The sequence below is a fragment of the Macaca nemestrina genome, chromosome 17, assembly GCF_043159975.1.
Source record: "Macaca nemestrina isolate mMacNem1 chromosome 17, mMacNem.hap1, whole genome shotgun sequence".
NCBI classification, from domain to species: domain Eukaryota; kingdom Metazoa; phylum Chordata; class Mammalia; order Primates; family Cercopithecidae; genus Macaca; species Macaca nemestrina.
Window position 1 is genome coordinate 83514281 of NC_092141.1, and position 71313 is coordinate 83585593.

A 71313-nucleotide genomic window follows, 5' to 3' on the forward strand; every position below is an offset into this window, starting at 1 on the left:
CCCCCTCACCATCCTCCACCCACTTCCCAGGGTCTTGACCTCCCAACTTGTTTCTTTCACCTCAGCACAACTTGAGGCCACTCTCAGCTCACGGATAAATTTTAAAAATCAGACCAGGAGTGGTGGCTCGCACTTGTAATCCCAGCACTTTGGGAGGCCAAAGCAGGCGGATTGCTTGAACCCAAGAGTTCAGGACCAGCCTGGGCAACCTAGTGAGGCCTCATCTCTGAGAAAAAAAAAAAGAGAAAGAAAAGAAAGAAAGAAGGGAAGGAGGGAAGGAGGGAAGGAGGGAAGGAAGGAAGGAAGGAAGGAAGGAAGGAAGGAAGGAAGGAAGGAAGGAAGGAAGGAAGGAAGGAAGGAGAAAGAAGGAAGAAGGAAGAAGAAAGAAAGAAGGAAGGAAGGAAAGGAAAGGAAGGAAGGAAGGAAGGAAGGAAGGAAGGAAGGAAGGAAGGAAGGAAGGAAGGAAGGAAGGAAGAAGGAAAGAAAGAGAAAAATCAAAATTATATCCTACCCCAGAATGCTGGATGAGCCCTCAGATGGGACTGAGGGTATTTGGGGGAGATGGAGGAGGGACTACACAGCAGGCCACAGGTCAAAATGCCCCCAAAGGTCCTTCCCAGCTTCTTCAATCTTGGGGCTCTCCCACTACACCTCTGGAGTCCCTTGTCCTCTGTCCCCTGACAGCTAAAATCCCATCAGTTTGCACAAAAGCATGGAGGAGGAAAAAAACAAAAAAGAAACAGTCAAGGAGTCCTAAAGCCAGCTCCGCGGGTGGAGCTCTGCAGACACATTCGCAGAACTCAAAATCGAGTGAACGAAAAAAAAAAAAAAAAACCAGAGTTGAACTGCAGAGGGAACTGGCAGGCCTTGAGTTCCAGGAGGACTGAGCCAGAGACACAAGCCTCTGCGCTGCGCTCTAGCAGGAGCAGGAGGGTCTGTGGTTTGGGCTTCAGCCTTGACCTGGGGGACTTGACCACAGCAGGCCGTGATGGAACCCAATAGCTAGCTCACAGGTGCCAACCTCTGGGGACTCCTCTGGACACCTCCAAGGTTGGTGAGCATCAGACTAATCCTCCAGACCCCTCTTCCAGCTTGGGAGGGCGAGAACACTGAACTTCCAGCTTCCCCCTTTCCCTCTAGCATTTTCCACTCCCCTACTCTGGTGCCTGGGAAGAGGGAGGCTGGAACAATATTTGTTCTTGGGCAGAAACTAGAAGCAGATGACAGAGGTGTCTCTCCTAACCCACTAGAGATCAAACCTCGATATGCCCTCTTGACCCCAGGAGGTGGGTAGGGCATGTTCAGGCCCCTCTCCTGCCACCCTTAGTCGTGTGGTGGCTCATACCTGTGTTGCAGAGTTTGCCTTCATGTTGCCAACGCTTACATGGGAAATCTTATTTTCCTCAAAGGTAAACTGAGGTTGGGGCAGCCCACCTGAGGTTTGCAGTGACTTTACTGATACAAAGATGCAACAGCGGGGGCCTATGGGGGTTTCAGCCTGAGTACCCCCAGAAGACAGGGTTATCAGAGTTAACAAATAAAAGCATAGAATGTTTAGTTAAATTTGAAGTTCAGATAAACAACATATGCTTTTTTAGTATAAGTATAGCCCATGAAATAGTTGGGATATACTTATGCTAAAAAATGTTTTGTTGTTTGTCTGAACTTGCAGTTTAACTGGGCCTGCTGCTGTTGTATCTGGCAAACCCTGTTAGAGGAGAGGCCATGGGGCCAGACCTGTGGGAAAGTGGTGGGACCTGGCTCCACCTACCTGGTGAGGGGGCTGCTGGTCTTCTGGGTGGCTGCAGGTGTGAAAGCCAGGCTTGCTGTTGCAGTTGTCCATTCCAGGACTGGAGTTTGTGTGTCTAAACATACAAAGCAGAACACGGTTCACCCCTTCCATGGATGGCCCAGCTCTGGCTGTGGCCCTAAGACTTCTCCACCTAGGAATTAAGGAGCCTCTGCCTTGGGGTCCAAGACTCTCTGGTCAGTATCCAAAATATTACATGAATTATTTTCTAAAGAGAAGTTACTGAAGTATTACCATGTGAGAAATTCTGAGGAGCAGACTAAGGAGGGAATTTGCAATCACCAGTTGCATGGCACAGCTTAGCACACTCGACAGCGTTCTGCTCTCCTAGGGCTAGGCTAGCTCTTTTCTGAGTCTCAGCCACAGCCGAGGTGAACTCCTTACAGCCTGTTCTGTAGTGATTCGGCTGCTGGGCTTGTGGCCCTCTCGCTGAGCCACCTCTGGGGATCCCGGGATTCCTGGCTCTCTGCAGCCAGGCCCAGCGCCCTCCACCTCCGCTCTTCCCTCTCTGGCCCTTTCCTGTCTTCCAGCAGCTTTGAGATCTCACCCTCCCTATCCCCGTTGAAGTCTGGCTATATTAGATGCATCCCAGCCTCCGCTGTGTGCCAGTTCCTGCTGCACCACACCCTACTCACGCTGACAGTGTGTGTAGTGAGTTTTGATATTCAAAGTTTGCTTCTATAGCAGTCTAAAAATAAGAGATCATAGCATCATATTTGTCTTTTTTTAATATCATTTTCCTGTGATTAAATCAAGGTATAACTCACACATAATAAACTGTAAATATTTAAAGAGAACGATATGTTAAACTGATGTATGTGTATACCTGGTAACACCACCACCGTGGTCAGGACTGTGAGCATATTCATAATCCCCAAGACCGCCCTCCTCCTTACTCTGTCCCCAGGTGTTAGGGATTGAACTGTGGTCCCCTAAAAATTATATGTTGATACCCTAGTCTCCAGTACCTCAAAATGTCACTGTATTTGGAGCTAAAACCTTTCAAGAGGCAATTAAAATGAGTCTGTTAGGGTAAGTCTAATGCCATCTGACTGGTGTCCTTCTCTGAAGAGGAGATGAGGACATGTGGGGAGACACCAGGGCGTGCGAGCACAGAGGGGCAACCTCAGGAAGGGGTAGCAAGAAGGCAGCCACCTGCAAGCCAGGGAGGGAGGCTTCAGGCTCAACTGAACCTGCCAGCATCTTGCTCTTGGACTTCCAGCCTCCAGAACTATGAGAAATACATTTCTGTTGTTTATGCCACCCAGTCTGTGGTATTTTGTTGTGACAGCCTTAGCTAAGGGATGATAGCACTGATCCATTTTCTCTTACTATCAATGAGTTTGCATTTTGCAGAATCTAATATAAATGGAATCCTACAGTGTAAATCAAGTTTTTGAGCTGGTTTCTTTCATTCAGCATAACTATGTTATCTTTGGTATATCAGTAGAATATTCCCTTTTATCGCAAGTTGTATTCTATTGTATGGGTAGTTCACTTTTTTTGTTGTTGTTTGTTTTGTTGTTGTTTTGTTTTGAGACAGAGTCTCTCTCTGTCGCTCAGGCTGCAGTGCAGTGGCATGACCTTGGCTCACTGCAACCTCCACCTCCCAGGTTCAAGCAATTCTCTGCCTCAGCCTCCCAAGTAGCTGGGACTACAGGTGAGTGCCATCACAGCCAGCTAGTTTTATTTTAATTTTTAGTAGAAACAGGGTTTTGTCATGTTGTCCAGGCTGGTCTCAAACTCCTGGCCTCAAGCGATCCACCTGCCTCGGCCTCCCAAAGTGCTGGGATTACAGATGTGAGCTGCCATGCCCAGCCCATATGTCACATTTTTTAAAAAAATTCCACTCACTTGAATTGTTTCCAGTTTTTTGCTATTACAAATAAAGCTGCTATGAATGTTCACATACAAGCCTCTGTGTGAACATAAAACTTTATTATCATTTTGACTCAATATGGAAGAACTGAGGGGCTGGATCATCTCTGGCAGGCATACGTTCCATGTCTGAAGAAACTGCAAACTCTTTTCCCAGGTGGTTGTATCATGTGCATTCCCACCTGCAGGGTGTGAGGCTCCAGGTGCTCTAGAGTGTCTCCAACACTTGGTGTCAAGGTCACTAATGTTAACTTTTGTTACAGGCTGAAAGAATAAGTCATGACCAACTCATTATATCACTGGAGGCTATGTGAGCGAACAGAAAATTATTCTTTTGAAAGCAGGATGTTGGAAAACGGCAACTGTGTCTGTTGCCAGACGGGGCGCTGAGGGCAGTCACACCCAAAGGGCAGTGTTCCTTGTGATTATCTATATGAACACCTGAAAACTGTTGTACAAAGAAAGCAATTATGTGAACCTGTGATAAATCAAGCAGCTGACCAACCGTTACCTCTCCCTCCCTGCTCTTTCTACCTAATAAATACGAAGGGCTGTAGAAGCTCAGGGCCCTCGTTCACTAGAAGCAAGGAGCTCCCTGACCGCTTCTTCAAAACAGATCTCTTTGTCTTTGTCTTCATTTCTGCATTCATCCCCCTTTGTTCAATCCTGTAGCAACCATCAGCGACAAGTGGTGGCCGGGACAGGAACGTGAGCAAAGAAGTTCTGCTGGAACAGAGAAAGAGAAACTGACAAGACGAATGAGAAACCCTGGCACAAGTCAGCCAGCAGCCAATATAAGGTCAGTGGCCTAGAGAGGTACTGGGAATGGGAAGTTTTCTGAATCAGGGTAACATGGGGCAGAATTTGTCTATTGAGGTGCAACATTATGTGCATTTGCTTAAAGTTTTACTTAAATAATCTGGTGCTCAGGTTAGTTCTCAAACATTTACTAAGATGCTGAAGAAGGTCGCTACACATAACCCATGGTTTCCACAGACAGGCAGTCTCAATGTAGAAATCTGGGACAGAGTAGGAGAAGGATTAAAACGGGCTCACCAAAAAGGTCTTAAAGTTGATCTTTCTGTTTTTTCTGCTTGGAGTTTTATCCATACAGTCCTCCTGCCATTATCTCCTTCTTATTCTGCTAGACAGCAGAAGTCATATTCTGAGTCTAAAAATCTGAAAGAATCTTTTATCTCACCCACAGTACCAATTAAAAATAATAAACAGCAGGAGGATGAAAATTGGCCTGTGTCGCCCCCTCCAGTAGCAGAAATATCTGTACCACCTCCTTCAGTAGCAGAAATAGAGACCCCAGTACAAAGAATTTTACGCTCTGCTGCTATAGCTGGAGAGCCCTTAGGACCCTGCACTTTTCCTATTTCCATAAGGCCCGATCCAAATAATCCGCAGCAGTTTATTCATGAACACACCCCACTACAGTTTAAGTTGCTGAAGGAATTGAAAGCTAGTGTAGTTAATAATGGAGTACAAAGCCCATTTACTTTAGGATTGCTAGAATCTATATTTGACGCTATGCACCTTCCACCCTTTGATGTAAAGCATTTGGCTCACACTCGTTTGTCTGCTAGTGCATACCTGACATGGAATTTAAATTGGCAAGAACTGTGTGCACACCAGGCTAGACAGAATCGTGCTGCTGGACACAGACATTACAGAGGATATGCTATTAGATAACTGTCCTTATTAAGATCTGGAACATCAAACGGCACTCCCAGACGCTGCTTACAAGCGGTGTGCCTTGGCTGCTAAACGTGCCTGGGCCACAATTCCTGAGGAAGGGGTCCCACCCAGTACAATCTTTTTTACATATCATGCAAGGGTGGCTTATGCATATTTTCTTGCAAGAGGCAGTGAAGCATCAGATTCCTCATACTGTGGCTGCAGAAATGCTAACCTTAACTCTAGCTTTTGAGAATGCAAATGCAGATTGTAGATGTGCACTGGCACCTGTGAGATGTACAAAAAACGGGAAATTTTCTCAAAGCTTGTCGAGATGTGGGAACTGAGCCTTATTGCTCTACAATGTTGGCTCAAGCAACGGCTAATTTAGTAGTGGACAAATCTAAAAAGGGCCAAGGGGCGAATCCTAAAATGGAAAAATGTTATAATTGTGGAAAAATCGGACACTTCAAAAAAGAACACCGTCAGACCTCTGGGCAGAAGGGATCTTTTTTTTTTTTTTTTGAAACGGAGTCTCGCTCTGCCGCCCAGGCTGGAGTGCAGTGGAGTGATCTCGGCTCACCGCAAGCCCCGCCTCCCGGGTTCCCGCCATTCTCCTGCCTCAGCCTCCCGAGCAACTGGGACTACAGGCGCCGCCACCACGCCCGGCTAATTTTTTGTATTTTTAGTAGAGACGGGGCAGAAGGGATCTTATAATACAGTTCCCTACACCCCCCAACAGAAAAAAACACGAGGATTTTGCTATCACTGCAATAAAGGAAATCATTGGGCTAGTCAATGCCACTCAAAATTTCATCAGAATGGCACCCCTTGTGGGGAAACTAGAAGGAGACCTGGACCCGGGCCCCACAAACAATGGAGGCATTCCCCATCCAGCCCACAGCCCCGTCTCAGGGATGGGATGCCAGAGGCACATTGATTCCCACTCCCCAGGAACACCCTGAAGCGCAGGATTCGATCTCCCAGTCAGAGAACAGGTAACGTTAGTGGGAGGAGACAAACCCACCAACCTTCCCACTGGTATTTGGGGACCTTTGCCAACAGGATATATGGGATTAATTTTGGGTAAAAGCTGTCTTAATTTACAGGGCATTACTATAGCCCCAGGAGTTATGGAGAAGAAATTCAAGTAGCGGTAATGTCACAAGATCTTTGGGGTTTTGAACCAGGAGAATGTATTGCTCAGCTACTGCTTATTTCCTGCAAGTTACACCCTTCTCCATGGAGGTCGGGAGTTCGAGACCAGCCTGTCCAACATGGAGAAACCCCATCTCTACTAACAATACAAAATTAGCCAGGCGTGGTGGTGCATGCCTATAATCCCAGCTACTCAGGAGGCTGAGGCAAGAGAATCTCTTGAACCCAGGAGGTGGAAGTTGTGGTGAGCCGAGATCTTGCCATTGCGCTCCAGCCTGCAGCCTGGGCAACAAGAGCGAAACTCCATCTCAAAAAAAAAAAAAAAAAGAATTGATATTATCTGGTCCTGAACTCACCAAAGGGCCATCTGAGCCTGACATTTTCTTTGTGAAAAGACTGCAAATGACAAATTCTATTTCATTAATAGATACAGAACTATTCTAGTTATCTATTTCTTCTTGTGACTGGTAGTTTGCACCTTTCAAGGATGTTTTTCCATTTCATTTAACTTGTTGAATATATTGACATAAAAGTTGTTTATGACACATATTCCTTTATTATTCTTTTAGTAGCTGTAAAATCTGTTGTAATGCTACCTCTCTCATTTCTGATGTTAATAATTGACATCTTCTCTCTTGTTTTTCCTGATCAGTCAAGCTAGAAGTTTAACAGTGTTTTTGATGTTCTCACAATGTGTGAGATGTATCTCATTTCATTTTTTCCCCATTACTTTTGTTTGCGATTTCATTAATTTTTCACTGTGGTCTTAATATTATCTGTGTTCTGGTCTTTGCTTTGAGTTTACTTTAATCTTTTTTTTTCCCTTGTTTCTTAAGCTAAGGCCATTGACTTGAGGCCCTTCTCCTTTTCTGACACAGGCACTTAGTGCTATAAAGAAGTTCCAAGAAGGCACTGGCAAGGACTGGGGTCTCTGGTTACCAGGGAAAGGGGTCCCTTTGGCCCATGGGCTGAAACTGGAACCATCACCCTGTCTTCTGTGGGCAACAGACTCGGACACTGAGCTGTTCAGAGAAAAACAAAATGTGCCTAGAAAGGCTTAATCCCATCCTGGAGGGAGCCCTGGGAGCCATGGGGGCATTGAAGAGATCCCCTCAATCCCAAGCGGTCCTTCAGGGTCCTATGAGACCTGTCTTAGTCTACTTTTTCTTGGTTATAACAGAATATCTGGAATTGAGTAATTTATAAAGAAAAGGAATTTGTTTCTTACAGTTATGAAGGCTAAGATGGCCGAGGTTGAGGAGCCACATCTTGGGAGGGCCTTCTTGATGGTAGGGACTCTGCAGAGTCCCAAGGTGGTTCAAGGCATCTCGTGGTGATGGAACTGAGTGTGCTAGGTCGGGTCTGTCTGCCTTTTCTTATAAAGCCACCAGTTCCATTCCCATGATAACTCATTCATTCTTTAATCCACGAATGGATTAATTCATTCATGGGAACTCTACCCCCATGACCCAGTCACCTTTTAAAGGCCTCGTCTATCAATACTGCCACATTGGGGATTAAATTTCAACACGAGTTTTTGGGGGGACAAATATTCAAACCATAGCAAGACCTCAGGACTCAGCCACCCTCTGTCATAGGTGACTCTGAGTGACAGTTAATTTACTCAAGTGGGACCTCAGGGACCAGGACAGAGCAGGACCTGAGAGACACACACGTATATACACTTCCTCTTACCTGGCTTAATGGTCACTTGAACGTTGACCCCAAGATCAATTCCAGTTTTCTCAATCCCACACCAATAACTGTCAGCATCATCTCTTTTAAGATTCTCCATGGTCACGGTGAATATGCGGTTTTTCTGATTGTCCCTGATGGACACCCGATTCTTCTTTACCTCCTGCTCTGATCCATTTGTTCTAACAAGGATGTTACAGCCATTCCAATCAGCTCCTTGACACCACCACTTCAAGTAAGTTTCCCAGCCTGAGCTGTAAGCACACTGCACAGTCAACGAGCCCCACTCCAAGCCATTCACTGTTGTTGGACCAGTGATTTCAGTGGCAATGGAGTAGCCTGGAAAACACAAATTCATGTGCTGTCACCTCCCACCCCAAGGGCAGGGCCACAGCCTCCTTCATTGGGAGTAGTGGCCAAATCCAACTGCCTCATAACAGTCAAGGAAGGAATACATTTTCCACAAGACAAATCTTTGTCCTTCAAAATTCCACTGGGTCAAAGTCACCAGGAAAATCACTGAAGAGCACAATTGCAGATCCCCAACGAAACACAAATGTTGACACTGAGCAATAGTAGCTTCCTGCAGTTCACCCCTCTCCCTCTCCCTATGGCCAACAAATCATTATATTCCAAGGAACGCTCTTTTGCAACCATCTTTGTGTTATACTGGTCTGATGGGGAGGAAATTGCAGAAGACCCTTTTCCAGGAGAATGATTGCTGCCTTGACGATTGGCTATTCCTGGTGATTCTGATGGTTTCTGGTGGCTCTGCTGTAGTTAATCACCCTGAATGAATCCCTTTGAAATTGACCAAATAGTGATACCAACTGGTCTGTATGTGCTATGGGATCCACATCACACAGATCTCCATTTCGCCATACATTGTTATAAATTCCAGTTCCAAAATTCCTAGGAAAAGCTAACTTAGATAAACGCAAGTAAAGGTTAGGTATAAACAGAGCGGCACCCATTCCACACTCTCCTGCATCTTATAAGTTCTTCTCTAAACATAATGGACATGATTCAAGTCAGCTAAAGGGTGAGGGATGGGGCATACCTAATTAGCTCCACTTTTCAAACAATTTGCTCCAGGACAAGACTAGTCTGCATGAACTTGTCAGCCTAATCTTTCACTTGAAAACAATTCAAAACAGTGGAAATACCTTAAGTGAGACCTTTGTCAGAAAATCTTTAAATTCAACTGACCTAAAGGGAGACCCAGCTAAAGAAACGATTGATTTTGATTATTTGTGCACCGGTAATAAAGCGTAGCTGTGATTACTGCAGCATAAACTTGAGATCGAACTAGAAGCACATTGGAGCACTTGAAGAAGCCCTGGGAGCAATTCCCATGGAAGGAGAGAAGTTGTCTCTAAAACGCCAAGAGACACCCAAGGTCATGGTTAAGAGCTCAGGCTGTGCCAGAGGGCTTGGGTTTGAATCCTGGCTCTACCACTTACAAGTTTTGTGAACCTGGGCAAATTAACCTCTCTGTGTGATATGGTTTGGCTATGTCCTCACCCAAATCTCATCTTGAATTGTAGCTTCCATAATTCCCACGTGTTGCTGGGGGGACCCGGTGGGAGATAATTGAATCATGGGGTGGTTTTCCCCACACTGTTCTCATGGTAGTGAATACATCTCACGAGATCTGATGGTTATATAAAGGGAAACCCCTTTTGCTTGGCTCTTATTCTCTCTCTTGCCTGCTGCCATGTAAGACGTGCCTTTCACCTTCCACCATGACTGTGAAGCCTCCCCAGTCAAGTGGAACTGTGAGTCCATTAAACCTCTTTTTCTTTATAATTTACCCAACCTCGGGTATGTCTTTATCAACAGCGTGAAAATGGACTAACACACTGTGCCTTCGTTTCCTATAAGTGGGAATAATAATGGCATCTACCTCTATGTTACTGTATTATGTTTGTTATTATTATTATTACCCCTGGAAGAATGAAAACTTTAGACTTCATTGGAATGTCTTGAAAAACCAGGGTTCACCATGGTAGGAGTGGAAGACAGTTTCACCACAAACAGGCAGAGCTGCACAACCCGAGGAATTCCTGGAACAGAAATTGGACTCTATGCCCAAATCTGCTTTCTATGGCATCCGAAGGGAACTAAGAAACTGCACACGACCTCCTGGGGAAAGATGGATTTGGGGGCTTCATTTGTTCACTCTGAAAAAAGTTCTGCATCAGAATGGAAAAACAACAATTAAGGTAAATATTTAAAGAAAAAATACATCTGGAAGTTATATAGGAAATAAGAGCTGGGTGTGGTAGCTCACACCTGTAATTTCAGCACTTTGGGAGGCTGAGGCAGGAGAATCACTTGAGCCCTGGAGCTTGAAAGCAGGCCTGGAAACATAGCGAGACTAAATAAATAAATAAATAAATATTAGCTGGGTGTTGCACTGTATGCCTATAGTCCTAGCTACTTACTTAGGAGGTTAAGGTGGGAGGATGGCTTGAGCCTGGGAGGTCAAGGCTGCAATGAACCCTGATCCCAGCGCTGTACTCCAGACTGGGTGACAGAGCAAACCCTGTCTCAGAAGGAAGGAAAGGAAGCAGAATACATCTGAAAATTTTTTACAGAAAATAAATTTGAAGCCAGGCATGGTGGCTCACACCTATAATCCCCACACTTTGGGAGGCCAAAGTGGGAGGATCACTTGAGCCCAGGAGTTTGAGACCAGCCTGGGCATTAAAGTGAGTCCTCATCTCTACAAAATAATAATAATAATAATAATAATCGACTTTAAAAGAAAATAAATTCGAGATTGGAAGGAAAAATTTTCTTACAAAGCTTGATCTGAGTGTAGATAATATAAGAAGTACATAGATTTGTTACATTTTAGCAGAAATGAAAACACTGCATATCAAAATTTGTTGACATGACAGCCAAAGCTGTACTCAAATATAAATCCTTGGAAAAAAATGTTTGATGATTCCTCAAAAACTTAAACATAGAGTTAACATAGGATTCAGCAATTATACCCCTAGATATATACCCAAAAGAACTGAAAACATATCTCCACACAAAACCATGCTATGAAAGCTCATAACATTATTCCTAACAATGTTTAAAAGGTGGAAACAACCCTAAGGTTCATTAACAAATGACTGGAGAAACCAAATGTGGTATATCCACTGTGAAATATTATGCAGCCATGAAAAAGAATGAAGCTCTGATTTGTGCTACAACACTGAGGAACCTTGAAACATCATGCTAAGTGAAAGAAGCCAGACATGGAATGTCACATGTTATATGATTCCATTCATATGGAATGTCCAGAACAGGCAGATTCCTAGAGACAAGAAAGTAGATTAGTGGATGCCAAGGGCTGGGGAAGGGGTTAACTGCTAATGTGTATGGGGTTTCTTTTTGAGGTGAGGAAAATGTTCTGGAATTAGATAGAGGTGATCTTTGTACAACTTTGTGAATGTACCAAAAGCCACCGAGTTATACACTGTGAGTAAATTTTATGGTGTATGAATTATATCTCAATTGGACAAAACTAAATTCTTAGTCTTAACATAATTTAATTAATTTAGAAAGAAAAATAATCACAATATTTCATTTATTAAAGATAACAAGTGCTAATCCCAAGGAAATAAGAAGAAATTACATCTATAAGAAATGAATAATTAGATAATAAAATCAGTTAACATTAACCAACCAGATCTCAAAACTGACTAGTTCAATGTAGGAGAAAAGAGAATGTGGGAAAAGGAGAAGCAACAATAACGTGGAAAATCTTGTGGCACATGTAATCAAAATGAGCACCGTCATTCCTCAATATCCAGAGGGAATTGGTTCCAGGACCCTGTGGCTATGAAAATCTACAGATGCTCAAGTCCTTGATATAAAATGCCATGATATTTACATATAACCTACACACATCCTCCCATACACTTTAAATCTCTCTAGATTATTTATAATTCTAATGCAATGTAATTGCTACGTCACACATAGTTGTTAGACTGTACTGTTCAGGGAATAATGAAAAGAAAAAGTCTGTACATGTTCAGCGCAAGTAGAGGGTTTTCTTTTCCAAATATTTTCCACCTGTAGTTGGTTAAATTGACAGATGAGGAACCCATGGATATATATGTAGGGCTGACTGTATATTACAACATGTATTAAAATTTTAAATTATAAAAGGATGCTTTATAACTACAGAACTTTATGCTAATATATACTTAATAATATTGTTAGCTTTCTTGGTGGGGGGGGTGGAAATGATATAATTTATTCAAAAACAAGCAAAAAAAACCCTGAATAGATAATAATCATGGTGGGGGTGGGGGGAATCCAAACTATTCAAAGAATTTACCCTAGATCAAGGCTCTGTTGTCAGATAGCCTTATAGGTAATTTTGCAAGATTCTAAGGGAAAAAAAATCCTTTATGTTCTAATTCCAGAGCATTAAAAAATGGAAATCTGGCCAGGCACAGTGGCTCACACATGTAATCCCAGTACTTTGGGAGGCCAAGGTGGGCGGATTACGAGGTCAAGGAGCCAAGACCAGGCAGGCCAACATGGTGAAACCCCGTCTCTACTAAAAATACAAAAAAGTTAGCCGGGCGTGGTGGTGCACACCTGTAATCCCAGCTACTTGGGAGGCTGAGGCAGGAGAATTGCTTGAACCTGGGAGGCAGAGGTTGCAGTGAGCCGATATTGTGCCACCGCACTCCAGCCTGTGCAACAGAGCAAGACTCCTTCTCAGATAACGATTACGCACTGTCTAGCTGCCTGTCTTCCTCTTTATACTCTGAGCTCTTTAGAGGAAGTCTCTCAGCGGTGGCTAAGAACCAGTCAAGACCATGTATGGAGGCGTCTAAACCATCCAGATGCTTGAGCCCGCCATGACTGACTGAGTGGGTCTGAGCCGGAACCGAGTATCCGTGCTCTTTAAAAGTTCTTCAAGAATGGACTCATTCATTAGTTCCTTCCTTCATTCATATCTGTTCATTCATCTGTTTATATGGAAGGGTCAGGGTTGAGAACCCTAAGGTTCATTAAAGTGAGTCCTCATCTCTACAAATAGTAATAGTAATAATAATCAACTTTAAAAGAAAATAAATTTGAGATTGGAAACATTTTCTTACAAAGCTTGATCTGAGTATAGATCATATGAGAAGCACATAGATTTGTTACATTTTAACAGAAATGAAAACACTGCATATCAAAATTTGTTGACATGACAGCCAAAGCTGTACTCAAATATAAATCTTTGGAAAAAAATGTTTGATGATTCCTCAAAAAGTTAAACATAGAGTTAACATAGGATTCAGTAATTATACCCTTAGATATATACCCAAGAGAACTGAAAACATATCTCCACACAAAACCGCGCTATGAAATTTCCAACAAGAAGCTATTCTTGTTTTGTTTTGTCTTTGTTTCTGCAGCATCTAACACAGAACCTGTCAGATAACAAAAACTTGACTGCTATTTAATGAATATGGGCAGGGATGGATGAATTGGCGCTGTCATTTTCCCTGACGTGTCTCCTTCCTAAGAACAGAGCATCTCTGTCTCCAGCCCAGCCTCTGTCATTCCAGCACCTTAAAGCTCCAGCCACACTCACCTGCGAGGATGAGAAGCAGCAGAGCCTGGGACAGCCACATGGTACTGTCTCCTCTCCTCTCCTCGGTGATCACAGGTGTCTGGTGCCCTTCAGACACTTGAATCCAAGCTCGGAAGTCAATGCCGCAAACCTACTTGAATCTCCTTCAAGTTTCTTGCTCACTTCCTATTATGTCTGTAGCTACTTCTCTATTTTACATATTAGGAGAAAAGAAGTGTCATTCTTTGCTATGGTACAGTGTGTGTTGCAAGGTGTGTCCAAACTTTTGTGCATGTAGGAAAGAAAATGGGTCCAGGCCTGCTCAGGTTTGCACGGCAGTGCAAGTGGGAGCCAAGGAGCAGGAGGAGCCAGGAGGAACCCAGGCATTGAGGAGCTGTGGGATCTACTGCCAGGAGGAGAGGACAGACAAGGCTGGCCATGAGGAGTGCGGGGAGAGGAGCAGTTTGGGAAGCCCACAGTCCACAGCACTCACACCCAGCCTTGCTGGAGAAAGCCCATGCCCCAGGCTCCTTCCAGGCAGCCCCACTGTAAGACATCTCATTGCCTCTTCCTGCTCTGGGCTGTCTGACCCACTGCCCCTACCCCCAGGACCGCTTCCTCTGGGGTCGTGAGTCACTCTGAAGCCACTGTGAAGCCAAGGACGGGCTCAGTGGGGAAGGTCAGGAATGGAGAAGTTGCCTTTTCTCATTAGCTTCCTCTTACCCTGATTTCATCCTCTCCATCCCTGCACACTTTCCCCTGGCTGCTGTTGGAAATTACTTGTTCTGCTGACGCCCAGACAGACTTTCCCAGTCTCTCCCCACTTTCTTCAGACGGTCACTTCCCTCTTTCTCTGTCACCTTCTCCCTCTCCCTTTCCTTCCTGAATTGATTCATTTTGTCTCTCCTGTTTTATATTTTCCATATCTGTGGGCTTTGTTCTACATCTGGGGAGCTTTTTATATTGTTTATTTCATGATTTTACTTTCTCTTCCAATTCTTGGATCAAATATTTATTTTAGAGACTGGATTTTTATTTCAAAAAGTTTTTTTGGTTCTTTGATTGCTAATGTTTTTCAAACTCTCTTCTGTTCCTTGAACTGTATCCCACCACTCTGTGGTCATGTCTTTGTTTTGTTGTTTGGTTTTGTTTGGTGCTTCTTTATGATGAGCCGTCCTCAAATGTCTGCTAATTCTTGGTTATCCAGTCATAGTCAAGAACGAGCTAAAGTGTAGCTAACTGAGACTTCAGAGTATATAGGAGTAAATAATATATAAAATAGCTCTGCTGGCTCACGCCTGTAATCCCAGCACTTTGGGAGGCCAAGGTGGGCAGATCACCTGAGGTCAGGAGTTCGAGACCAGCCTGGCCAACATGGAGAAATCCCATCTCTACTAAAAATACAAAAATTAGCTGGGCAGTGGCACACGCCTGTAATCCCAGCTACTCAGGAGGCTGAGACATGAGAATCACTTGAACCCAGGAGGTAGAGGTTGCAGTGAGTCGAGATTTCACCACTGCTCTCCAGCCTAGGCGAAAAAGTAGTTCCAAAAAAGACACTTGTACACGCATGTTTACAGCAGCACAATTTACAACTGAAAACATAAGGAACCAGCCTAAATGCCCATCAAGCCATGAGTGGATAAAGACAATGTGGTGTACATATACACCATGGAATAGTATTCAGCCATAAAAAGGAACAAAATAATGGCATTCACAGCAACTTGGATGGAGTTGAAGATCATTATTTTAAGTGAAGTAACTCAGGAATGGAAAACCAAATATTGTATGTCCTCACTTATAAGTAGGAGCTGAGCTATGAGGATGCAAAGGCACAAGAATGATACAACGAATTTTGGGGACTTAGGGGAAAGGATGGGGGGAATGAGGGAAAAAAGACTATACGCTGGGTACGGTGTACACTGCTTCAGTGACGGGTGCACCAAAATCTCAGAAATCACTGCTAAAGAACTTATCCTTGTAACCAAAAGCCACCTGCTCCCCAAAAACTATTGAAATAAAATATAAAAAAGAAAAAGAAAATGAATAGTTCTAATTTATCATGCCAAATTATTTGAACCCTTGATTCTTTCTTGACTTACAAGCTACATTTTAAGGTGTGTGGGCAGAGAGGGGCCTTCTAAATTCTAGAATGAAGAGGATTGAAGTTGAGCTCCAGCATTCTCACTGCCGTGGTTTCCCCAGATATTATATTAAACTAAATAACTCCTGCTCTTTTGCTTGGGGGTCACTGCCTGCCTCAGGTATTTGGGGTATATGCAAAGATGCACATTTTTGGCCGGGCACAGTGGCTCGCATCTATAATCCCAGCACTTTGGGAGGCTGAGGTGGGTGGATCACCTGAGGTCAGGAGTTCAAGACCAGCCTGGCCAACATAGTGAAACCCCATCTCCAATAAAAATACAAAAATTAGCCCAGCATGGTGGCGCATGCCTGTAATCCCAGCAACTTGGGAGGCTGAGGCAGGAGAACACAAGAACCCAGGAGGCAGATGTTGCAGTGAGCCGGGATCACACCATTGCACTTCAGCTGGGGTGACAGAGTGAGACTCCATCTCAAAAACAAAACAAAACAGAACAAAAATGTGTTTGTGGAACTGCTCCATGAACATAGCTCCAATTGGGTCCCCAGTCTCCATTCCCACTTCTGACCCACACTCTGCATCATACCTGCTGGTGCTGAGTTCAAAGCCTCCCGTGAGTTTTATCAGGTGGGTCAATTAGAAGCAGGAGTTGCAAAATGCAATTTATTTTATCTGCTCTTTATTCTGAGGGTACACCCAATATGCCCCAGACCAACATAACCCTAAACTTTTGACACGGCACGTCCCTAAACCAGTGTAGGGTTTATCTCCCAGTCTCTGGAGCACATCCAGTTGCTAGCCTCTTCTTGTTATCAGGTCCAATTCGCATGATGTCATAAACGCGGGGGACTACCTTTATGTTCTGGGCAATGGCTGGACGATTCAGGTTTCTTAGAATACTATGAGAAGAAGAAAATTAACACAGTCCTGGAACAAGACTATCAAAGTATACTGTTGTCCATGCCGAGTGAATGTACCTGCCTCTGTTCCTCCTTCCTGATGGTGGTGGAAAGCGTGCTTTTGCCAGATCAACAGTCACACACAACACACCAGGTTATGTTCATCTATTCTAGTAAACCTGTCACTGTTGGCACAGAAGCTGGAAATTTGGCTATTGCTTTAATATGGTGGTGGGTTTGTTGCTGTTTTGTTTTGGAGACAGGGTCTCACTCTGTTGCCCAAGCTGGAGTGCAGTGACACAATCATAGCTAACCGCAGGCTCCACCTCCTGAGCTTCAGTGATCCTCTTACCTCAGCCTCCTGAGTAGCTGACAGTACAGTCGTGCAACATTGCACTGGCTAATTTTTTTTAAAACACTTTTCTGTAAAGAAAGGATCTTGCTCTGTTGCCCAGGCTAGTCTCAATCTCCTGGGCTCAAGTGATCCTCCTGCCTTAGCTTCCCAAAGTGCTGGGATTACAGGTGTGAGCCACCATGCCCAGCCTCTTGGTTTAGTTTTCACTAGCCCATTGACCTTGGTAAATTAAAGGCAGATCTGGTGGGACCACAGCCTTGTTTTCTTTGTCTTGGAGGGTGGCACTGATCTCTGTGTTCCTGGCAGAATGTGACATTGTTTGAGATTTACTATCTTGGCTGCAGCAGAGGGACAGCCTTGAAGGCTTCCACTTGGCCTTCCCCAGTCTGATCACTTTTACTGCACAGACCAGAGAGTCAGTATTCATATGCACCAGTTGCTAAGTGTATCCACTTCTATCATTTCTAAAAATCGGGGCAAGAACCACTGGGCCGCCTCTCTTATCTCTAGGATCTTGATTTTGCCTCTGGTTTTAATCAGGACTTGCTGCCTGGTCCAAGTGCTCAGCTTGTCTCAGACCACCCAGTGACTCCACCTGCCCTCTTCCCTTCTGGAATTCTCCCAGCCCCGTTGCTCCTGTGGAGTTCAGTTATGTAATGGCATCTCCTCCCGTGAGTCTGGCCTACAGAGACAGTCACTGCTGAGCCTCTCCATAATGCGAATGCCCCATCACCAGCATAGTTCTCATTTCCCTGGTAATTGGAGTATCCTCCAGGGCATCCCAAGGATAATACTCATTAAATACTAATTTAATTTAGTATGCTAAAGTGAAACTAGCATATTTTACCTGAAAACACAATCAAATAATTTCATGTGAGTCTTTTTAAAAACAACCTTGCTTTTTTATAGCAATTTTAGGCTCCCAGCAAAATTGAGCAGGAAGTACAGAGATTTCCCACATGCCTCCTACCCTCACACAGGCACAGCCTCCCCCATTATCAACATCCCCAACCAGAGTGGGACATCTGTTACAACTGGCGAATCCATATTGATACCTGTGACCATTTGAAGTCCAAGTTTGCGTTGGGGCTCACTCTTAGTGTTGCATATTCTATGGGTTTGGACAAATGGATGATGAGAGCATCCTATAGAGTAGGTTCACTGCCCTGAAGATCCTCTGTGCTTCCTTGAGCCTTTTGATCCCTTCTTCCACACCCTGCCACGATGTCTTTACATCATTGAGTGTGGGGTTTTGTTGCTTCCAAGCTTCTCAGGGCCATCCCAGCAGTGCACTAGGACCACTCTCCCAGCTTTGCAGGTGGTGAGTCCTCCTACATTGCATGGATGAGTACCTCTATGTTGAAAAACCCTTCCTGGCTCAGCACTATAGTCCACTGCCCTGGGATCCACTCTCACACACACTCTTCTAACTGGTTCATGCCAGTGTATATTAGTTCTCCTGTTCCCTTAGCAGCGTGTTCCTAGGTGGGTCAGGCCGACACTCAACCTTAGTTATGGGTCAGAAACAGAAATGAGGGCAGATTCCTCAAGTTGATCCTTAGGGGGCAGTGATGTCTGGTGAGGCATCTGCTTCATTGGAGACCTCAGCATCCTCTTCAACAGGGGAGCTGTTACCTTCTAACAAGTGCACCTGGCTGCTCTGCAGTGGGAGGCTCACGGGTTCAGGTGAATTGTCAAATGTTCCGTCCTCAGGTTCCTACTTTTTCCTGCAGGGGCCTGACTTGTTAAGGCTAAGGGTTGAGTTTTCACTGAAGTTTCACTTTTAAACTTGGGTCTGGGCCTGTGTATTAGCCCATTCTTATGCTGCTGAAAGAGACATACCCGAGACTGGATAATTTATAAATGAAAGAGGTTTAATGGACTCACAGTTCCACATGGCTGGGGAGGCCTCACAATCATGGTGGAAGGCAAATGAGGAGCAAAGTCACGTCTTAAATGGCGGCAGGCAAGAGAGCTTGTGCAGGGGAACTCCCCTTTATAAAACCATCAGATCTCATGAGACTTATTCACTGTCACAAGAACAGTATGGAAACCCTCCCCCCATTATTCAATTACCTCCCACTGGGTCCCTCCTGGTGGGAATTATGGGAGCTACAATTCAAATGAGATTTGGATGAGAACACAGGCAAACCATATCAGCCTGATCTACAGCACATGTTTTTCTCCAGATAAAGGAAATGGGGATCCTTTCAAAAGCTGCTAAGGAGGATACCAGATGCCCACCAAAGGCATGGTCTAAAATGTTCACAGCACACTATGCATCATGGCCCCGAACATGAAACTAGCTGAATGCCCATAAATAGCACATTTGAAAAAAATCACAAAAACAACAAGAAAAGTGTTTCAAATCGTGCACTTTAAATACATGCAGTTTATTTTATCCCAATTATACCTTAATAAAACTGGGAAGGAAGGAAAGAAGGAAGGAGAGAAGGAAGGAAGGAAGGGGAAGGAAGGAAGAAGGAAGGAAGGAAGGAAGGAAGGAAGGAAGGAAGGATGGAAGGAAGGAAGGAAGGATGGAAGGAAGGAAGGAAAGAAGCAAGGAAGGAAGGAAGGAAGGAAGGAAGGAAGGAAGGAAGGAAGGAAGGAAGGAAGGAAGGAAGGAAGTCTGTGCTCCCTGAAGTCCTGCCGCCTCCCATGAGTTCTTGGCTCTAGGCAGAAGCACCAGGGCTCACTGAGACACTAAGACCCCGAGAGAAGGTGCAGCCTCAAACATAAAGAGAAGGCCAGGATCACGCCTGTAATCCCAGCACTTTGGGAGGCCGAGGCAGGCAGACCACTTGAGTCCAGGAGTTCAAGACCAGCCTGGCCAACATGGCAAAACCCCGTCTCTACTAAACATATAAAAATTAGCCTCGTGTGGTGGCACACACCTGTAGTCCCAGCTACTCGGGAGACTGAGGCAGGAGAATCGCTTGAACCCAGGAGGCGGAGATTACAGTGACCTGAGATCACGCCACTGCACTCCAGACTGGGTGATGGAGCAAGACTCTGTCTCAAAAATAAACAAACAAACAAACATAAACAGAGACTGCTCAGGGGCCTCCTTCAGCACTTCCTCCCCAAGAACTGACTCCCCACGCCCTCCTCTGCTCCCACTGGCAAAGCCTTCCGTTCCTCTGCCTCTAATCCCCCACCCCTGCAAAGCCCTTTGCAGGTGAAGATATGATGGGCTTTGTCTTAGGAAGTCTAAACTGACAGGGGGTTGAGTGGGGAATGCAGCAGGGAGTCGGGAAGCCCCAGGGCTGTGAACCAGGCACAGTGACAGACCAATTTTAGAGTGAAGAGGACATGGAATTTAATTCTGAGCACATCTGAGCTGTTAACAAGGTGGCTGTCTCTATGAAACAACCATTAGGCACTGGAAGTGACAGCCAAGCACTGAGGCAGGAAATCAGGTGACAAACTGCTTTTGACAGTCTTGCACATAGAGGTGACTTTAGAGTGCAGGTGAGGACACTCCCTGGAGAGAAGGGCACCAGAGGAGAGCACAGGGACAGGCTCCTGGAGACGCAGGGTGGCAGGGTCAGGAATGGATTAGGCAGTGAGAGCAAGGAAGGACTTCAGCAAAGAAGAAAGAGGAGAGGAAGAGGGAGCAGGTGACAGAGGAGGGAGGCGACCATCTGAAGGAGGATGGGAGAGTCTGGGAAAGTCACTTTGGGGATCAATAGAGTAAGCAGTTTTGGTGCAGTGAGACTGGCCAACAACCAACCACAGGGAAAATGTGCAGAGATAGGGAGGAAGAAACCAGGGCAAAGTGGGGCTAGAGAAGAAAGGCAACTTCCCCTTCCCCAACTCCCTACTGGGAGCCTCCAATTTGGAGTGACTTGGGACCCCAGAGGAAGCTTTCCGAGGCAGGAGCACTGAGTCAGGCTCCAGAAGAGACAACAGCCCAGTGGTTTGAGATGACCTGCTGTGGGGCTGCCTGGAAAGAGCCTGGGGTTGCCTGGAAAGAGCCTGGGGCACGGGCTGTTTCTCCAGCGAGGCTGGGTGGGAGCGTTGTGCTGTGTTCTTCCCAAAGTGCAAAGCCAGAGCACCTCCATCAATCCCTTCCGTCCACGCTCTGAGACAAAGCCAGGGCGCCTCCATCAATCCCTTCCCTCCACACTCTGAGGCAAAGCCAGCGCGCCTCCATCAATCCCTTCCGTCCACGCTCTGAGCCTCACTGTACTCTCTTCCCTGTGTTGCTGGAAGATGCTCCTAAATCACAGACAGCTGCAGACGGAGCCCAGGCCAGGCCTGGACTCTTTGCTTCCCCAGTTCATTGAAGACGTATCGTAACACCACACACAATCCAAAAGGACAGCACCACGTTTCTCTTAATTCATGAATTTAGGAAGTAACTAAAGAAAAAAAAAAAAGGAAGCAGTTGAGAAAACAACAACAACAAAAAAATGATTTAGACAAATAGCAGTTTGCCTCTGGACTCAGTTACAAGTTTCTGGAGGGCGGCTGGTATTAACTCATCACCAGGAAGAGAGCTCAGACAGGCAGGGGCATGTGGCACTCACTGGCCCTGCTCCTTCTCATCCTCCCAGGTAAGTGGGCCTGGGGATTGAGGAACCGGAACCCGAAAGGCTGGGCAGGAAACAGAGAGGGTCTGTGCTGGAAGGAAGGAGACAAGCTGGGGAAAATGCACTCATCCATGCACACATAAGAAAGAAGGAAGGAGCCGGGCGTGGTGGCTCAAGCCTGTAATCCCAGCACTTTGGGAGGCTGAGACAGGCGGATCACGAGGTCAGGAGATCGAGACCATCCTGGCTAACACGGTGAAACCCCATCTCTACTAAAAAAAATACAAAAAAACTAGCCGGGCACGGTGGCAATTGCCTGTAGTCCCAGCTACTCGGGAGGCTGAGGCAGGAGAATGGCGTGAACCTGGGAGATGGAGCTTGCAGTGAACTGAGATCCGGCCACTGCACTCCAGCCTGGGTGACAGAGCGAGACTCTGTCTCAAATTAAAAAAAATAAAAATAAAAATAAAAATAATAAAGAAGGAAGGAAGGAAGGAAAAGAGAAAGAAAAAAAGGAAGGAATGTTTTGTTATCTGACAGTTACTAGGTTAGGTGTTGGGGAAATAAAAAATAACATAAATGATATCTGCTTTCTAGGATTCTGATTCTTCTCAACCCTGGCAGATGATAGATAGATAGATAGATAGATAGATAGATAGATAGATAGATAGATAGATAGATAGATAGGCAGGCAGGCAGACAGACAGACAGACAGACAGACAGATAGATAGATAATAGATGATAGACAGATGATAGATAGATAGATAATAGATGATAGATAGACAGATGAAAGATAGATAATAGATAATAGATAGATAGATAGATAGATAGATAGATAGATAGATAGATAGATAAGAGAGAAGCAAACGGAGAGATGATAGATGAGAGACAGATAGATGCACAGACAGGTGGACAGATAGATGAAAGGACAGATAAATAGGTAGATACATACATACATACATGCATATATACACATATACACAAACTTAAATGCATGAATCCCTGAGGAACCTTAAAGGAGCACAGACACTCAGGTTCCAGCTCAGACCCACTCAGTCATGGCGGGGTTCAGACATCTGGTTAGTTTAGAAGCCTCCACAGCTTGTCTTGACTTGTGGCTAAAATGGAGCAGCTCAGAGTTACAGGAGGAAGACAGGCAATGAGACAAGGATGTCATCGCTCTCTGGAGTGTAAGTAAACCCCACACATCAGCCTGCTTGAGCTTCTGCTCTGGACAAGCCAAAGACCAAAACCATTGTTCAATGTTGTAAGCGCAACAACTGAGACAGGTACAAAGTGGTCTGATGGCACCAGGGAGGGGCTGAACCAGCCCTTCGGGGAGGGGAATAAAAGTTTGAGTCCATCAGGCAAGGAAGAGAAAATTTCCTGGGCAAAGGGAGCAACTTGTGCAAAGGTATGGAGACAAAAATAGCATGGTGCTTAGGCAAAGAAAAACAACCATGCACTCCATGTGTGCACGAGTGTGTGAGTGTTGGGTGCGTGTGTGGGTGTGTGTGGGTATGTTTGGTTCCATGAAACTTTATCACATGTACAGACTCACAGGAGAGGGTTTTAGGTGTGTGGGGTGCAGTGCCAGTGGGCGGAGGAGTTGGGGGAAGCCAGGATGTCTACCTGTTCAGCTCTGGGATTTTAAAGTAAATCGGTGGCTGGCCAGGCATGGTGGCTCACACCTGTAATCCCAGCACTTTGGGAGGCCGAGGCAGACGGATCACCTGAGGTCGGGAGTTCAAGATCAGCCTGACCAACATGGAGAAACCCTGTCTCTACTAAAAATACAAAATTAGCCAGGCGTGGTGGCACTTGCCTGTAATCCCAGCTACTTGGGAGGCTGAGGAAGGAGAATCGCTTGAACCCAGGAGGTGGAGGTTGCAGTGAACCGAGATTGTACCATTGCACTCCAGCCTGGGCAACAAGAACAAAACTCTGTCTCCAAATAAATAAATAAATAAATAAATAAAAATAATAAGCTGGTGGCTGCAATGAGAGCCAGGGATTGGTGGGGAAGTGAGTGTCACCTCAGGGCAAAGGAGGGAAGGTTTCCAAAATGAGAGGGCATTCAGTGGTCACTAGTATGGTGCATGAACAGGCCACTGTGTTGGGCAGTTGGAGCCCTCAGGAGAACTTTGTCAGAGGGGTGACAACAAACGAAATACTGCCGCGGAATTAAGGAACAAATGGATGTGAGAATTTCACAATTTAGGGGCCAAGGATAAAAGCTCTTGGTCAGTCCCCAGGGAGGTGCTGGAAGCCCTTGGCGGTGCCCAGGGAGGGAAGATCTGGACGTTGCGTTCTATCTTCCAGGGCGTTTCTCGATCGATGGTCCTGAAGCTGTGTGGGGCACAGAATGGGACTCACTGACAGTGCAGTGTGATTATGACCAAGGCTGGGAAACCTACAGCAAGTGGTGGTGCCGCGGAAACAAAATCCTCGTTACAATCACAAGATCAGAGCAAACAGCGGGGAGAGACCGAGGGTCCATCAGGGACAATCGGAAACACCGTGTGTTCACCATAATCATGAAGATGCTCCGGAGGTCTGACACTGACACCTACTGGTGTGGGATCGAGAGGACAGGCACTGACCTTGGGGTCCAAGTTGCAATGACCGTTTACCCAGGTAGGAGCGGCTCCCTCCTGTACTGAGCTCTGGTGCTGACCCAGGAGGATTCGGTGATGCTGTCTTGACATCGCCCTGGGACACCTGTGTGCACGTGCCTGTGCGTGCCTGTGTGTACCTGTGTATGTGTGCCTAGGCTTGCCTGTGTCTATGTGTGTGCTGTGCATAGATGCATGTGTACAAATGGGCCAGTGTGTGTCCGTGTGCACATGTCTGTGTTTGCCTGTATGCCTGTGCCTGTGTGTGCATGTGCACGTGTGTGTGTTGGGGGGAGGGGTTACACCAAGATTCTGGAGAGACTGGAAGACAGAGCAAGCCTCAGCGTCTTTGTACGTCTCTATCTGCTGTTATCAGAGGGAGCCAAGCAGAACCGTCTCAGCTTGGGCAGGCTCAGTGCAGGCTGAGAAAGAAGGCAGGTTCTCTTCTGCAAGTCACTTGGGGCAACCCGTGCCCCCTCAGAGCAGCCCCAGCCTGATGGGAGGACTTGTCAGGTGTACAGGGAGGGGAATGCAAGAAAATCGCAATCCCAGAGGTCTCAGCCACAGGACAAGCATGTAGTGACCAAGAGCCCATTGGTGACCCTCTCCTTGGAGCCACCTCTCTCTCTTCCTCTCCCTCCTCTGGTGGCATATGGACAAACGAGGGCATGGGAGACTCTGACCCATTCCTGAAAGAGGGAAAAACAGAGCCCAGCATAGCGCAGAGCCTTCCCACGGGCCTCCTCTGGCTGCTCCGAGTCTTTGAGGAGCCTGAGAACTCAGAACGGGGGGCTCCCAGAAAGAGAGTCAGGCTGTCACCCTCACTCCACAGCCCAGCCCCCAGAGCCATCAGTGTCATCTCCACCACAGGCACCAGGGAAACTGTCAGCTCCCCATGCACACACACAGATGCTGTAGCTCAATCATATATATCTGTTACCTGTGGGCCCATTTACAAAGCAGGGAAAAGTCATTTTCAGCTTAGTATATGCAGATGTGGTGTGCCTGTGTGCGTGTGCAGTGGGGAAGTGTGCTGGTTTTAGAATGTTTCAGAAATTGACTTAAAAAGAGAACAAAGGCATGAGTGGAAGGAAAGGAAGAGCTGGGGGAGAGTCCCTCCAAGCCTAGTGAAATAAGGAAGCTTTTGGGAGGCAGGAAAACCTCAGCTGGAAACAGATGCTCTGCCCAGCTGCAGAGGGGAGGAGTCCTGAGTTCCCATGCAGGGCCCAGGGAGGGGCAGCCGGCTCTTAGGGTCACTTCGCTACACAGCAGGCAACAAAGAGCCTGCTTGAACCCAGGATGAGACTCAAGAGAAGATCTGTTTGGCTCTGATGTAGAACTTCAAGAAAACAGAGTGTGATTCTCAATGCTCAGCTGTGCAACGCAGGACTCTGGGACTAAGCTGAGTATTTGTCAATTGCCTAAGCTGAGTATTTGTCAATTGCCTACGTAGCCTCTCACCACAAGTCCTTCATGGGTGGTACAGTGGTGTGTGTTTGTAAATGAAATAATGTTACATTTTAGATAAGATACCAAAAAGATACAAAACAAAACAACTGTCTGACCTGTAGTGCTAAGACTAAATGCTTCACAGTCCTTGGAGGGGTAAGGGGTGACGTGAGCCATGGGGAAGCCTCCTAGGTCACCCTCAAAACTATCCTTCGTGTGTCCAGCAGCAAATCCAAGAAAATCATCTGAACCTACGACAACAGACGTAGCTGCACCTGGGACAGAAGACACAGCTGCACCTGGGACAGAAGACACAGCTGGGTCTGGGACAATGGACACAGCGTTACCTAGAAAAGCAGAAACAGCTGTGCCTGGGAAAAGGAACACAGCTTCACCTGGGACAGCAGACACAGCTTCACCTGGGACAGCAGACACAGCAGAACCTCTGAGAACAACTACTCCAACAGTTCTGGCCTCCTGGCCTTCTCTCACCCAGAGCACCAACAGCACCCAGCCCACGGCTCTTACCAGCCCCTCACCAGGTGAGCAGAGCTGGGCTCCCACAGACCTTTCCCTAGGCTACCCCACGACCACTCCTTCAGGGGCTCTCGCCAGAGACCCTCATGTGGCACTGGTCAGGCGAGAGACAGTGAAGTGTGTAGTGGGCCTTCCCCTCCCCGTCTATACCTGAGCACTGCAGGAGATTCTCCTCAAGGAGCTGCAACAGGCTGAGCTCCAGAGAGCAGGCTCTGGGCTCCATGCTCCGCCAAGTCCCTCAAGCCCCAGGAGGCAAAAGCGAGTTGAAGCTTTGGGTGTTCTGGAAGGGCGGCTCTCTGTGTGGTTTTCCTGTGGCTGCTGTAACTGATCATTACAAACTTGGTGGCTTAAAACAACACAATCTCATGATCATACAGCTGTGGAGACCAGAAGTCTGAAATGGGTCTCATCGGGCTGAAATCAAGGTGTTAAGAGGGCTCATTCCTTCTAGAGGCTCCAGGGGAGGACCTGTTCCCTTGCCTTTTCCAGCTTCTAGAGGCCACCCGCATTCCTTGGCTCATGGCCCCTTCCTGCTGAAAGCCAACAAAGGTCAGTGGAGCCTCCCACAGTGCATCGCTCCACTGACTCTCCTGCCTCCTTCTTTCATTTATAAGGATGCTGGTGATTCCACTGGGCTCAGCCAGATGATCCAGGATAATCCACCCTGGGTCAGCTGACGAGCAGTCTCAAATCCACCCACTGCCTTAACTCCCCCTTGCATGTAATCAAATATATTAACAGGCTCTGGGGTTAGGACATCGTTGGTGGTGTTCACTATTCTGCCTACCACAGTCACAGGCAGGGGTGTGCCCATCGCTGCAACTCCCCAGCCAAGGCTAGGGAAGGGCAGGGTGGGAGAGCAGGAAGCTGGGCCCCTTGCTTTTCTTTCACATTCCCAGCATGGTGGAGGGATATGGACACCAACCCGAAGCCCATCTCCCTTCGAGGGATCAATAGGATGTCTGGTCACAGCGCAAACGCAGCTGCCCCTGTTTAACCCCATCACAGCCCTGGTGCTTCAAGATCCCTCAAAGTCCAGGGTCAAGGCCCATTCTCTCCCTGGATCCTGCCTTCCGTGCTCCACTGGCTCCCTTCCCTTCTCCAGTCCAACTCCCTTCCTTTCAAAGGGTCTCATTCCCTGGAGCCTGCCAGCACGGAGCCTGTGTTCCCTAGGAGTCCGGAAGAGGCGAGGCGCTGGGGATGCTTCCTGACCTGGCTTTCATCCCGCTCCACTGTTTGCAGAGCAGTTGTTCTGCTGAGCGGAGATGGCAGTGCCAGGACTTCTAGCGAGACAGGAGAGGCACAAGGGGAAACTTGGCAGGGAGAGACCAAGGGTGCAGTGGAACTTGCAAGACCACGGGGAGTGGAACTTACAAGAAGAGCACAGTGGTTTAAAGGGTATTTTTAGGATGTGCAATATGGCAGGCCTGCTCTCGCTCAAGAAAACCCTGAGCGAAATTCACATGACTCATCACTGCTTCCCTGCCTGGGCTGGAGGCCAGCTTCAGGGAGAGAACAGGGGTGGCCTGCGGGGAGGGGCCCTGGCACCGGGTGTGGGGGAGTGGATGAGGAATAAGATTGGGAAATCAGACTCTTAAACACTGATGGGGACTCCCCAGAACCCACTGATTTAGCTAGACCAAGTATTAAACATGTGGGCGATATGAGGCAGCAGGTCTCAGATCTGCGGTCATAAAGTGGGTCCCCAAGCAGGAAGAAACGCCTCACGGGAGAACCAAGTAGATAAATAGCCAGGTTGATGGAAGTGGGGGAATATCTTCCTCTGCTTCAAAGGGGTAATAATAACTAGATTTGAGCTTGAAAGATGGGCAGAAGTGACAAAGGGAGACACAAGGCAGAGAGAGGAACAGAAGCAGGAAGACAGGACACAGCAGACCCTCAAGCTTGGCGGGACACAGGTGAGCAGCGGGGACTGTGGGATAGAAGACCAAAGGCAGGCCTGGCTGGACGCAGTGGTCCACGCCTGTCATCTCGGCACTTTGGGAGGCCAAGGCAGGAGGATGGCTTGAGCTCAGCAGTTCAAAACCAGCCTGGGGGTTACAGCGAGACACCATCTCTGCAAATACATTTAAAGGCAGGGCAGTCACAGCCAAGGGCAGCAAAGGGGCCGGGCCTCAAACTGAGCCTGTGGGGAGGCCCCTGGAGGCTCAGTCTCCGGGTGGCATGACTTTGCCCCTTGCAGGGGGCTTCCCTGTTTGGGGACCAGGCAGCTGAGCAGGGTGGCAGGTGTTGGTTGGGGAAGAGGCGGCTCACTCTTGGCATCTTGACCGCTTTGTCCAGGATCCTGCTCTGCAACATCCACTTCCTGCTCCCGATCTCCCTGAAGGGGCTGCTGCTCCTGGACCTGCTCCGCACTGCGCTGCGAGTGAGTAATGCTAAGGGGCCTCCGGGGGGAAACAATGTCACAGCCTGAGCCGGGGAACCGGGGAACCGCAGCTCCCACACCATCGACACCCTTGGAGGAAACAAGTAGAACCTCTGGCCTCCTGTCGGGTAATAAGCAGCAATTACAGTTCTCCAGGAGACAAGGATCCCTGCAGAGAGGAAGCATCCCTCATCCTGGCCTCAGGAATGCAATCCCACTCCCGGCCGGTGCTACACAGCACAGGGATGCCGAGGGGGCCTCTCTGCCTTCCGCCACCTCTGCCTCAGGAGCAGATAAAAGAAAGGACAACCCCTCTTTCACACTGATTCCTTGGAGGCATCTGCCTCTCACCTTCACGGATCCTCCCTCAGGCCTCCTTTCCTTGTGGCTCCAGGATGACCCTGTCAGAGATAATGGACTATCATTCAGTTGCAGAGGCCCCAGGGCCCGTCTGGACTTTTCCATCCCAAGAGGGGCTTGGCTCTAACCCCTTCGTGCCTAAGACACTCTCCATCCTCCACCTGGCTCAGAACTGGCACAGCCACCACCACTCACTCCTGATTCAACCCAAGCTTGGCCCCTTCCACCTCTCGAGCTGTACGACAGCAAATGCAGGATGCTCAACCCTCATATTTCAGTCCCCCCAATTCACTCATAATTAAATAACAACACACTTCTTTTTCTAACTTTCAAACGTATATATATTTCCTCTCAATAAAGTTGTTAGGATTATTATTCTCTTCCGCTTACATTCTTCCTGAGCTCTGTCTGCTCATTTTTTCCTCCATATTTTACTTTAAATACTTTTTTTTTAATTACTATATTTCTTTTCTTAGCTCCTTTTTTTGGAGAGATCTTGTTGTCTGTAATTTCTCTAAGGAGGGGAATTTTCCATCTGAATTCTTCCTCTATTGCCTTGAGCACTTCCTCTCCTGAGATGGATTCTTCAACTACCATTTGCTAGTGTTCATTTCTTCTCCTTGACCTCATCAGCTGTAAACTGCTGCTGGTTCGCTTTATAACTTTTCTTTGAATGAGGTTGAAGATTTGCCAAGAGTAGTGTCAGGAGCCATGGAGGGCAGAGCGTGGAGGGCAGACCGTGGAGGGCAAAGCGTGGAGGGCAGAGCATGGAGGGCACAGCATGGAGGGCAAAGCGTGGAGGACAGAGCATGGAGGGCAGAACCATGGAGGGCAGAGCATGGAGGGCAGAGCATGAAGGGTAGGGCATGGAAGGCAGAGCATGAAGGGCAGAGCATGGAGGGCAGAGAGTGGAGGGCAGAGCGTGGAGGGCAGAGCATGGAGGGCTATTGACACAGTGGAAAGTTTGTTTTCGGGAACACTCACCACTTGCCACATCTTGACTGACTGTGTCCATATGGTTCATGTGTTGAGAAAGGGCAAGACCTCAGGCTCCAGCAGCCTGCGTGCTGCTAAGCATGGGAGAACAGCTTGTGTTGTAGCAATGTGTGAACCCTGGCCACACAGGCTGGTTGCTATTGTCATCTGGAGGCTTCTTCACTCACAAGTCTGGAGCATGGGCTGGGGTGATCCAAGACAGCTCTGCTGGGACTGTTGCCCAGAGGCCCTACATGTGGCCTTTCTGTGACAGCTGGGTTCTAAGAGGGAATATCCACAGACCATCCAGAGGGCAAGCGTTTCAAGAGACTGAGGAGGGAGCTGCAGGGTTTCTTCTGACTTAGCCTTGGAAGCCATACAGAGGCCCTCTTGCATGCATTCCCCATAGGGGCAAATATTGGTTCTTGCAGGGTGAAAAAATATTTTTACTCTTTTTAGATATAAAACGCAGATATAGATGGATGGATGGATGGATAGATGGATGAATGGATGGATGGATGGATAGATAGATGTACAATACGTCTTTGGTATTGACATTTCATGAGGGGAGATATTTAGGGATATTCCTTTTTAGGGATTTTTTTTAAGGGATATTCATTGTTATCGTAGGATAACGATGAAAAAAAATGTTGAGAAACACTGTTCTAGTCCACTGGTTGAAACAGTCACAACTCACTCAGACCCAAGGGGAAGGGACATAAGCCCCAACTCTTAATGGAAGTAGTGTCAAGAAATTTGCAGCCATGTTTTTAAACTGTCTCGTGGAAGAATCATAATTTAGTGCCTTCATGTCACATATAAGAATAGCAGGACCTGAAGGGGTGAAGCCACCTGGTCCCCAGTCACAAGGCCAGAGAGCAGAGTTGGTTCTGCCTCTGAATGGCAGCCTGGAGCTGGCCCACACAGCATCCCTGCAGGCCCATCTGTGCGCTTTAGAAGGTCACTTCCCAAGCCTGCTGGGGGCACCATATGGTCCCAAGCATAAAAATGAGGCTCTGAAACACGTATCCTTTACTCAAAGGTCACAGTCCAGCAGCCACTACTTGCACAGACATGTCTTGCTTGGGTTCAGTGGGTGAATGATTAAACAAATTATTGTACACTCACGCAGTGGAATCCAGCTGAGCAATAGGAAGGAATCAACTATTGATTGTGGTAAGTGCAACAACTTGTATGAATCTCAAGGCTCAGTGAATAAAAAAGTCAATCTCAAAATATTACATACTACATAATTTCATTTGTCCTCAAAAGGACAACACTGTAGACATGGAGAACAGATTAGTGGTTTCCAGGGGACAGGAATGGGATAGGTGTGCAAATACATGGGACAGCATGAGGGAGATCCTTGTGATGATGTATGGTTTCTATATTTTGACTGGGGTGGTAGTTACCTGGATCTATAAAATTGCGTGGAGCTCTACACAAACACATCCATAAACCAATGTATGTTAAAAATGGTGAAAACTGAATAAAGTCTGCAGTCCAGTTAACAGTATTGTAACAATGCCAGTTTCCTGGTTTGGGTATTGTCCTACAGTTATATAATATGTCACCATTGAAGGACACTGGATGAAGGATTCACAGGTCTCTATGTTATATTTGCAATGTTAAGCCTATAATTTTTTCAAAATAAAAATTTCAAAAATTAAAACCTCCAGGGGCTCCCTGTGGTCTCCAGAACTCAATTCAAACTCCTTGGTCTGCCATGAAGCCCTTTCATAACGAGGCTCCAGCCCCATATCTCACTTCTCCCTCGCGTGCACTCTGCACACATGGTAATGGTAATGTGGCTCCTGAAGGTCCTGGTTTCCAGCATGCTCTACGACTCTCCCCTACCATTGTCTGGGACAATCATCCCCCAGTCTTCTGCCTTATTTTTATAAATCAAGCCCTCAATTTTCCTTCTCCGCCTCACTTCTGTGTCCGCGCAGAGCACTATGCAGACCCCTGACACAAATTCTAACACACTGCATCGCTATTGTTAGTCTACATCTTAATCTTCCCTTCTAAAGGAGTAGGGACTCTGCATAGTTTAAGCCCTTATCTGTAACGCCCAGAACAATGCACCATAGACACACAATAAAAGTTTATTGAATGAATGAGTAAATAAAGGGAAAAAAGAATGGAAGAATAGAGGAAAAAAAGGGAGTAAGGAAGAATGGAAAATTCAAAGCATGAAGAAGCCACTGTTTCTTTCTCCTGCACCTGCTGTCTGCCATCTGTCTACTCTTTCTTAACTCTTCCCTTCCGGCTTCTGCTCACATTGCTCTGTTGATATGCTCTTCTGAGCTTCGTTAGTGACCTTGTGAATGATAAGTTCAATAGCAGCCTCTCAATCGCAGTCCTCCTCCACCTCTCCAGCTCTGCTTTCCTCCTTGAAACATTCATGGCTCTTGACTTCTCATCTTCCACCTGTTTGTTTCTGCTCCAGCTCCTTGTTCAATGTCTCTTCCTCCTACCCTTTGTCTTTAAATGTAGGTGCCCCGAGGGCTCTGTCCTTGGTTCTGACCTCTTCCCTCCATGCTTTCACTTTTTCCTGGCCTCCAATTAATCTTTCTACACACATTCCTCTCCAGCGCTCCACACTCTGCTAACCCAGATCTCTAGCTATCTGCTAGACCTCTCTGCCAGATAATTCCAAACACACAGAAAACTAAGCTCTGCATCAACCAAACCTGCTCTTGACTTTCCTACTTCTGTCAATGATGCCCCATTCCTCTGGTTTTCCAGGCTTGAGACTCCGGACTCCCAGATTCTTCCTTTCAGATTTTGCTACATCTGCTAGGTAAGTCCTCCTAAAACACATCTGCAATCCCATCTTGTTCTGCTCAAATCCATCCCACCGTAGCTAATCAAAGTTTAAGTAAGAGTTGAGTCCTAAGCCTCCTGAACCTGCCACCACCTGAGTTCTTCCAGGTTAGTTCCATCTGGCCTGGCACAGAAAAACTTCACTCCATTGGAATCTTAGACACATCCTCCCATGAGCATCTGTATGTGAACAGTACAGTCCATTTGCTGATAGGTCTTCTATGAGTGACTCTTGTTACAAAGATTATTTCCTGCCTCTCTGCTTTCACTTACGCTGTTTCTCTGTCCTCTCTCTCTCTCTGTTGCTCCAACCATGCCCCACTGGAACCCTATACCTCCTTCAACATCACACACGAATATCACCTTCTTTCTCTGACCTGGCCAATTTAACATGATATTCTCCTCACCAACCTCCTGACATCAGGAAGCATCTTCTGTGGCTCTAGAGTTCTTCCTATGCTGTAATGACTTGGGAGCTTATCCTTCTCATAAAATGAATCATAAGCTCCTTTCTTGCTCATCATGGTATTTCCTGGGTTAATATAATTAATATGGGCCTTGTTCGATTGAATTTCTCTTTCAGCACGAGTCCTGGGCCAGCCCCACCTTTCTCTGAGTCACCATGCATGATGGAGCTGGGAGCCCCCCAGAGATCAAGTTCAGAGCACGGCAGCTCTGCCTGAGCACTCGGCAGCCATAGGGGCGCTCCATGTGCTCTGGACACTGGCATCACTAGCTGAGGATGAGGTCGGGCCTGGGGGCAGAGGGAGAGCACTGGTCCAGATGCAGGTAGCAAGTGGAGATGGTGATGCTTGCTTGTGGCAGATTGTGGGAGTCCTCCCCACAAACTTTAGGGAGATGGAGTAATTGACAAACATTCAAAAAACCAACTGAGCTCGTTTCTGAGCCAGGGGTCCCCAGTAGTGATGATGACACTGTGCACTTCAAGTGTGGACAAGTATCCTTCACCTCTGCGTCCTCCATCCTGTCTTTGAAAAACGATGTCTGCTCCGCCTGTGGAAAAGGTTAATTGCTAACAGGTGGTCTCAGCCAGACTTCTAAAGTGGACAGAGCTGACTCTGTTGACCCTGTGCACAGGACACCCCCAGGTAGGGGAATTCCAGGAGTGATATCGGGGCACCCACCAGTTCTTTCTCCCATTACTGTTTCAACTTGTCCCAGAACTTTAACCTGGAGCTGCTGATCCATGGCTCACCCAGGCAGAGATGTTCTGAGCCCAGCCACACACTGCCTGGTTACAGGGAGAGAAGGAGCCTTAAAGCCAGGGAGACCCAAGGGGTGACAGAAGAAGAGAGGAGCCCTGAGCATGTAGGACACTGGGTAACTGCATGAGCAAGCTCTGCCGGGACCAAGCTCCCTGGGGGTTGTCCCAGAGAAAGAATGGAGCCCTGTGAGCCCAAAGGCTGGGACTGTGAGGACGTGTCCTCAGGGAGCCTCCTGTCTGCAGGAAGGAGGTAGTTACTGCCCTGGGGGAAACTGGCCTGGGAAGCATTTATGCCAAGGAGAAGAATGAAGGGCCAGACTCCTCCAGAAAATTTTTTCCCTTCCTTCCTCCCTCCTTTACTCTCTCTCTCTCTCTCTCTCTCTTTGAGACAGGGTCTCTCTATGTTGCCCAGGCTGGCCTGGAACTCTTGGGTTCAAGCGATCCCCCTGCCTCAGCCTCCTGAGCTGGGATTACAGGCACTCATTATGGTGCCCGGCCAACTTCCAGGGAATTCTTGCCCTTGGGAAGTGGGCATGAGGGCAGGGAGGCAGGGAACTGAGGAGGAGAAAGGAGGACCCCCAAGTTCCACACTGAGGCCTCCAAAGGAGTGTCCTCTAAGAGCCAGGACCCTCCTTTGAGGCACAGGAACAATAAATCCCTCCAGAGTCCACAGGTCTCTTGCATCCAGTCTGAAAGGTTGACTCCCTGCGCAGGGAGGGCATTCCTGGGGACAGGGCTCTGCAGGGCTTCAGGTCAGCCTGGCTCTATCTCCCAGCAGGAGCCCGCTGAGGCCTGTTCACCCAGAAGACAGCACCCAGCATGCTCAGGAGCAGGGGCAGCTTCAGAAGGACCACGAGCAGGAAGTGAGGGCTGCTGAGCCGGAACCTGCGGGGGACACGGTGAAAATGAGTCACTTCCCCGGCAGAACCCCCAGGACCCTTCTCTCTTCACCTCTTCCTGGGCTCTAACTCTGGAGGCCAAATAACCCAGGAGCAGCCAGGGAAAGGACCTACACCAGGGCAGCCCCTTCTGTGGCCCCCATCCCTCCTTGTCCCTCCATCAAGGACTGCCCGGGGGCTCTCATCAAGGAGAGGTGATGGAGTGAAGAGAGAAGAAGGACCCACTTCCAGGCGCACACGCCACAGCACCCTCTCTGTCCCTGTCCACTCGCAGCCTCCACTTTATCAACTGACTTCTTAAAACCAGTCCCATCTCTCACTTTTTTTATTTTCTGAGACAGGGTCTCACTCTGTCACCCAGGCTGGAGTGCAGTGGTGCAATCATGGCTCACTGCAGCCTTGACTTCCTGGGCTCCAATGATTCTCCCACCTCAGCCTCCTGAGTAGCTGGGACTACAGGCGCACCACCACGCCTGGCTAATTTTGTGTTTTTTAGTAGAGACGGGGTTTCACCATGTTGCCCAGGCTGGTCTCAATCTCCTGGACTCAAGTGATCCACCCTCCTCGGCCTCCCAAAGTGTTAGGATTGCAGGCGTGAGCCACTGCACCTGGCCACCACGCTCACTGTTTCGCTCCACTCCTTGTTCCCTCCCCTCAGGGTCTGGCCGCAATATCACAGCCCTTTCTGGGTATCTTTGGGAGAGGAAGGAGAACAGACTCAAACCACAGTCTGAAGCAGGCCCATCTCCCCACAGACCCAACAGACAGCTCCTGGTGGCAAAATCCCCAGCTGAGCAAAGACCTTTGAAAGGGGCCACAGAACTGGGACCCCAAGTCCAGAGCTGGATGGGGAAGGAGACAGAAAGGGATGGGGAGGGGACGAGGGCTGCACATGCACCTGAACTCAACCTTCGACCTGAGTCCCACTAGTTGCCCCGTAGGGAAAGGTGTTCACAGCACAAGTGACATTACTCACTCAGCATCCACATGCAGACTCAGAGAGTATGAGAATCAGGACCAGAGATGGAGAGAAACAGCAGCCAGTGATGATCTCAGGTCATGGTGCACCACCACCACCGGCTTCCACCCCAGAGCTGCTCCCTCCATGGCCTCCAGGCCCTAGGCGCTTACCCCGAATTTTTGGTCAACACCTCCCCGGTGCCGAGGTTTCGCCCAGGGTTCACCACCAGGAAGATGGGAGTTGTGGCTGGACGTGTGGTCCTTGTTGCTGTTAGAGATGAAAATGATGCATCGGGCCGTGCCTGGGCTCCCAGCCATGCAAGAAGCACCAGTAAGGAAGTCACACAGAATCACCTACTCACAGAAGAGGCTGGAGAGACCTCTGAAGCCAGATCCAGGGCACCTCCTAGGTGAAACCCCCCAGGGACAAAAGGGGCCCTTACCAGAACCAGCCATGAGAGTTCCCTCCAATAAGTGCCAGGTCTCTCTCCGCATCTCAGAGAAAGACTCTTACCATTCTGCCCACTCTGCCTTCATCCCGCTCTGCCTGGGCTTCTGCAGCCTGATGTGGAGTTCCAGGAGGAGGAGGGGTAGGAGGAGTCTAAAGGAAGATGGCTCAGCCTGTGGCCCAAGAAGCCTTGTAGAGACCATGAGAGGGGGGCCCCGAGCACCCTTCAGGTGGACGCTCTTTTTTTTTTTTTTTTTTTTTGTGACGGAGTTTCACTCTTGTTGCCCAGGCTGGAGTGTAATGGCGCGATCTCAGCTCACTGCAACCTCTGCCTCCCAGGTTCAAGCGATTCTCCTGCCTCAGCCTCCCAAGTAGCTGGGATTACAGGCATATGCCACCACGCTTGGCTAATTTTGTGTTTTTAGTAGAGACGGGGTTTCTCCATGTTGATCAGGCTGGTCTCCAACTCCTGACCTCAGGTGATCTGCCTGCCTTGGCCTCCCAAATTGCTGGGATTACAAGCGTGAGCCACCGTGCCCGGCCCATGTGGAAAGGCCACTGTAGGCCGCCCCTAGAGAGGGGATAGGTTGTCACTCGGCTCCTCCTGGGGACTTCAGGTGACCACCAGACTATTGACATAGTCTACTCCCTCATTACCACTGGACCCCCAGCTCATGATCTCCCTAAAGCAGTTGTCCTGGAGGCTCAGCCCTTCACCAAGGGCCCGACATAGGCTTGGTGTGATCCGATAAGCAGCCTTCGACCGCTCTGTTGCTGGAGATTCGCTGATGGATGTGACCTGAGCCCCACCCCGTTGGAATGGCAGAGACACATAAACAGATGGACTCACTTCAGCCAGAAGCAGCCCTGGGAAGGAGCCCCAGTAGGTGCAACAGGAGCACAGGGCAGGAGCTTGATCCACTCCCAGGCCAGCAGGAAGGAGGGAAACATGGGCAGCACCTAGCAGAGGCAAATGCCGGACCATGGGTTGCTTTTGGAAAGTGAGAGACGTGAGCGTGGTGATAGAGTCTGAGTCTGAGGACAGGAGATGGTGTGGATGGCTAAGGGGCAGGGGGCAGGGGAATTTGGTTGAAGAGGGATGGGGAGGCAGAGAACCACAGGACAAGGAGCCAGCCCCAGGAGGATCACCCTTGGACAGGATGGGGAAGCCTGTCCTCAACCTGAAAGGGAAGGGGGAAGAATGAATGTAGATTGCATGGAAGTTTGCAAGTGGGGAAGGAAAGAAACTGATGTCCTGTGTGTTCTCAGGAAGGTAGATGTACAGGAGGTAACGCTGGAAACTCTGAACTTCTACTGGCAGCCACAGGCACCATTTTCTTACTTTGTTTCCCCCAGCAGCACTAGAGCAGGTGGATTTTAGACAGGGTGGCCAACTTTCCCAGGACTTTTCTAGCCTTAGCACTGAAAATCCCACATTCAGGAAACCCCTTAGTCATGGGCAAACTGGGATGGTTAGTGGCCTTAATTTTAGGATTGATCCAGGGATGAGGGTTTTGTCAGGTAGATAAGGAAATACAATATAGGAGTTATGGGTGCTACTAAGAGAAGAAAATGTCAGGTTGGTCATGATCTCACGCCTATAGTCCCAGCACTTTGGGAGGCCGAGGCAGGTGGATGGCTTGAGGCCAGGAGTCTGAGACATGTCTAGGCAACGTGGCAAGACCCTGTCTCTACTAAAAATCACAAAATTAGCCAGGCATGGTAGTACACACCTGTAGTCCCAGCTACTCAGGCTGGGAGGATCACTTGAGCCCAGGAGGCAGAGGTTGCAGTGAGCCGAGATCACTCCATGGCATTCCAGCCTGGGCAACAGAGTGAGGCCATGTCTCAAAAAGGAGAGAAAAAAAGAAAATGTGATATATTTCAGGGGCTCAAAGTGGCCTAGGAAGGAAGTGAGGTCAGAACAGGAGTGACGGGGACAATAAATTGGGGGAAATGGAGGGAAGGATCAGAAGACAGAAGGTCACTACAAGGTTGAGAATAGGGACAGTGGCATGAGGATGGGGGAGAGCTGATTGATGAAAAGTTGTCAAAAAATAGAATGTATGAGTGTAAGACTCTGAGCAGCGACCAGGTTGGGTGATGACAAGCTCTGAGATGTTTCCTTGGGGTGCGATTCTGAAGAGAGTGGAAAATAAAGGACACCAAAGTTGAGAATGTTAAGGAACCCAAGGCAAGATTGCCAAGTTATGCATTAAAACCTGCCAAGATAATGGCAGAGGTTGAAGTGGAGGCACTGGCAGGTGCCTGCTGAATGATGGGGAGCAGCCTGGAAGCTGATGGACAGCCTTGTCGAGCACAGGTAGAAGGTGTGTGTGGCCATCTGGCGCAACATTTAAAGGAAGCAGGTGGAAAGTCACAGGGCAGAAGTTGTGATGGGGACAGGAAGAATTGAGGCATGGCTCCACGGCCCTCTAGCATATGGGGAGTAAGAGAAAGAGCAGCTTCCACTCAAGAAGCTACTAAACAGGAAGCTCTTCCCAAGCAAGACATATTTCAAAACAGCATGGTAGGAGAATGTTCTGTGAGGAGGCTGCAAATGTACAGGAGTGTTTCTTCTTTGGTACAGGCTTCCCAAAGGGCACGGTGGAAACAGCTTTGGCTCAGTATGGAGGGGCTTCCTCCATGCTGGGTAATGGGGTGAGGCCCGGGCCCCATGGGAGTGACGGCACCTGAGCTGTGCACCCCCCAGTCCACCTAAGGCTGAAGGATCAGCCGCCTCTCTCCGTGCCCATGCTATGGGCTCCTCCCAACACCACTGTGACTGAGAACAAGACAAGACTTGGAGGCACACTTCAGTATGCCACCCACCCTTGTTCCCTTGTCCTGTCACACCCTAAAGCCCTGCTGCCGAAGTGAGGGGAGCTCTTACCTGGGGAAACATACACCCTAACCAGGGCCGAGGGATCGCGTGACCATGAATCCAGGATCCACACTGTCTGAATTTTGCACCAGTAAGATCCAGCATCATCTTCATTGAGGTTCTGCATGGTCACAGTGAAGGCGAGAGCCTCCGGATGGTCTCTGATGGACACGCGGCCATTCCTCTCCACCTTCTCTTCTCCCTTGGTCTCCACAATGCTCTCACATGATGTGTCATACTGTCCTCGGCACCAGTATTTGTTATATCCCTTGTACGTGCTCTCATACTGACACCACACTCTCAGAGAGCCCCCCACGGTGCCAGTCACAGAGTCGGGGCCCGTCAGAGACAAACAGCCTGGAAAACACAAGCCCGAGTCCCAGGTCTCCATCCAGATGGCCCTATCAGCAGCCGTCTGTCTGAAGCTTGAGGGGAAGGTTGCCAGGGAGACCTGGGTGTTTCCTGGGATGGGGACCTGGAGGAATACCTGAGCTTAGGACCTAAGCCAAAGAATCCCTGTGAGAGAAGAAACCTGTCCCCTGTGAGATCAGAGACACCAAGTCACAGCGCAGGGGCCCTAGCACTTGGAAACCAAAGCTGGAGGTAGGAGCAGAGAGGAGCTGTCCCGCCTTGTCCCGGGCCCTGCAGCCTCTGCCAGGCATGAGATTTGGTCATATACAAGATCACTTCCCTTCGGAGTGAGACCCATGTATTCTGGGGTCTTCTGCAACTCAGGCTTATTCTTTAAAAGCACAACGTGTGGTTTCCTCCACTCTCAGAGTGTTCTTGTGGGAGGGAAAATAACTCTCCTGCTCTGATCTTAACCACTCTCTGGGAAGAATCGACATGACCCTGGGAAGAGGGGTTGTGTCCAAAGGAAGCCCTGATAAGCTTCTTTACATGAATTTGGGACACAAGATCAGCCTCCCCGATAATAGTCCCCAGGTCTTGGGTGTCAGAGGTCACCACGCATTCAGAGGAAAGAGGGAAGCTGCTCTCTGTAACCGAGTGAGGTGCTTTGGGTCCTGGGGGGAAAGTGGGGCTTAGAATCTGGGAGGCAAAGTGCGAGAAGTTGATACGGAAGGAAAGAGAAGGGAAAAGAAAGGCTGTAGGTAGGCAGAAGTTCAGGCATTATGGGATGTGATGCTCAGCAGAGGCCCCAATATCTTGAGCGAGTGCTGACAAACTTACAAGAGGCTTTGACTGAACTTGAGTGCATGTGCACGTGCACGTGTGTGTGGGTGTGAGAGAGGGGGAGAGAAAGACAGTCACGAGGCTGAGCTTTGCATCCCCCAAAGTAACCTGAGTTAGCAATAAGAGGATGAACACACACAGGGGCCACGGAAGCTTAAGCTGTTGGAATGAGCAGAAAGTGTGAAACGACCCCTGGTATCTGTGAGTCCTACGACCATCTGGGCTCCTGAGCTAATTACATCTAGATCCGAGGTGACTGAGGATGGAGGAGTCCCTGACTTCTGGCTTCATTCATTTCTCTCCCCTCCTCCCACCACCTGCCTTTCCTCCCCACTCTGTCCCCAGCTGGCTCTGTCTGTCATATGCCTTGGCAGATGTGTGAGCCGCCACCATGCACACCTTCCTCACCCCACCAGCCATGCTTGGTCTGAGACAATCTCACTGTCACTATCTCTTCCCACCCTCCTGGTCCCTCCCACACTCAGTAGCACCTGTCACCCCCACCCTGACCCCTTCCCAGTCCCTACCCCAAACCCTGCTCCAAACCTGTGTTCTCCCGCTCTGTGCTCCCTTGACCACAGCAAAGTTGTTCCTGACCCCACATCTTCTGAGAGCTTCCTATTTCTCTGTTGTCCTAATTCTCGTAAGAACCTTCCTTGCCCTGGATGCTGTACACCTTCAGGAATCTTCCCATTCCCAAATCCCTGCTCCCCACCTACGTTCTCCCCCAAGAACATGTTGCCCACAGCTGCACACCCCTCCTGAGATTGCAGAGCCGGTCCTCACCTCCTCCCTTCCACCTGCCCCCAGCCCCCTCCTAGAGGTGGCACGTCCCAGCAGCACCTCCTTCCAGGTTCTGGACAGAGCTCAGGACTGCATTTCCCACAGTGGGAATTTGACAGGGTACAAAGGGCTCATCACAGCCAAGAGTCTGGTGGTGGAACCGAGGCCTGCTTGTGCTGCTTCTGAAAGGGATCATTCCTGGAGAGCTTGGGGTTCTTCTTCTGCCAGGATCAGAGCCAGCCCCTTCAGAGCTGAATGTGTCCTAGAATTCCTGCCACTCCAATCAATAAGATGCCAGCTTCAGATGGGAAGTCAGACTCAAGAGAGCTTTCCAGGTTCCTTCCAGCCCAAAAAGTCTTTAATTCCTCAATTACATAAGAACTGCCCTGGCCTTCTGCCCCTGGCCTCTGGAAAGAGGCTTTCTCCTCTGGAATCTGTCCTCCACATTCCTGATTACAACCTGGACTCTTTCAGCCCTGCTAGGAAGCAAATGTTTCACCTTCCTCTCAGTCACACACACACACACACACACACACACACACACACACACACACACACACTGGGGAGAGCACAGCTGAGAGAGGAAACCATGGGACCATTTCGTCCCTTCCAGCGCCCAGAGCCACTTACTTTTAGCTCCTCTGGACTGAACTGTTTCCTTTCCCAGGTCTCTGTTAGGTAAACCTCCAGGTTTAGGGGTCTTTCTGGCTCACAAACTTTACAACTTTTCAAGCCATTCTAAGTCAAGCAAATAGCAGTCCCTTTGCAGAGTCAGAATCTCATCCTGAAAAGCCTAAAAGTGCTATGGGGAACCCCAAACCTAGCAAATCTGGAAGGTCACCCTAGAAAAGAAAGGGCCTTCTGCATTCATGATGGCTATTCTCTCCAGTAGGCAACCTTCTCATTGAAATGAAACCAATGCAAATGAATCTTCTGAAAAGACAAAAGATGATTCTTAAAATGTGGAAGTCACGGCTGGGCGCTGTGGCTCACGCCTGTAATCCCAGCACTTTGGGAGGCTGAGGCGGGCGGATCACAAAGTCAAGAGATCGAGACCATCCTGGCCAACGTGGTGAAATCTCTTCTCTACTAAAAACACAAAAATTGGCCAGGCGCAGTGGCTCCAGCCTGTAATCCCAGCACTTTGGGAGGCCAAGGCGGGCGGATCACCAGAGGTAAGGAGTTTGAAACCAGCCTGGCTGACATGGTAAAATGCTGTCTCTATTAAAAATACAAAAATTAGCCAGGCATACTGGCAGGCGCCTGTAATCCCAGCTACTTGGGAGGCTGAAGGGGAGAATCACTTGAACCTGGGAGGCGGAGGTTGCAGTGAGCCTAGATCATGCCATGCACTCTAGGCTGGGCGACAGAGTGAGGCTCCATTTAAAAAAATAATAATAATGCAAAAATTAGCCAGGCATGGTGGTGTGCACCTGTAGTCCCAGCTACTCAGGAGTCTGAGGCAGGAGAATCGCTTGAACCTGGGAGGCGGAGGTTTCAGTGAGCCAAGATCGTGCCATTGCACTCCAGCCTGGCAACAAAGCAAGACTCCAGCTCAAAAAAAAAAAAAAAAAAAGTGGAAGTCACTCGTAAAGACTTATATTTCAGAGGCACGACAGGAGTGTGGATAAGGGTACTATCTAAAGCCCAGTAAGCAAAGCCACCTCCAAAATGGAGGTAAAGCAAGGCAACTTGCAGAGGGGAGAGCCTGGATAGGTGAGCTTAAAGAAAAAGATAAAGTCCAAGGCAGGCAGATCACTGGAGGTGAGACCAGCCTGGCCAACATGGTGAAACCTTGTCTCTACCAAAAATACAAAACTGAGCCAGGTGTGGTGCCACATGCCTGTAATCCCAGCTACTCAGGAGACCGAGGCATGAGAATTGCTTGAACCTGATCAGCGGAGGTTGCAGTGAGCCAAGATCACCCCGCTGCACTCCAGCCTGGGTGACAGAGCCAGACTCCTTCTCAAAAAAAAAAAAAGAAGAAGAAGAAGAGGAAAAAAAGGATGAGATGAGGGGTGTGGCTGATTAAATCACAGACCCTCAGATGTAGATCGTGGCTTCTAGTTGCTTAGCCCAATTTTCTACTTAATATAAAAATATAATGAAAGCAACTTTTCATGCAAAGTATTGGCAAATGACACCAATTACTGTTGTTTGAAAGAAGAACCAGGATTGGATTGGGAAGGAGTGGGGAGATCTTTGTTGTTGATAACATTCTAGTTCACGGATTGGCCAGTGAGTTCACAGATGTTTAAGTTACATATAATTAAAATAAAAGAGGGTCTTGAATGGACCAGTGATAAGAGAGTGTTCCATGACCCATGATCTAATCCTGGGCACCTGAAGTTAAGGAAAAAGAAGGTTATGCTAATTCCAAGATACTTTCCTCTGTCCTGCTAGAGTGTTACCTGAATGCAAGATTAGCAGGTCTCAAGGAAATCCAGCATGTTCCTGGAAATGATTGATGGAATTATAAAAATGCGTCTGTGCCTTTTTTGAAACATGTGCTTGCTGGTTGCTTGAGGTTAATGGGAGCTAGTAAATATTGGACAGCAATCAGTTCAGAATGGAAATACCAGATGATGTTGCAGAGAGATCAGCTATTTCGTGACTATTACTCGGTTAGCCTTATTCTTGACACCTCTATGGCCAATGGAAAGAGCTCTGTGGAGGACACAGATCTGGACTTCATTTCCAGCTTGTCTATTTAGTTCTTATGTCATCAGATATCCCATCATCAACTTACTTATAAAGTGGAGTCAATGCTATTTGCCCTGCCTAGGTCACAAAATTGCTCAGAGGGTTAAATTCTATCATCTGTTTGGAAGTGTTTGTAGGCTATAAAAATGCATAATAAATAGAATTCTAGTTTTGCTCTTTCTTTATTTTTTACTATTTTGTAGAGACGGGGCCTTGCTATGTTGCCCAGGCTGATCTCAGACTCCTAGGCTCAAGCATTCCTCCTACCTTGACCTCCCAAAGCACTGGGATTACAGGTGTGAGCCACCACACTCAACCAACGTTTGCTTATTTTGTATTTGAATTTGCTTCCTTCCTCTTTGTCATTTATCATCCATGCTAGAATTGCCCCTTTCCATCTCTCTTTCCCAGTTAAGATTTTCAGAGGGACCTGTGAAGGTCACTTGTGAGCCTGAGGATGGGGAATGAAATAGGAGTGGAAAGAGAGATGGAAAGGGCAAAGAAAAAGGAAGCAAATTCAAATACAAAATGAGCAAACATTGGTTGAGTGTAGTGTCCCATGCCTGTAATCCCATCACTTTGGGAGGTCAAGGGAGGAGAACTGCTTGAGCCCAGGAGTTTGAGTCAGTGTCATCTACCTGGTCTTCTTCCCTTAAATCTCTGTCATTTTCACTCACCCTTCTAGAAAGAACCTTGTCATTACATTGGGAGGTTTCTATGTTTTATGAGGGAAATCAACCATAAAATTCATTCTGCAAACATGAAGAATGTCCTCTAATTTTTAGCCTAAACTTATTTCCACAGACAAATGTGTTTTCCTGCATTTTGCATTTTGAATGTCTATTAATAAGAGTTTCTCTTCTGAAAGTCCAACCTTTGCAGGACAGTTTCATTTACTTGTTTACACCACACCTTGTTCCAGGAAGGATTTAAGGTAGATGTTGAGGGTGGCATTTTAGACACTTGGTTAATTCTTTTTTTTTTTTTTTCTTTTTTTGAGACAGGGTCTCACTGTGTCACCCAGGCTGGAGTGCAGTGGTGCAATCTCAGCTCACTGCAACCTCCGCCTCCCAGGTTCAAGCGACCCTCCTGCCTCAGCCTCCCAAGTAGCTGGGACTACATGCATACATCACCACACCCAGCTAATTTTTGTATTTTTAGTAGAGACAGGGTTTCACCTTGTTGGCCAGGCTGTTCTCGAACTCCTGACCTCAGATGATCCACCTGCCTTGGCCTCCCAAAGTGCTGGGATTACAAGTGTGAGCCACTGCATCTGGCCCATTAATTCTTTCTCACAAACCATTCCAACCCCTTTACACTAAGCTTTGTCAAAACAGAACTATTGTTAATTCTTGAACTCTCCATGGTCTTTAATATCCTCACACTTGTCCATAAGATACTCCTTTCTCACTCAGCCAACTCATTCATCCTTCAGGATGAACTTCCAGTGAAGCCTCAGTGACATCTCCCACCCTTCAAAGAGCAAAGTGAGGGGTCCCTGTTGCATACTCTCATCACCACATGAATAAGTCTCTACAACAGTAACTTCCACATTGTATTGTAGTTAGTTGATTCCCTCAATTCAGAAATTACTCTTAATTACAGCACCCAGAACAGTCCTGGCACATATCTGGTGCTTAGTAAGTGTTTGTAGGATCCATGGATGAATGATTGAATGTACAGAAGGATGCACAGGTGAATGAATGGATGTATCTTTCCCTTTTCTGTGGACACTTTACCTCTGGCTTAAACCCAGGATAGCTCTTCTACCTACTGTCCTGCCCTCTGCAAAACCAAGTCCCCAAAGCCACAGCCCCACTCACCTGAGAAGCAGAGAAGGAGTAGAGCTGGGAGCAGCCACATGGTCCTGTCTCCCTGGCTGCCGTCCTCAGCAAATCTAGGTCCCAGTTGGAATCCAAGTATGTGTAACAGAGCCTGGGTCATCCACTTTCTACTTGTCCAAGTCTCCTTTGTGTTCTCTCTCTTCTGCTTCCTTTTTTGCCTTTTAAAGGATGCTTCCTAATTTTAAGCCTTACTTAGCAGAAGGGGAAGGGTGGCAAGAGACGCTTCTGAGAATGGACTAAGCACAAAGAAGAAAATCTGTTGACCTTCCTTTAATGTGAATATAATGGTTGGGTCACCCCTGAGATTTCATGACTCAGGACTTCATGAAAGTCAATCCCAGTTTACGAAACCTCTCCAGCAGAGGAGACTCTGTTCTCTGCCTCTTTCACTCTTCTTCCAATCTGGGATTACTTTATCGATCTAAGTAGCTTCCCTTCTCTATGGCTGCCTACTTTTGAATCATAAAACACCCTCTGCTTAAGGAGCTGTAGTGAGCACTCTCCATGTATTTCTCAACCGTTATCTCCATGCGGATGACTTCACACCTCTTCCTCTAACCCAATATCCCAATATCCCTCCTGGGCGCCAGATCCTACTTTCTAACTTCCTGTAGGGAAGCTTCACCTGCTTATACACTACTAACCTAGTTCAGTATGTGGGTCATGGTCCACACCACAGATTCTGAAGTCACACAAACTCAAATCTCATCTCCATCATTCATTAATCATCTGACCTTGGACATGTTGCTATATCACTCTCATCCTCAGTCTCCTCATCTGTAAAATAGAGAACTCAGGACGATTCTTTCTCGTAGGGTTGCCATGGGAAATAAATGAGTTAATGTAAGTAAAGTGTTTGGTACAGTACCTGGAACATAGTAACTGCGCAGTTAACGTTAAACACCTTTAGAATAGTCCTGGACCATTGAAATAGCTTCTCATCTGGTCCCTCCACTAGCTATACATTCTCTCTAATCCAACTTGCACATCAGAAGATACTCTTCTTTAAGACAGGTATCTGAAACTATAATTTCTTTCCTTCTCTTCCCCCAGAGATACCCATCCTTGATACCCACAGCCTCTAACCTTTACTATCTTTTAGAACTCTACTGGATCATCTGATATTTCAAATTTTGTTGTAAGAGCACAACTTCTTATCTTTTATGTACCACTATATCTGATGAAATATTATATAGCCAGGCATGGTGGCACATGCCTGTAATCCCAGCTACTTGGGAGGCTGAGGCAGGAGAATCACTTGAACCCAGGAGGTGGAGATTGCAATGAGCCAAGATTGCGCCGTTGCACTCCAGCCTGGCGACAGAGCGAGACTCCATCTCCAAAAAATAATAATAATAATAAAAGAAAGAAAGAAATATTATATCTAGTATAGAGCCCTGGATGGGACAATAAAACACCAGGATCCTGGTCCCATGTGTGACACAAGCCACACACTTGATGGATCCAGAATGAGCAGAGCTGAGAGTAGCTACAACATTGTGTCTTAGTCCATTTTCTTCTACTATAACAGAATACTACAGGCTGAGTAATTTATAAAGAAGGAAAGTTCGCAGGTGCAGTGGCTCATGCCTGTAATCCTCGCACTTTGGGAGGCCGAGACAGGTGGATCACTTGAGGTCAGGAGTTTGAGACCAGCCTGGCCAACATAGCAAAACCCCATCTCTAATAAAAATACAGAAATTAGCCCGGCATGGTGGCATGAGCCTGTAGTCCCAGCCACTCAGGAGGCTGAGGTGGGAGAATTGCTTGAACCCAGGAGACAAAGATTGCAGACGCCACTGCATTCCAACCTGGGCGACAGAGAGAGACTCTGTCTCAAATAACAATAATAAAAAGAACAAATTTGTCCACCTTCCCAGCTTTCTGAAGATGAGAAGTCCAAGAGTATGGTAGTGGCATCTGACAAAGGTCATACCATGGCAGAAGACAAGACAGCAGGCAAGCCTGCTAGACAGAGAGAAAAAGGGGGCTGAACTCACCCTATGAGGAAACCATTCTCACAATAACTAACCCACTCCGGAGATAACAGCATTAATCCACTCATGAGGACTGAGCTCTCAAGACCTAATCACCTCTTAAAGACTTCACATCCCAATACCATTACATTGACAGTTAAGTTTCAACACGAGTTTCCGAGGGAACATTCAAACCACAGCAACCCTCGTGCCATTTATTCAGCAGAGACAACAGTTGGAGGCTTCAGTTCTCTCCACCAAGAGGATCAAACAAATCTTCAGCCTTCTTGGTTCTGCTTTTATAATGTTTTCTTCTGGTTCCTTTAAAAAAAATATTATCTCTAGAGTTGTTCATAAAATAAAAGAAATGGGAATAAGCAAAGGCATGTGCTGATGGTTGAAAAAATATAAACTCCCCATGTCTAATATAGGCACATATCACTATAATCCAGTTAGAAAATCCAAACTCCAGACTACCTGGTAAGACAGAGTCGATATAGAAGCTATCATCTGGTGCCAAACTGGAGTCAAATCCAATAAAAGGAAATTCCAGGTATTAGAAATGTAAAGGGAGCTAAAAGCCAGGTCTGTGAGCAGGATCTGATACCAAGAGGCTAATGGGGACCAGTCAAAATGAATTTGGGCCTTCGGAGGAAAGGGGCTGCTGTTTAAATAGCCACTCAGGGGCAGAAGACAATGTCTCAGGTCTATACAAGACAGGGAGCGGGAGCAGAGTCCCCTGCCAAAAGCTAGGATCCATGAAGGGTCATTACGCTCAGGGAACAGGGTGAGGGGAAACCCCATTGATGGGCTCATGGGAGCATCAAGGCATCTCAGCTTCCTATAGTTGTAAGGAGTTAGAGCGTTCCATGAGAACAAGCACCTAAGTTGCACTACATAGGGGTGTGAGATCCAAAGTCACAACTTCCCATCCTGTGGGAGTGCTAGACAAAGATGTCAATATAAAACAGGTTGGCAAATGATGAGACTTGTAGGGCCATGCAAGAGATGAACACAAACCAAAACCACACCTTCAGTTCACCTTGTGGTTTTGTACACCCCTTGAGCTAATGATCATTTCCACATTGGTAATGGTGGGAAATATTTTTTTTTAATTCATGACACATGAAAATTGTCTGAAACTAAAATTTCAGTGTGCACAAATAAGTTTTACTGGAATACAGCTACACATGTTCATTTATGTATTATCTATGGCAGTTTTCAAGCTACAACAGCAGAGTTTGTTACAGGACCAACAAGTTCATATGCCCGCTGCACTGGAACAAACCAATACACCAAGACAGCAGGGTTTGCAGCAAAGAAAGAGTTTAATGGTCACAGGGTAACCAAGCAAGGAGATGGGAGGGACCCTCAAATCCATCTCCCTGAGAAGTTCTGGGCTGGGGCTTTTAAGGGGATGGTAGAGGGCAAGTAACTGGAAAATTAGGATCATTATTGGTCAAGGTAGGATGGATGAAATCATCATGATCTGGAAACAGCCTTCTTTGGTGAATAGCTTCTCTTGGGTTCCTCTAGACCAGCTGGCATCAGTAGTTTCACTGGTATGCAAGACCTGATAAGAATATCTCAAATGGAAAACTTAATGTCTCACAATGCTTAAGATGTTGCCTATGGTGCAATTAAGGGGAACTATAGTCTTACTACAGGGTCTGTGTGATTCTGGGGGAATAGGCAGCAAATATGAGGAAGCAGGTAAGAGAGCAGGCTGACCTCATGTTTAATGCCAAATGTGCTGCAAGCTTGATTTATTTTCATTTCTCTCCTTCCCTTCTTCCCTGATTAATTTTATAAAATTTATAGGAACAATTCCAAGTTGACTAGTTGTGACAGAGACCACAGAGCCCACAAAACCTAAAATCTGTAATAGCTGGCCCTGGCAAAAAGAGTTTGCCATCCTCTGGCGTTGACGATGGACCCCTCCCCACTTGCAACTAGCAGTCTTTCCCACTGGTAATTGGAAGCAGAATCCTGAAAGCAGAGCACTCTTGGGCTAGTCTTCTTGAGGGTTATAGAAGCTACTTTAGGTGGCATGAGGATTTACCAGGGCAGAGACAACCTAGAGAGTGATCTTAGGCCAGAGGGAGGGTCCAGGTAGAGTCTAGCTTAGCCCTGGTGAAGATACAGATGCTCTCGCCTGGCCCCATCTGCCTCATTTGGCAGCCTGACAAGTTGGCACTCTCCTGCCTTCCACTTGGTGCAGCCCCACAGGTTCCCAGAAGAAGCAGGTAGCTTTCCCCTAAGGACGTCCCCTGGCCCCCTAAGTAGAAGCTCTTACCAGCTCCTCCAGCCACACATGGGATTTCCTACAGGACAATTCCATTCCCTGTCCCAGCTTTAATCCTGCCTCCACCCTGACTCCACCAACACCTCAAACTCAACATGATGGACATCTAACCCTTCTCTCTCGCTGACCTCTCCAACAACTACTAGAACAACAACAGCAACGTGCTTTTCTTCCTTAACTCCCCGGACTGCCCCAGCCCAGAGCTTTCACCTCCTGCTCTTCAGGCTGTCACTAAAGCTGCTGCCCCTGGAACTGCACAGAGCTCAGGAAATTCCCTCCTCCATAGAAAAGCGAAGTGAGCAAGTTAAAAGACGATTCTTACCAGCTTTAAGGTTACTTCTGATATAATTAGAATAGTAGAGAATTATAAAAGGGAGAAGTTCATAAAGAGGGCAGCGATGTGCCATATTAATGTATATAGAAAAGATGCTCCTAAATTAATCAATTTATAAAGACTTAGAGTATATTTCTGCCAAGAATGGGAAAAGTATCCTGTTTCTCAAAGACATAAGCTGGAGGAGGCTGCACCCTTCAGGAACCTTCTTAGCAGTTAATTTTTAAACACATACTCATGCAATTCTAATCCTCTAAACAACCCTGTGAGGGAGAACTTCTATTATCCCCAGTTTCAGGAGGGGAAACTGAGGCACAGAGAGGCCAATCAACCTGCTGAAGGCCTTATGACCCATTAGTGGTGAGGCGCTATATGATTGCGTTCATATGAAGCTAGGATTGGAGGGCCCAGGTTGCCTGGCTCCAGGATCTGTGCCCTTATCTCCCACTACCCAGCTGCTTGTAGTAAATTAATGCAGAAACAAGGCACAAGAGGTCATGATGGTTGCTCCGAGAGAATTAAACAGAGTCATAGACCAAGAACCACCCAGGATGGTCTGAGAATACTCTGAGAAGGTGACGCTCAGAATGAGACTGCGCTGGCATTCAGAAGAGTGCACCAGATGCAAAAGAAGAGGAGGCAAGGCCAGGCACGGTGACTTCTGCCTGTAATCCCAGCACTTTGGGAGGCTGAGGCAGGCAGATCACCTGAGGTCAGGAGTTCTAGATCAGCCTGGCCAACATGGTGAAACCCCATCTCTACTAAAAATATAAAAATTAGCCTGGTGGTGGCACACGCCTGTGTGCCAATCCCAGCTACTAGGGAGGCTGAAGCAGGAAAAGTGCTTGCACCTGGGAGGCCAAGGTTGCAGTGAGCCAAGATCACACCACTGTACTCCAGCCTGGGCGACAGAGTGAGACTCTGTTGAAGAAGAAGGGAAGAAGAAGGAGGAGGAGAGGAAGAGGAAGAGGATGAGGAAGAAGAAGAGAAGGAGGAGGAGGAGGAGGAGGAGGAGGAGGAGGAGAAGAAGAAGAAGAAGAAGAAGAAGAAGAAGAAGAAGAAGAAGAAGAAGAAGAAGAAGAAGAAGGGGAGGGGGAGGGGCAGGGGGAGGGCCAGGGGGAGGGGGAGGAGGGATGGGAGGAGGAGGAGGGGAAGGGTAGTAATAGGAGAGTGAAATTGGGAGCACCTAGTGATGCAGGAGGAAACCAGGAGAGTCTGGGCTGTAGACTGAATGCTTATGTCCCTCCAGGGTCATACGCTGAAACCCTAATCCCCAAGGTGGTGGTATTTGGAGTTGGGGCCTTTGGGATATGATTAGGCCATAAGGGTGGGGCTTACATGAATACAATTAGTGCCCTTATAAGAAGAGACACAAGCCAGGTACAGTGGTGCAAGCCTGTAGTCTCAGCTACTCAGGAGACTGAGCGGGGAGGATCACTAGAGGCCAGGTGTTCGAGGCCGCGGTGTACTATGATAGTACCTGTTAATAATCACCACGCTCCAGCCTGGGCAGCATAGTGAAGCCTGTCTCTTAATTTTTTTTTAATTAAAAAGAAATCATAGAATCATAGAAGAGATACAAGAGAGCTTGCTTTCTCTCTCCCTTTCTCTACCATGTGTAGATAGATAAAGAAAGAAGGCAGTCATCTAAAAGCCAGGAAGACAGCCCTTACCAGGAACTGATTCAGCCAGCATCTTGATCTTGAACTTCCAGCCACCAGAACTGGGAGAAATGAATTTATTTTGCATGAGCCACCCAATTTACCGTATCTTTGTTACAGCAGCCTGAGCTGACTGAGGTAATCTGAAAGCAAAGAAAGGAGAAAGAAGGGAGGACGAAGTGCTCAGCTGAGTCAAAGGCTGCTGAGGTCAAGTAAGATGCAGAAAGAGAAGATGCATTTGGATTTGACTGACGGTAAGGTTGTTGGTTCCCTTGTCAAGGGCATGTCTGTAGAGTGGTGAGCAGAGAAGACAGGTGGGCGTGACTGCAGAGTATATGACAGATGAAACAGAGTCAGAAAATGCAGACACTGGCTGGGCGTGGTGGCTCATGCCTGGAATCCCAGCACTTTGGGAGGCCAAGACAGATGAATCATTTGAGGTCAGGAGTTCGAGACCAGCCTGGCCAACATGGTGAAACCCCGTCTCTACTAAAAATACAAAAATTGCCCAGGTGGTAGTGGTGCACGCCTGTAATCTCAACTACTCAGGAGACTGAGGAGGAGAATCACTCGAGCCTGGGAGGTGGAGGTTGCAGTGAGCCAAGATCACACCACTTTACTCCAGTCTGGGTGAGAGAGTGAAACCCTACATTAAAAAAGAAAGAAGAAAGAAGAAAGGAAGGAAGGAAGGAAGGAAGGAAGGAAGGAAGGAAGGAAGGAAGGAAGGAAGGAAGGAAGGAAGGAAGGAAGGAAGGAAGGAAGGGAGGAAGGAAGGGAAATAGAGAAAGAAAGAAAAGAAGGAAGGAAGGGAAAGGAAGGAAGGAAAGGAAGGAAGGAAGGAAAGAAAGAAGGAAAGAAAAAGAAAGAAAGAAAGAAAGAAAGAAAGAAAGAAAGAAAGAAAGAAAGAAAGAAAGAAAGAAAGAAAGAGAGAGAGAGAGAGAGAAAGAAAGAAAGAAAGAAAGAAAGAAAGAAAGAAAGAAAGAAAAAGAAAGAAAGAAAGAAAGGAAGGAAGGAAGGAAGGAAGGAAGGAAGGAAGGAAGGAAGGAAGGAAGGAAGGAAGGAAGGAAGGAAGGAAAGAAAGAAAGAAAGAGAAAGTACAGATATTTCTTTACAAGAAGCTCTGAGAAGGAAAGTGGAGAGAAAGGAAACAACAGCTGGAGAGGGCTGGAGAAAAAGGGGAGTGTTTTTTAATCAAAATCCTCCAGTATGCTGAGAGGTGAGTGGGCAGATCTTCTGGAAAACCTGTCCTGGTTGACGGGCGGATGTCACCGGGACATCATTGTGGTGCTCACAGAACTTGAAATCCAAGCACAAAGATGGAGTTAATTACAACAAACTAAAATTATTCGGGTGTAAAAAAAAAAAGACAACAAAACTGAAAAAACTGAAACAAAATTATCAAAAACATCAAGAGCTTATACAGATCAAAATGAAAAATACTCAAACTAAGAGAAAAATTGGCAAACACCATCAACCCACAATTCTCAACAGAAGAAATACAGATGACTGACATTCAGAAGAAAAGGCACTTAATCTCACTGAAAGTCAAGCACATGGATATACTAAAACAATAAAATTATAAATTTTCCCAGATTAGCCAAGAGGTTTTCTAAGGTAATGCTCAGCAAAGGCAGGCAACAGCCTGGTGGAATCCGTATGCTGTCTGTAGGTGACGTAGTGCTCTAATTCTGCAAAGCAACTTAGCAGCAAGTTAGAAGAACTCTAAAAATGGCCTTTCTCTTCACCCAGTAATTCCACTTTTCATATTCTATTCTAAGAAAAAAAATGAAAATGTGAACATATAGTAGTGAAAAATGTAAAAGACCCTAATTCTCCAACAAAAGGAAACTATATAACTATTGGGCTAGGCGCAGTGGCTCACACCTATAATCCCTCCACTTTGGGAGGCCAAAGTGGGCGGGTCGCTTGGGACCAGGAGTTCGAGACCAGCCTGGTCAACACGGCAAAACCCCATCTCTACTAAAAATACAAAAATCAGCCTGGCATGGTGGCAGGCACCTGTCATCTCAGCTACTTGGGAGGCTGAGGCAGGAGGATCGCTGGAATCCAGGAAATGGAGGTTTCAGTGAGCTGAGATCGTGCCACTGCACTCCAGCCTGGAAGACACAGTGAGACTCTACCAAAAGAAAAGGAAAAAAACAAAAAACAAACAAAAAAACCCTCTTGAGAAACAATCAAAAATGAGAGAAATACGTGGGATTTGACTAAAACATTAGAGATGAAGAATAACGTGAGTGAAATCTTTGAGAACGTGATGACTCAGGAGAGAATTTTCCCAAGTCCAGGGTAGCTCTTGAAAAAACACAAGCAAGCTTTAAGGAGCAACTGCCAGAGAAACAGAAACTAAGAGAGATGATGCCCTCAGCCATGTCTGAAATCCAGGCACTCGTGTGGGGAGATTGCAGAAGTTGGTGGTACGGCTGAAAGAAAATGAGGAAGCTTTCAAACATGATTCAGTGGCTTCCTGCTGTAAAATCTTCACTGTCTCCTCTTAGCTGTGATCAAGTCCAGACTCCAGCATGATTCACACAGCCCTGCAGGACCCAGTCTCCTCCATCCTCCCGGCTCACACTTTTGCTCTAGCCATTTCAAAGCACAGTATTTCTGATTTCCCAAATAGCAGCTGCTCCCTCGAGCCACCACGCCTGCATATATGATGTTTGGTCAAAGCCCTTCCAGCTTCCCACCCACCTTCCTTGGTACCTGAAGCCTCTACATATCCTTCAAGATGCCGGTAAAGCTTCCCCGCGAAGCCGGCTCTGGCAGAGTCGATGCGCTGCCTCTGTACGGCACAGTACCTGGGTTGCATCATTCTGTCTTAAGCCCGCCCCAACATTCTTTTCCGGGTGAATCTGCCTCCAGTGTTGCTTTGTGTAGGGCACCACAGGTTGAGTTAATGAGTCCAAGCAAAGTCCTGTCCCATATCATTTCTCTATTTAGACCTTTCTATCTCATTTCTCATTTCCACTCCCCTACCCCAAAGGCAACCATTCTAATGCTTATAAGTGCACATCCGTACGCTTGTGTGATTGTCAGGTGTACATGCTGGCTTTGTAGGAGTGTGTGTAAGTTTACATAACTGACTGGGCACAGTGGCTCACAGAGGCTGAGGTGGGAGGATCCCTTGATGCCGCGAGTTCAAGACCAACCTGGGCAGCATACTGAGACCCGATCTCTACAAAAAAAATTTAAAACTTAGACAGGCATGGTGGCACACGCCCATGGTCCCAGCTACTCAGGAGGCTGAGGCAGGAGGATTGCCTAGACCCAGGAGTTTGAGGATGCAGTGTGCTATGATTACACCACTGCGTTTCAGCCTGGGCAAAAAGAATTTATATAACTGGCTTTATGCCGTCGATCTCATTCTGGCTTTAGCTTTTTCACTCAGTACTGGATTATTTTTATTTTTTTAATTAATTTTTTTTTTTTTTTTTTTTTGAGACAGAATCTCACCCTGTCACCCAGGCTGGAGTGCAATGGCGTGATCTCAGTTCACTGCAGCCTCCGCCTCCCAGATTCAAGCAATTCTCCTGTCTCAGCCCCCTGAGTAGCCGGGACTACAAGTGCACACCACTATGCCCAGTCAATTTTTGTATTTTAGTAGAGATGAGGTTTCACCATATTAGTCAGTCTGGTCTCGAACTTCTGACCTCAGGTGTTCAATCTGCCTCGGCCTCCCAAAGTGCTGGGATAACAGGTGTGAGCCACTGTGCCAGGCCTCAGCACTGGGTTTTTAAGCCCCCTCCATGTTGTCATGGGGCCACAGAGTTTGTTGACTAGAACTGGAGCTTGTACACTACAGGAGGTGCCAGGTTTACTTGTCAGCTCCTCCCCCATGTTGCACACCTGGGCTGCCCCCAGCTCCCTGCTTCCCAAACAGCACAGCACTGAGCATGCTCTAGCCCGGCCTCTGTGAGCCTGCATGAGAGTTTTCCTGGGCTCTGCCTGTCTGAGCAGGATTGCTGGGTCCCAAAGTAAACACACACTTAGCCTGACAGATTTCTCTCCAAACAGGCCACGCTTGGCTTGTGAGCGTTCTTTCCTGACCAGGGCCTACAAACAGAACCTGTTTCATAAAATAGAGCAGACTTTTCGCAGACTGCTCCCAAAGTGCAACCTCCCTTTGATCCTGGCATGAGTTTGTTCGGTCAGCTGAAAATGCAGTAAGTCCTCGGGTCTTCCTGAGAGCCCCCGGTCTAGATCCTCGAGTCCAGCTTAAGGCCAAGCCAGGATCCTCTGTTTGACCCTACAGCAAGAGCTGGAGCCATCTTCCCCACATTCCACTGCATGGCCAGCAATGACTTCTTGCTGCAAACACAACACCAATGGTTGTGGAGGGGAACAGGCCCTGAGGACTCCCAGCCACCCCCAATTCAGACCCCAGGCTTCTTCCTACAATAGCTCCTTTGAAGGACCAGCTGTGCTCTTCACTTAAAGTGTTTTGTGGCTGGGCGCGATGGTTCATGCCTGTAATCCCAGCACTTTGGGAGGCCGAGGAGGGTGGATCTCCTGAGGTCAGGAATTCGAGATCACCCTGGCCAGCATGATGAAACCCCATCTCTACTAAAAATACAAAAATTAGCCGGGTGTGGTGATGCACCTGTAGTCCCGGCTACTCAGGAGGCTGAGGTGTGAGAATCGCTTGAACTCAGGAGGCGGAGGTTGCAGTGAGTCAAGATCGTGCCACTGCACTCCAGCCTGGGCCCAGAGTGAGACTCTGTCTCAAAAAAAAAAGAAAAGAAAAGAAGAGATCTTAAACGATCTAGGGTCTGGATAGATAGTGCTGTGACAAGCAACCCTAACATCTCAGTGGCTTAACATGATAAAGGTGTATTTCTCAGTCAGATCAGAGACAAAGAAAGTCAGGCAGATCTCTAGGTGGCAACTGGAGGACCTGGACTCTTCCATCAGCTCATCACCTTCATGCTGGTTTCTATGGTCACCATGGAGCATGTAAGAAATTGCACAGGTGTCTAAGGCCGGGGCCCAGAGTGGGGTACCAGACTTCCACCACATCCAGGAGAACCAGGACACTGAGGCTCTCTGGTGGGATGTCACAGAAACAATGTGAGCTGCTTGTATGCCTGGCCCTTAAAACCATCCCATACACTTAACATTTCCGGGAAGGTGAAGTAGCCAGACTTTTCCCTATCCTTCCCACCAAGTAGAACTAAGCCCTGATCTTGGGTATAAAACAAGCATGAGGGCCAGGCATGGTGACTCACACCTGTAATCCCAGCACTTTGGGAGGCCAAGGCAGGTGGATCACCTGAGGTCAGGAGTTTGAGACCAGCCTGGTCAATATGGCAAAACCCGTCTCTACTAAAAATACAAAAAATTAGCCAGGTATGCTTGGTGGCAGGCACCTGTATCCCAGCTCTTCTGCTGAGGCAGAAGAATCACTAGAATCTGGGAGTCGGAGTTGCCAGTGAGCCAAGATCGCACCACTGCACTCCAGCCTGGGTGACAGAGTGACACTCTGTCTCGAAAAATAAAAATAAAAATAAAACAAGCATGAGAAGGACTGAAAGGTGGACAGACAGTAGGGTCCACGGAACGATGTAGCAATGAGTTATCTGGGTTTTCTCTTTCTTCATGTATCCCAGATTTGGAGATAGCCCCGATGGAGAGGCCACAATGCAGAAACAATAACAGCACAGAAAAACAATAACGAAAGCCATACCTCTCTCTCTAGAAAAAAAAATAAATAAATAATAAATTAAAAAACAGGGAAGGAGCAGCCTAGCAAGACAGAAGACTTAGACAATGAGATCTCCACCCTACAGAACACCCCAGAAAAAAATGATGGCCCCACCACTCAGGCCGGCAAAGGCAGAGTGGGAGCTTAGACGTCCACCTCCACCCAGCTGTAACCAGGCACCCAATCCCCTGCCAGCTGCTGTCAGGGAAGGCTGGGTAGGAATCTGGACTTCCACCCCCACTCAGCAGTGAGAAGCACAACTCCCTCATGAGGGGGTGGCCTCAGCCAGGCCACATGGGGAGTAATGAGAAAGCAAAGGGACCTTTTATCTGAGGAATGCAAGCCCCTTTAAATGAGTAGACTCAGAGAGGCATTCAGATGTGACAGCAGTTACCTCTCACTCCCTGCTTGAGCGAAATAATTATCTCTTGAAGCCACCTTCGACGCAGGCCCTAGACGAATAGACACCACATAGCCCCGAACACCGTGAACACCACGCACTGGATGCCACAACTCATACCCGAGCTCAACAATGCACAGTCACCAACAGATGTGATTTCTGTAAACTAGTAAGAATTCCCATCAGACAACTCCGTGTCAGCCCCTCCTAGCTCCCTTTTGCCTTTCAAAATTTGCTAGTAGGCTGGGTGTGGTGGCTCACGCCTGTAATCCCAGCACTTTGGGAGGCTGAGGTGGGCAATCATTTGAGGGCAAGAATTCAAGACCAGCCTGGCCAACATGGTGAAACCCCATCTCTACCAAAAATACAAAAATTAGCTGGGTGTGGTGGCCGGCACCTGTAATCCCAGCTACTTGGGAGGCTGAGGCAGGAGAATCACTTGAACTTGGGAGGCAGAGGTTGCAGTGAGCCGAGTTCACACCACTGGACTCCAGCCTGGGTGACAGAGCAAGACTCTGTCTCAAAAAAACAAAACAAAACAAAACAAAACAAAACAGAACAAAAACCCTGCTTGTAACAAAGGCCAAGCAGACCGCTCCCAAAGGCAACCTGGAAGTGTGTTTCTGACAGCTGTTCTCACTTCAACTCAAGTTAACTCTTTAAAATTGTATTTTGTGCCTCAGTTTCTTTTTTTTTTTTTTTTTTTTTTTTTTTTTTTTGAGACGGAGTCTTGCTTTGTGCCCCAGGCTGGAGTGCAGTGGCACGATATCGGCTCACTGCAAGCTCCGCCCCCACGGGTTCACGCCATTCTCCTGCCTCAGCCTCCCGAGTAGCTGGGACTACAGGCGCCCGCTACCTCGCCCGGCTAATTTTCTTGTATTTTTAGTAGAGACGGGGTTTCACTGTGTTAGCCAGGATGGTCTCGATCTCCTGACCTCGTGATCCGCCCGTCTCGGCCTCCCAAAGTGCTGGGATTACAGGCTTGAGCCACCGCGCCCAGCCTTGTGCCTCAGTTTCTTCTGTAGGTCTTTTGCCCTCTCCTGGCCAGGGGCACATCAGTGGAGGCACAGTAGAAGCTGGAATTCACATCCTCACCCACTGGGGTCCACGAAGTCCTGCTTGCAAGCCCATCTCAGTGCTGGGCTATGCCACCCTTCTATGCATTCCCATGGTCCCCTGTACATTTCCACCAGAAGACCGGGTTATTATAATCACCAACATCCTTGTCTGCGACCCACACTGCACCCAGCAGAACTGTGCCTTGTTCACTCTGCTGTCTCCAGTACCCACTGCTTAGGGGGGCTTTTTGAGCATGTTCTGAAAGGGTAGGGGGAGAACAGCCTGGAAATGGTAAAAAGATCAGGCCGGGCGCAGTGGCTCACACCTGTAATCCCAGCACTTTGGGAGGCCAAGGCAGGTGGATCACTTGAGGTCAGGAGTTTGAGACCAGCCTGGCCAACATGGCAAAACCCCGTCTCTACTAAAAAAAAAAAAAAAAAAAAAAAAAAAAAGAGCCGGGTGTGGTCCCAGCTACTCAAGAGGTTGAGGCAGGAAAATCACTTGAACCTGGGAGGCAGAGGTTGCAGTGAGGCAAGATCGCGCCACTACACTCCAACCTGGGCAACAGAGTAAGACTTCGTCTTAAAAATAAAATAAAATAAAATAAAATATAATAAAATAAAATAATAAAATCTATGTATACGTGGCTGCGTTTCTTACACAACACCTCACATTTATTCAAAGAAATCTGAGACCCACCCCCCGCCCCCATTGCCTTGCTCTCAGGAAACAAGAACAGGAAAACTAAATCGCTGCATGCCATCAACGGGGGAGTGGGCAAGTGACAGCAGATGTGGTGCTTCCAATGAGGCCAAGGGATAGGGACACTTGGAAAATCCCAAGCTGGGACTGACCTGCCAACTACAGCCAAATGGAGTAGTGCCTCCTCCAAACACAGACGGGACTCAGATGGCAGCCACTGGTCTTTCGTTTTGTTTTGTTTTTTGGGGATTTTTTTATATGGAGTCTCGCTCTGTCACCCAGGCTGAAGTACAGTAGTGCGATCTCTGCCTCTGCTTACCGCAACCTCAGACTCCCAGGTTCAAACAATTCTCCTGCCTCAGCCTCCCGAGTAACTGGGATTACAGGCACCCACCACCAGCTAAAAACTTAGCCCAGCTAATTTATTTCGTATTTTTAGTAGAGGCAGGGTTTCACCATGTTGGCCAGGCTGGTCTTGAACTCCTGACCTCAGGTGATCCACCCGCCTCGGCCTCCCAAAGTGCTGAGATTATAGGCCTGAGCCACCACACCCAAACTGGCAGCCACTGGTCTTAAGCAGGGAAGACCTAGGTCACCTCAAGTGTCCTGTGAGACACCACAGTCTATGCTGACAGAGAGGAAGTACCCGTGCAGGCCCCAGCGTAAAGTCCCTGAATTAGGAATTCCTGCTGACTTGCTTTTGTTGGACAGCCCTTCCTCCACAATTAGATGAGAGAAACTTGCCTCCTTGTGAGATGAGACCAAGTTATCATTAGACCTCCCCATGGGTGGAAATTGCGTTTGAGTCCTATGATTCCCTGCACCAAAAAAAAAAAAAGATTAATGTAAAAAAAGGAGAAAGGTCAGAATGCTCCTTTCCCCTGCTGGATCAAGGCTCTGAGACAGGCTGAAGGCAGAAATCCTCTGTCATTCCTGTCCCACTCTCAGCCGCCAGGGGAGCATGACCCGTTCTGGAGCTCCAGACACTGTTATCACAGAAGATTTGCTCTTTCTGGCAGGCAGCAAAAATGATGAGACCTGTGTTGTCCAAACTGAGGGTTGCAACCTGGTTGTGGGTCTTAAGCAGATTTTTTCCTTGCAAATAGTGTGAGAGACCAATGGAATCTCAGATTCCCAAATTCACTATGCCAAAGGGAAAGAGAAGCTTGGGAACTGGGTCACCAATGCTGTTTTCCTTTTGTTCCCAAACAGATGGCTACAAGGGCACAACCCTGGGCCAGGGCCTCTTTTTCCGCTCTTCACATGTTTACTTTATCTTAAGTCAGATGCAGATTTACTGAGCTGTGCACAAGATATCATTGACTTTTCCCTCCACTTCCTCTTTCCAGGTGTAAAATGTAGTTTTACCAAAGCTAATCAGAGCCTCACAAGAATGTAAAAATTTGCTTCCCTGCCTCCCCTCCCTCCCTTTTTTCCCCTCCTGCTTTCTCTTTTCCCTTCAAAGACCAAAGTTCCCAGTCGGTTGGGCACTGGCTCACACTTGTAATCCCAGCACCTTGGGAGGCTGAGGCGGGCAGATCACCTGATGTCAGGAGTTCGAAACCAGCCTGGCCAACATGGTGAAACCCCGTCTCTACTAAAAATACAAAAACATTAGCTGGGCGTGGTGGTATGTGCCTTAATCCCAGCTACCCCCAAGCTGAGGCAAGAGAATGGCTTGAACCTGGGAGATGGAGGTTGCAGTGAACCAAGATCGCACCATTGCACTCCAGCCTGGGTGACAGAGCAGGACTCCATCTCAAAACAAAGTTCCTAAAACCTCCTTTGGAAAAAGCATCTGTGATCACAAGAGCATCTGTGATCTGTGTTTTTTCCTAGACAGCCTTGGCTAAACAAACCTCTAATGCATTGAGACCTGCCTCAGTCATGTTTTGGTCTATAACAGGGTGTGTCAGGACCAATCAGAGCACATCTCAGGTCATAATGATAAACACTGAGCCTTTTATTTTTTTTCTGCATGTGCATACAAGTATTGCAATGTAACTAAATTTCTTACTGTGAGTCATGGTCAAAAAATACTAAAAGTATTAGTATTTTTGACCATGGGCTAAGTGAGGTGGCTCACGCCTGTAATCCCAGCACTTTGGGAGGCCAAGGGGTTAGATCACCTGAAGTCAGGAGTTCGAGACCAGCCTAGCTAACATGGTGAAACCCCATCTCTACTATAAATACAAAATTAGCAGGGCGTGGTGGCAGGTGCCTGTAATCCCAGCTATTCGGGAGGCTGAAGCACAAGAGTCACTAGAACCCGGGAGGTGGAGGTTGCAGTGAGCCGAGAACACGCTACCATACTCCAGCCTGGGTGACAGAGTGAGACATTGACTTAAAAAAAAAAAAATTCATGACATCAGTTACGTGTGAGCATTTTACTTCAATCGGGAATAAAGAACAAGGAAACTCTCCCACCACCCTCCGTCTCTTGGTGCCCAGAATCTCCATCGAGCACATTCTGGTCCAGAAAAAGCAGGGGGCCCTGCAATAGCCCACCCTATGTCTTGGTCCATTCAGCCTGCTGTAACTAAAATACTACAAACTGGGCAGCTTAAGCTGTCATTTATTTCTCACAGTTATAGACGCTGGACATGGAAGATCAGGGTGTCAGCCAGGTCAGGCTCTGGCGAAGTCCTCTTCTGGGTTGCAGACGACTGCCTTCTCTTTCCATCTTCGCATGGCAGAGAGAGAGGTCTACAAAGCTCTCTGGGGTCTCTTTTATAAGGGCACTCATCCCATTTATGAGGGGTCCAGTTTCAAGACCTAATCACTTCCCAAACCCCCAATACCATCAGCTTCATGGTCAGGATTTCAACAGATGAATCTTTGGTGGGGGAAGAAGGGGGACACAAACTTTCAGTCCATCACCCCTGGAACAGGCAGATAATACCAGCATTTTCTTCATCAGTGTAATGGACTTGGCATTATGCAAGAGCAGTGTCTCTCAGGAACGTGAAACAAGAAGGTTTTGGTGGTTATGACCGAAACCATCTGCTCACATCAGCCCATTTGTGGTTTTTATTTCTTTTTTTAATTCTCAATTTGAGCAGAGAGCAGGCTGAGAAAGGAGTGCTGGCATCAGGAACTGGCAGCATTGGAAGCACCTGTGCAGAGGGATGAAAGCCCCAAAGTGAACGACCACTGGGCTTCGAGCCTCAGTGCCACCCACCTCACCACGCCCGTGACTCCTGCATCTTCCTCCGCGACCCACCCTGGGCAGCTGACTCGCTTGCCTTTGTCCCTGCAAATAACTTCCCCATGGGTCTCCTTTTTCATTTGCTTCTCTCCCCTTTATTTCAGTCTACTAAGGGATACAATGCTGACGGTGCTAAGCAAAGCCTAGAACAGGAGAGAGGGCTCTCCAGAAAAGACCTGGAATGTTAGAGATGAGCAATGCCACTGTTAGGAGCCCATAGGTCCGGCCCCAAGCCTCTGGGGCCTCTCCTTCACCTTCATATCCACACCAGACAGGGCTGGTGAGCGAATTCTGGGGGATTCAAGGTGAGAGAGAGGCCCCTGTGTTCTCAGCTTTGGGGAGTTGAGGTCATGGATACCCTTGAGATTGTAACAAAAGCTGTAGACCCATGCGGCAGGAAAACACACACACACTGAGTTTCGCATCTACATTAAAGGAAGCTCCAGAGTCCTTGTATGTATTCCTGGTGAAGAACCCCCACCCTGGCTGGGCGCGGTGGCTCACCCCTGTAATCCCAGCACTTCGAGAGGCCGAGGCGGGTGGATCACATGAGGCCAAGAGTTGGAGACCAGCCTAGTCAACATGGTGAAACCCTGTCTCTACCAAAAATACAAAAATTAGCTGAGTGTGGTGGTGGGCACCTGTAATCCCAGCTACTCGGGAGGCTGAGGCAGGAGAATCGCTTGAACCCGGGAGGAGGAGGTTGCAGTGAGCTGAGATTGTGCCATTGCACTCCAGCCTGGGCGACAGGAGCAAAACTCCACCTCAAAAAAAAAGAAAAAAAAAGAAACAGATGAGAGAGATATGACTCTGATACTAGAATAGAGGAGGAGCCTGCAGAACGTGTGCACACACACACCAGCTCTCAGACACAGTATGTGCTCTTTGGGAAGGCGGGTGGGGGTTACAGGACACTCCCACATGACAAAACAGCAATCATCTCATGTCCCGTGAGTGCTTGAAAACGTCTGTCTTTGCACACCAGCACACAGCCACATCTTCCTTGCTGGCGTTCTCTGTGGTCAGTGTGAAAAAGCATGTGCCAGGGCTGTCTTGATGGTGATTGGCGCTCCTCTCCTGACCTCAGGTGTTCCACCCACCTCAGCCTCCCAAAGCACCGGGATTACAGGCGTGAGCCACCGCACCTGACCCAGCCCCTGCATTCCTTTCCGCACTTGGCTTCTCTAATGTTCAGAGCAACTCGAATCCATTTGTGCAGCCTGCTGCCACATACGGAGGCCCTGTTAAGTGTGAGACCTACTTTGTGTTTCCAGCTGCAGACCTCATGCTGAGCAAGACTTCGCCTGGCCCTGGAGGGGTTCCCCACTACACCCTGGGTTGCCTCTGTGCCTTCTGGACTACCAGGCCTGGCTTGGTGGCTTTCCTTGGGCCTCTGGTTGTTATCAGCAGAGACCACCCATCTGAGGCTGGAGCCTGAAACTCTAGTCACCCCTCTGATTCCCTCGTCCTCTCCCCAGTGCCCCCCAGCCCCACCCACCTCCCCTTCCGCAGCCACCAGGCCTGCTGCTCGTCATGCTCCCACCAGCGCCACCCCCCGGCTGCCCCCTTCCCCAGACCCAGGATGTCAGGAGGGGCAGAAGTGTCACTGTGTCTGTTTGCTCTCTCTGCCTCATCTGCCAACACTTGGGGAGCTTCTGTCAGCTGGACTGAAACCAGCTTTCATGTTTCTTACTACTCCCTTGCGTCTCTCTTTTCTATACCTCAGTTTTGTTTGTTTTCCCATTGCATCAACGTTTAAATATAGAGCTGTTCAGAAAAAGCAGAAACTGGAGACAGGAAAATTGCTAATAACAACAGAAACTTTGTGGCTTTAATTCTCATAATAATTAGCGTCACAGGGCACCCAGTTTCTCAAGAGACTACAACTTCCAAAAACAGACAAGTCGCATTTTTATGTATCATTGTGTCTTCAAATATACTGATCCAGCAGATTTATCTGACATCAGAACCGGAAGTTGGATGTTCGGAGGGCAAATCTTACCCAAAAATTGCTGACACAGCCCCTAACATGTTACATTATTATTAATTGGACAGTCATTTACTGGGCGTCTACTAAGTAAAGGTGGCCGTGTATACAGAGGAGAGCTCATGATTCCATCAGGATCCTGGGAGTGGACCAATGGCAGGCTCAGTTGGTATAACAGGATAATCCAATGCAGGGGAAATTTACAAAGAGAAGGAAAGAGTTAAGTGAAATCAACAAGAGATAGAGAAAAACACAGGACTAGAAACAGCAGCGGAGCCACTACACCTCTAAGTCTAAGGCAGGGAGAGGTGTCAAGAATAACCAGAACCCACAGGAACTGTAGGACAGGACCATGCCACAGGGCCTGTGGCCCTCAAAGGAGGAAAACAGACATTCCAGCGCAGCAGGGTGGCACCTGGGCAGGAGAAACGCTCACCTTTCTTTCTTCCTGCCTTCCTTTCTCCTGTTGGTGCTGCCCATTGCCATTCCTTGAAAGGAAAATAAATCCTGGGACCCCAAACTCACTAAGCCAAAGGAAAAAAATCAAGCGGGGAACTGAGTCATGCAAACCTACCTCCCATGTTGGTTCCTAAATGAGATGGTGACAAGGATGACAGGCTACCAACCTCCCTCACATTGTGATCTTTACCCTAAAGCGTTACTGTTAACTTTCACCATGTCAATGTAAACTGAGAGCTTATCTTCGCAGGTGCGAGACACAGGACAGAACTCAAAGTCATCCCTCCGCCCATCTGAGACAAACGCGTATCTGACTGTTTCCTCTGCCCTGTTGTTTACGTGATCTTAGGTAAAAATGCAGATTCACTGAGCCAGACAAAGGCATGAATGGCTATTTTCCCGAATTCCCCTCTCACAAGAAAATTGTGTGTTTCTCAATATCCCGCCCTTTCCCCTTTAAATATTGAAGCCCCCAAAATCATCTTCAGAGAAAGGTATAGACCTGTCTCCCAGGCACGTTTCCTTAACTTTGGCAAATAAACCTTCTAAAATGATTGAGACTTGCCTCAGTCATTTTCCTCCATTGACAACCTGAGCCCAACCAGAAGCCAGAGTGAGGTTATCTATGTTCCCCTCTCCAATAAGAACAGAAACCCCACTCCAGAGCAGGCGCAGTGTCTGACTCATCTTCATATCCCAGCAGTGAGTACAGTGACCGGCTCAGAGCAGGTGCTCAGTAAATGCGGGCTATGTGAAGAGACGAATGAGCGAATGTCCATCCACTCGGCAACCAGAGGCAGGGATCAGCATTCAGCTGATAATGACCTTCCAAAAGCTTGTGAGATGGTGTAGCAGCCCCCAGGCATGCCCATGGAACTAGGTCGAGACACTAGTTGTGCTACAGTAATAGGTGGTTCTGACATTCGTCCCTGGACCACCACTTAATACAAAAGTACCAGAGATCCCAGCTCAGACTGTCCAGGGCTGGGGTTCATACATGTCCAGTCATGTCTGATGAATCAGGAAGCAGGCCAACTCCAAGTGTCCATTTACACTGGGGAAAAGGAGCCTGGAAGCCACCAGAGGTCAAAGTTCCTGCTCCCCGGATAGGGCCTGAGCCAGAGGAAAGATGGCTACGGGCAGCAGCTGATAGAGCCTGTTTCACAGTGGGCAGGTCTGTGCAAATCTATCCCAAAGTCTGAGGAAGCTGAAAGGCCAAAGAAAGCCAACATACCCTGTTCCTTAGAAAGAAACATTTAATAGTGAAACTGTCAGAGGTGTTGAAACCAGAGCAACTCCACCTTGGGTGAGGGCTAGCAAAATGAGGCCAGGACTTGCTACGCTGCATTCCTGGAAAGAAAGGTATTCCTAGCCTCCAGATGTTTACGGTTAAGAGAACAGATTGATAACGTTTACTGAAGTGACCCAGACTTGGAGTCAAGTCCTTGAGAACAGAAGCATTCCTAATTGTGCTTAGAGTCTTCGAACCTCACTCTCTTACCCAGGCTGGAGTGCAGTGGTGCAATCTCGGTTCACTGCAACCTCTGTCTCCCAGGTTCAAGCAATTCTTGTGCCTCAGCCTCCCAAGTAGCTGGAATTACAGGTGCGCCACCACGCCTAGCTAATTTTTGTATTGTTAGTAGAGACGGGGTTTTACCATGTTGGCCAGGCTGGCTGGTCTCAAACTCCCAACCTCAGGTGATCCACCTGCCTCAGTCTTCCAAAGTGCTGTGATAACAGGCATGAGTCACTGCACCTGGCCTATGCCTCTACTTTCTTAACAAACTTTCTTTCACTTTACTCTATAGACTCACTCTGAAGTCTTTCTTGCACAGGATCCAATAACCCTCTCTTGGGGTCTGGATCGGGACCCCTTTCCAGTAACAAAACTGCCATTGCGAAATCATAACTGGAACAGTGAAAGAGTGCTGACCTAACCAGCTCCACCTTGCTTCTAACCTCCAAGCTGTCCATGTTCATTCCTGGGCATAGGCTGAACTAACTTTGGGAGGAACTTAATTTATAGCTTAGAACAAAGATGATAATAGGCCTTTCCCAAAACAAACCCCCTTCTTGCCTGAGGGCTGGGCTGCCTTCGTAGGACTAACAAATTAGCCAAAAGATTAGAAATTACGGTTTAGGAGATTCCGGTTTACAACAGATTCATGGTTTACAAGTTTCTGATCCTCCCGGAATTGATCCTGGAGATAACATCACTATTGTAAACCAAAGATCAGTGCTAGAGACATTTTGCAGACCCTGCACTCAGTGAATCAGCTGGCATCACCCAGATCCATAAACTGGTTCATCTGAGCTTGTGGCCCCCACCTACGAACTGACTCAATGCAAGACAGCTTCAACTACCTATGATTTCATCTCTGACCCAACCAGCCAACACTCCCGACTCACTGGCTGTTCCCCACCCACCAAATGATTCTTAAAAACTCTGATCCCTAAATGGGAAACTGATTGAGTAACAATAAAACTCCGGTTTCCCACACAGCCGGCTCTTTGTAAATTACTCTTTCTCTATTGCAATTCTCTTGTCTAGATATATGGGCTCCATCTAGGCAGCGGGCAACATGAACCTGTTGGATGGTTACAATAGGGACTTACAAACAGAAGCCATGTCTGTGTCTTTGGCGGTGGTGAGACAAGACAGTGAATTCTTGCACCATTACCCTTCAGACTCCTGCTTCAGAGGGAATGGATAGGAATTTGCCCTAAGGGCAGGACTCTTACTCAAGAAACAATAGACAAACTGGAAATCTCAGAGGCATCCCTGAAGTGGAGCTGATCAGAAGCGACCATGCTGGATTAGCAACTAAGGTAGAGTTTCTTCAGCCTAGACAGAGCCATCCTCACCAGCTCTCTCTCTCTCTCGTTCTAGAGGCACAAGCAACCCAGCCTCAAGGCCCAGGGACAAAACATAATTCCAGAGGGGAGGAAGGACACAGTGTGGCCCCTCTGGACCTTAGGGACCCTGGCTCCCTTGGAGATCACACCCCCGGCACAGACAGATGTTTGGGCATCCCAGCAGCCACGGCCGTGGGGTTCACTCAGGCAACTTCGAGGACAGTGGGCACTGGCAAGCAGGCCTGAGCGGGAGCAGAACTCAGCCAAGGCTGTGCTCACCATCCAAAAAGGACTGAGTGAGCCTTAACGGGGATGGAAGCCTAGTGCCAAAAATGAAATATGGAGGAGCCTCACTGCTCCTGCCAGGCTAATTTTTGTATTTTTATCAGAGACAGGGTTTCACCATGTTGGCCAGGCTGGTCTCGACCTCCTGACCTCAGGTGATCCACCTGCCTCTGCCTCCCAAAGTGCTGGGATTAGGCACGAGCCACTGTGCTCAGCCGAAAGGCACAATTATTATCCCAGTTTTGCAGATGAGGAAACTAAGGCTTAGAGAAGACAAGTAACTTATCTGAGACCAAAAAACTAGCAAGTGGCAAAATCAGAGTTCAAGCTCCGATCATTTTGCTCCCAAACACCCTGCTTTTAAGCAGTTTTACTCTCTGATTCTATTGGTCGAATGAGGCCCATGAAGATAAAAGAACAGACTGGGGAGGGGGGAGGGGGGAGGGATTGCACTGGGAGTTATACCTGGTGTAAATGACGAGTTGATGGGTGCTGACGAGTTGATGGTTGCAGCACACCAACATGGCACAAATATACATATGTAACAAACCTGCACGTTATGCACATGTACCCTAGAACTCAAAGTATAATAATAATAATAATAATAATAATAATAATAAAAAGATAAAAGAACAGACTTTCTCCCTCCCCATGCTTTCTTTCTGTGCTCTGAATCCAAAGTTCTTTCAACAAGTCCCCTGTGCATTCTCCTCCTTCCTGGAAATTCCAGAACGCATCGGAGATAAGACTCAGAAGACCACAAAGTGGTTCTGCGTATCTCCAGGCAAGTGTGCAAGACCTACCTGCAGATGCCAATTTCCTAGTTGGTGACGAGCATATACAAATGCTCACCATCAAACACAAAGACCTTCCGCACATTCGTTCACACACACGCACTCAGCTGGTCCACAACAGAACAACAGAAAACAAGCTTCTAATTTAGGAACCACAAAGAACTGTACTGCGGTCACTCATAGGAACGGCCCAAACTTGCACAGTTCCTCCTAAAGCCAGCCTGCAGTTTCGATCCCACAGACGTTTCAGTGTGAGCTCATGTATGCTCGAGATGGGGAAGGGGTGGGTCATGGGATGGAAGTTCATGCTCAGATGCAGCCACCAGGGCAGCCCCAGACTTTCTGTGGCCTCTGGTTAGGAAGTTTTGAGTTGAAGAGCTCATTGTTCCCCTAAATCGTCTTCCCCTAAATCTATGGGCAAAATTAAGCAAAGACTAATGGAATTGTACAGAGAGTCCAGAAATAGATTCACATAAATGTGGTCGATTAATTAATGTGTCAGTTAACCAGGACAGTCCTTGTTTGAGCATATTGCCCGAGAGTCATGCTTTTAAGTTCCCTTTTCACTTTTAAGAAAACGTGTGTGTGTTCTACTATACAGTTCACCGACTGGACTATGCAGTAAACTATACAGTCATCCTAGCCCCAGGGGGTTCTTATGCACCCAACAGTTTGGGAACCATGCACCTAGATAACAAGCTTCCAGGTTCACAAGCCAGTTCCTGTCTCTCCTTGCATTCCACCATGTATCAGTGTAAACCTTCTCAACCATGCTAAACCACCTACAGCTTCTAAAAGGGCAACCTCTGTGCCTTTGCCCATGCATTTTCCACTGCCTGGTGCACACTCCTTCCCAAGCCCTTTCTTCTCAAGCTGCAAGATCATCTCAAGTGTCACCTCCTCAATGGAGTTCCCTTGACCCCTTGGGTGAATTAGGGGTGTGGTTGCTGGGCCTTAATAGCACCCAGTACACACTTTCTTAACCTCCATTGTAACACTTGGAGGCATTTTGTACTTGTTGAGTTTTCTATTCTGTCTCCCCAGTAGACTCAAACCTTTGGAGGGCCCTGATTACATTTTACTCACCTCTATATCTCCAGCACCCAGTGGGGTGCCTCACAGTAGCAAGTACTCCAAGAATGTTTAATACATGACCAAGGCCATGATCTTCCACGGACCAGCTTCCCAATTCAGCCAAGTTATTTACCCATATAGGCCTCCATGGCCTTGTCTGAAAAGTTGGGGGATTCTTACCTCATTACTGTAAGAATCTTGTCCTGTGACCTCCTACTTTGTAAAACTAATGACAAAAGGAATCCCCACCCAAGAAATGGAGCCCACAACTCATGATCCCAGGCCATGATTTGTTCACGGTTTATGAAGTTCAGTTGGCTCCTGAAATACGATCAGTAAGTAACTAGCATAAAGCAGATATAACTTGGAGAAAGACGAAGAAAGAAGGAATGGCTGTAATGTTGACTGAACCCCTGCACGAGGACTGTCCTGGGTTTTTTGTTTGTTTGTTTGTTTGTTTGTTTGTAATCTCAGCCCTATGATGTTATCCTCCTTTTACTTAATCTCCTTACACTGGACTTCAGATGCATAGAATTGAATTAGTCATAAACCTCAGCTTGTGACTTTTAGCACCACACATAAATCCTCTTTTGCTTTTTTATTTTTACTTTGTTTGTTTATCTTCTCTTCCCCTAACCCCAATCCCGTTCTTTTCCCCCTTAGAAATACCCACTCTTGCATATTTATTTTACATAAAATTCAAAT

General features: G+C 47.6%; 2 protein-coding genes across 3 annotated transcripts in view; both read right to left on the minus strand.

Moving 5' to 3' along the window:
* The window catches only part of LOC105469129 (CD300 molecule like family member d), a 17760-nt gene extending 3518 nt beyond the window's left edge, over positions 1-14242 (minus strand). Inside the window, exons 1-3 of the mRNA XM_011719742.3 lie at positions 13824-14242; positions 8225-8563; positions 1772-1865 (exon numbers count right to left, since the gene is read on the minus strand). Of these exons, the coding sequence (XP_011718044.1) occupies positions 1772-1865; positions 8225-8563; positions 13824-13863 (473 nt within the window). The 5' untranslated portion in view covers positions 13864-14242. The remainder of the gene's footprint in view (positions 1-1771; positions 1866-8224; positions 8564-13823) is intronic.
* Positions 14243-32107: 17865 nt separating this feature from the next.
* Positions 32108-55025, minus strand: LOC105469130 (CD300e molecule). 2 transcript variants are annotated; one of them, XM_011719743.2, is made up of 4 exons: positions 54787-55023; positions 39272-39619; positions 36102-36198; positions 32108-34956 (listed from the first exon to the last, which is right to left on the minus strand). In XM_011719743.2, exons 1-4 carry the CDS (start codon positions 54893-54895, stop codon positions 34836-34838), a joined length of 675 nt encoding a protein of 224 aa, XP_011718045.2. In that variant the 5' UTR covers positions 54896-55023; the 3' UTR covers positions 32108-34835. The 2 variants fall into 2 exon arrangements, 1 of the variants encoding a protein (XP_011718045.2); XR_979832.2 differs by having other exon boundaries at positions 34869-34956; positions 35947-36198; positions 54787-55025.
* Positions 55026-71313: the final 16288 nt, after the last annotated feature.

Bases quoted from the DNA above. Each gene is read 5' to 3' on its own strand.
- LOC105469130 (XM_011719743.2), bottom strand. From the start codon at position 54,895: ATGATGCAACCCAGGTACTGTGCCGTACAGAGGCAGCGCATCGACTCT. The intron at 39,620-54,786 runs GTACCAAGGAAG...TGTGTTTTCCAG, and splicing joins AGGATATGTAGAGGCTTCAG to GCTGTTTGTCTCTGACGGGC. The intron at 36,199-39,271 runs GTAAGAGCTCCC...CATCTCTAACAG, and splicing joins TAGGGTGTATGTTTCCCCAG to CAACAAGGACCACACGTCCA.